We start from the raw sequence: 72,089 nt of genomic DNA, 5'->3' as shown, positions 1-72,089 counted from the left end.
TCCTTTGGATGTGAATTTTGTTTCATCCATACCCTGGGATATTTTCCTGAAACATCAACCCTGTTTGTAGCTGGGTTAATGCAAATACGTGTTTTCAATTTCTCCCAATTCTGCTGATAAATATGAAATGGAGAAATTACACTTTCATTAGTATCAACCTTAGTTTTGCCTTTGTCAATACGAGGCCTAAGGTTGATCTCTCCCTCTTCGATCCCCGAGGTGAAGGGTTGACTTGAGGACTCAAGATAAGGATCAGGAGTCTCAATTTTTGTTTTAGCCGACTCATCTGGTGATGATCCCGACTTAACACTTGTGCAAGGGGTATTTGAATTCCCCGCTACAGGTATAGAGTCCTGTACTCGAAAACTCTCCATTTGAGAAACCAGTGGTTTCTCAATGCCTTGGAGGATAGGCCTTTGCATTACAGACCATAACTGAGTATATGCCTGTAAACACCCTGTAATTCGATCAGAGACAATTCTCTTATCAGCTTGTTGTAGCCTTCCCGCAACTTCTGCGTTAACGGCCAATTTGTTAAACTCGGTTTGAAGCATTTCAAGGTGTTCCCTCAAATGCCTCTGCATCTTTATAATAGCATCAATGTCAATGCTGTCCATCTCTTGTCAAAAAATCTGCAAGAATATTTTCATGAGATTTAATTATCACAATATCAAAAATATAATTCTGACATAGTGCTTGACATCGTAATAATCTAGCTTTCTCAGGTTTAGACTCAATTTTATTCCTTAAAAAAGCTTTAACTTGTGTGTTATCAACTTTCAAAGTGAATTTCTTTGCAAGTAGAAATAATGACCATTTTTCAAAATCCCTTTTTACTGCATAAAATTCCTTCTCGTTGATATGCCATCTTATGGCTTCTGCATCTGAGAATAACCCACTACAATATCTGCATGGTTGTTCTCTTTCTGGGGTAAGCTTAGTAAGAACTGCTGCCCACCAATAATCACTGGCATCAGTATATAATACCAGATCATCTTCATCTTGAGGAATATCCATTTTCGGAAGATTTTTGCAAACCTCCTTTAAATGGATCAGTCCTTTTGTGTGTTCGTCTGTCCATATAAATCTAGCATCTTTTTTCAACAATGGACTGAACACCTTCCTATATTTTGCTAGGTTTTTGATAAACATCCCAGCAAAATTAACAACTCCTAAAAAACTTTGAAGTTGTTTATTGTCTTTGAGATTTTCTGGAAAATTCTGCACATTTTCGACTATGTGGTCTTGCAGAATTATTCCTGACTCATCGATTTCAATTCCAAGGAATTCAATCTTTCTTGTAGCAATGACTGCTTTCTTTTCAGATAAAACCAGTCCTTATTTCTTGCAAACATTAGAGAAAATCTCCAAATGTTTAACATGTTCATTCATATCTTTGGATGCTATTAAAACATCATCAATATAAACAAACATAAACTTAAAATAATCTTTGAAAAGATTATCCATTTTTCTTTGAAATATCTGGGGTGAATTAGCCAATCTCATTGGTAACACTTCCCAAATATAATGTCCTTGAGGTGTGGAGAAAGCTGTGAATTTCTTGCTTCCTTCCTCCATCCGAATTTGATAAAATCCAGACTTACAATCAAATTTAGAGAATATCTTTGCATTGCGTATGCAGCTGATTAGATGTTCTCTGCTTGGTATAAAATACCCATCAAACTCCAGAATTTTATTAATTTCTTGATAATTAATAACCAATCTGGGTTTTCCTCGTTTTATCTCACCATGATTTCTTACCAGAAAACCTGGACTGCTATTTGGTGACATACATGCTTTGATCAAACCAAGGTCCAAATGTTCCTTGATTATAATCTGCATATCCCTTTGATCAATGATGTTCATTGGGATGGGTTTACAACTTACAAATTCATACTCTTTGCCTTCCTTAATTTTAAGGCAAGCTCTGAGTTGATTTCTGTCCCACCATGCCAAGGGATCTTCATTATAATTTTTTCTGATCCTCTTCTTGACATCTTCCAATGATACCTTAGCTTCAAACTCTACTTCATTTGTATTTAGAGTTATTTTAAGGCATTCTATATCTTCTGGTTGGAGTTCCTTATCTGCTCTCAACTGGAGCATTGTTTCTCCAAACCGTCTAGAATCCTTCATTTTTGGGTTCAGAAGCTTTCCTGAATCACCACGCTTGCTGCGAAACTGGATTGGCAATTTTCTGTAAAATGCCTCTCGTAGTCTCTGGACTATGATTTTGTGAGCACATGGTGTTGTGAACACTAATCTTCTAGTCTCATTTTCTTGTGTATAGGACTTGAACATTTGTAAGAAATTATTTCCTAACAATATGTCAGCTCCTGTATCATGAAAATAAATTGGTGGTGTCTTTACCTTGTACCAAAGTGTTTGTCCTGCACCGTCAATCATAATTTCAGTCATCTTAATCCCTTTACATAAGATTAAGATTCTTCTGGAAAAATCTCTTCCAGCAATCTTTGGTAATTCTTCCTCCAAATTATTTGGAAAAACTCCTCGTTTTGCTGTACATATTCCAGCTCCTGAATCAATATAAGCAGCAAAATATGCTGCCTTATATTGTTCATACAACATTCCTATTGGAATGTATATGGAGAATGGACTTGTGGTCATTGAATTTTCCACATTTTATCTTCTGCCATAAACTCCATTCCATACTCTAGACGTTTCCAAGGTTTGTGTTCCTCGAGAAACTCTAGTCCAAGAATCAGTCGATCTGATTCTTTCCCTGGAATTCCTTTAATGTGAACCTCCAATTCTCCGATATTAATCAGTCCTTGGTAAGTTCCTATCATTGGTTGTTCCAAATAGTATATTGAATTACAAGGAAATTGATTCCTTTGTTTTGTAATATCAAATATTATCTCTACTTCCTTCCAACCTTCTGGGCATCTGAGCTTTCCTATTGTAGAAAAACTTTTCAGCTCCTGTTGGGTCTCTATGACAGGCTTTTTATCCCATCTATAACTTGTAATTATATCTCCTTGAAAAGATAGTCTTCTTGATTCCAGTCTAAGACTTTGATTCCTCTGTAGAATCGGTTTGTCTTGGATCTGGATATCTGTTTCCTGTATTAAAGGAAACTCGACTCTTTCTGGATAAATTGCCTGAGCAACTTTTCCAAATATCTCAGGGATTTCAATAAACTCATTTCTAATAAACAATTCCGAATGATGTGTATTAGATAGAGCATATGAAATTTGATAGGTAATAGAGTATGGCATATTACCTTCTTTCATCAGCCTTTTTTCCTTGAAGTTCTGATGTAATGTCAAGGCTCGGCTGAAGTCTCGATCTGCCAGATTATAGGCTATCCTTGGATAGATTACTCCTACAATTTTTCCTGCACAGAGGTTTCCTGAGATTGTTCCCAACACTGAATCTTGTAGATTCCCCATTCTTTTATCGCATATAGCAATATCAATTGGTGAATCTATCCCTTCTTTGAAAGTAGCTTTTATCATAATCTGGATTGCTCCAATATTAATCCAGGACATGGTCCTTGCTACTTCTATCTTGAGTTTTTGTAATTCTTCCTTAATTTCTTCGGAAGAAATTAACTGCATCTCCATTCTATTTCCTGTAAGTTCCATCGGGATTGCCATTTCCCTTCTAGAAACCTTATAGATTAGATGATGCTTTCCGTTTCTTAGGCCAAGACTTCCTAAGAACTTTTCTACCTGTCCTGCAGAGAAACCTTGATATCTCTGTAGACTCGGATTTTCTCTCATGATTCTTTGAACCATGTTGTGAGATATGGTTGTCTGGCTGAAAAATCCAGACAGATCTTCATGTGTTTCGTGTCGAAACACCTCGTCTTCAGTCAGATTCCGATTCTGTTCCATCAGATTCTTCCTGACTTAAGACTTCTTCTTCTTCATATATACTTTCATCTGAGGCGATGTCCTCAAATCGGTATACTTGAATAAGATCTTGGTAGTAAACTGCTTCTTCAATATCCGGGATAGGATCGAAGCGTTTAATACCTCTTTTTTCATTTTCTGGACAGTTGGTCGAGATATGACCTCTTGCTCCACATGTCCAGCAATTGCAATCCTTGAAACTTTCATTGGCTCGAGTATGAGCTCTTCTGAAAGTTTTCTTCGTAGGTGTTCTTTCTGTGCTTCGAGATGTACTCGATGCTTGGGATGATGTAATACTCCTTGATGGTCCGCTTCTTTGTCCAGATTTATAAGATCTGGCTTTCTGTCTAGACCATACAGTTCTTGGTTTCAAAGAACTTCTTCCACTTCGTGCATAAGGATGAGTTCTAAAACTTTTCCTTTTATGCTTCTGTGGTTTATTTCCAATAATTGTTGGAAGATCATTTTCTTTACAACACAAAGGAGTTCTTTTGTTGATACCCCTTAAGCGTTTGTAATTCTTTTGTAATGCTGCCATATGGCACCATTCTGCCAATTTTCCTTTAAGGAAAGAGGCTCTTCTTGCCAACGTATCTGGATTACCAGGTACGTATTCCCTTATGAGCATTTCTCTCCAAGGGCTTGGCATTTTTGCGAAGAAAAGCTGTATAGCTATATCTTCTTCGACTCCTGAACTCCATCTATATTTAGTGAATAACATAATGTATTCATCTACTAAACATATGTCATGTAGTTCAAGACTATACAGAGCTTGAGTGTATTTCTTCTTCTTCTCTGTATCTTGACTATTGAAATAGTCTACCCCTCTAAAATGTACTTTAAATAGGGTAGCCATTTTTCCAGCGATCTCACTAAGAGATTCTCCAGCTAGGACTGACTCCTTCATATCTAATGAGGTCATTTCCCAAGCAATTTTTACTGATCCCATCAGACTCATTTCCAACAGTTTAATGAATCCTTCTTTATTAAGATCGAGTGTTCCTGCTGCAATTCTCATAGCAGATGTCCAATCATCTATGAGATCTTCTCTGTTTTTGAAGTCTAATACATCAAGGTTAAGCATAACCCCGTAAGGATGTATACGATCCAAAACAGTTTTCCCATAGGGTGTTTGGTGCAAAGGAATTTGATTTCTCCTTGCCCTTGTCCCTGCTGGGTGTGATCCTCCACCAGTATGGAAATCATATTGAGATTCTCTCATGTTTACATTCTGAGATCCCACACTTTCCCTTGGTGGTTCTTGTGTAGATGACCAGGTTATAGCAGGTGGTGTTTCACCTACTGCCGTGTTCATCTTTAGATCTACTACTTTGAGATTTGCGAAAGATTCCGCAAGCTCTTGTAGATCCTCTAAACCAATCCTTTCTAAAGTTGTCATCAGATAAATTTCTTTTCTGAAACCGACTTGATTAGATTGATCATCTTTTCTTCTTCAGTCAAAGGTTTTGACACCACTCTGGCCTTCCCTTGTTGATGTAACAAAGGTTCAGTACCAAACGATGGTGGTAACCAACCTCCTGAAGTTCTTCTACTGGAACTTGGTTGTTGTTCCAGTTTCTGAATTCTTGTTTGAATATCCTTTAACAATCCCAGAATTTCTTCTTGGGTTTCAAGGATTTTCTCAACTCGTTGTGGTACAAAATATAGCATATTGCCATAATTTTGTACTGTCTTTTGAATTTCCCTAAGATCTGAAGAGAGCTTAGAGGAATCTGGAACTATCTCCAGAAACTTATTATTTTGAATCATAAGTTTACCTGAAATTTTACCTGAGGGTGCAGTAGCTTCCCTTTCTGTTTCTGATATCTAACAATAGTTAGATGTACTTGTTTATATTCCAAAATATTGGAATATTCCTTGTAAATTATTTTCCTTGAACCGAAGTTCGGATTCATAATTTTTTCTAAAATTCTCCTTCTCATACAATTAGTTACTAGTAATAATAAAATTTGTGTTTGAAATATATTAACCTTAGGCTCTCATACCATTTCGGGAGCGCGGGGATCAATTAAAATCAAATAAAAAACAAGGGCAATTTTGGCATTTTTAAACTTATTTTCTCTCACCAGGTACCAAATCACAAGTATTTTTATATTGGGTACTGATACCCAATTAACCCACAATTTAATCCTACTGATTTGATAATTTCATAAATAAATAAAATTACTAGCAACTACTGTAACATGATTATATGAATATTATTTATATATTGTGTTCTTTTGTTCTTAGAGTTCTTGATTTAATTATAATATTTTATAAATTATATTAAATATAATATGAGATTTATTAAAATTATTTTTTGTAATTATAAAATATGAAAAATTCCAGCACTCTATTGCATTAAATAAAGGTACAAATCCATAATAATTCGATAAGGATTTTAAAAACAGATTGTAATTGTTATAAAAATTAAAATGCGTGAGACAATTTTGGAATTTTAAAAAATGTTTCACTAAAAAATAGTTATTATTACAGATTCTTGCTTTATTAATAGTATATATTATTACTATTATTATTCATATTATATTATTCCCGTTTATATATATAATTAATTATCCAAATGAAACAAAAAATGTATCTAACACAAACATGAATGTAAATTGTAGAAAGATGTAATCTGTGTTTGGAAGAAAAATCAGATTCTTCATGCTATTAAACGTACAATATACATGAGATATATATAACAAAATAAATAATTGACTAACCCTACAATTTTAAATATTTAATCCTTATTTAAATTTTAAATAAAATCTTATCTAATTATCTCTTATCAAAGATTTTCAACACTCCCCTCAAGCTTGACGGTATATGTTTATCACGAAAATTTATGTTATATCTGGCATGAAATCGTGCCAAAGTTTTGAATAATATGACTTCTACGCTCAAGCAACGTAGATCTCAATTCGGTTGTTAGTTTTAACTCCTTCGGCATGCCACAAAACAAAGAAATTAAATAATGAATTTGACGAATATTACATAAGAGAAATTTATGAACAACAACAAAATTAATTGCGGTATTATGAATTGGGTTCACCATATATTACAACTAAAAATGAAAATAAATGCTGAAGGAATATAATAAAAACTAAGGGAATTATTCTACTAATAATTAGAAGGCAAAACTTATGGGAGACGGTCTCACGGGTATTATTTGTGAGACGGATCTCTTATTTGGGTCACCCATAAAAGAGTATTACTTTTTATGCTAAGAGTACTATTTTTTATTTTGAATATGGGTATTGTTGACCCGTCTCACAGATTATGATCCGTGAGACGGTCTCAAATGAGACTCACTCTAATTAGAAATAAACGAACTAAGATGAATTTGAATTAATGAAATTTTACTAAAAACATTTTGCTTTGATGATAATTCCCTGATGAGTCTCCAACCTCGGAATTTTGTTTGTGCTCACTATTCTGGTCTTCCGCGCTATTCTTGATGTTTTTGCCATGGCCAAAATTCTGCTGAATTTCCACTGCTTCTTTCAACCCACTTACTGTGATAGACACGATCTTGCTAACTCTTTTTGTCATGTCATCAACTCATATGTCAAGGTGTAACTAATTCTCATATGCTTTGCATGTGCATTGGGGAGCCCTAATTTAACACCCTATTCTCCCTAAAAAAGGCCTTAATCCACAATTTATGGCATCTCTTTCTTCCCAATTTCTCTCGAAGCAGGCGATTTTGCTGTGATTTCGGTCGATGACGGTAAGGAGACACCCCATAAGCCTCGTTTGATCACTGTAAGTGGATGATAGCCATGTTTGTGCGTAAGGATAATTGCATATCATGTTTGGAAACGTTTGTTGTATTGCATAAAATTTGACATAGATTCATATATATCTTTCATTTTTGTTTCTGATATTAAAATCTTTTCAAGTTCTTTTAATTTAACACGAGTCATGAGTTTCACTATCTTATTTTTAATAAGAAATTTATAACTATATTTTTCTCAGGGTACTTCTATATGTTAAAGATTGGAATTTGGACCTAATTCAACCACAAAAAGTAGCTCAAGAGGGGAGGATTGCCCAAGCCAATATATGCAACTCTCAGGTTATTTATTCAACCGATGTGAAACAATTAACACTAGATTCGGTAACTGTAGCTTAAAAGTTGAGTATGTCTAATGAAAATAACCTAATCCTTCAACTCAAGCATTTCATGAAACAAATCTTACAGCAACTCCCAACTGCTTTACTTTTTCTTTGGCATGATGATATGTTCAGCTCTTGTTCGTTGAACAATCAATCTGATCTTTAATTTGTGATAGGGCTGTCTATGTTTCATTTGGAGGCCTTCAGTTGTTGCTGAGAGGTGATCCCCTGAAGATACACAAGTTTAAAGTCGACCAGAAGCTGTTTCTTCGGTTGCGAAAGATATGAAGCAGAACATAACATCTTGGTTTCAGGTCTATATTGTTTACATAAGTTCTAGTCTTGCTGTCCGGTTAACCACATGAAAATGTTGGAACAAAGTACAATGTGCCATTTCACTTAGTTTATGCTTAGACGAAAATGAGGTACTTTAGGATGAGCTGGAAAACTTGTGAGTCCCATAATTTATGTCTGCCGATGTATTTTGTACAGAAGAGTATGGATCAGTTGCTGTGGGAAATCAAGATCCTTGGAACACTCTCTGTAACATAGTTGAATGACTTCAAACGGCAAATTAAATTATGGTGTCACAAAAATTTAGTTCCTATGTCCCTTTTGATGTTACATTTGGCATACTAAATGGTCCAACTCTATGAAGATTTTTAGGAAGCTGAATTTCAAATCTTATTTTATGGTATATAATTTAATATGAGTAGGTCTCTTGTGAGAAGGTATCGCGAATCTTTATCTATGAGACAGGTCAACCCTACCGATATTTACAATAAAAAGTAATATTCTTAGCATAAAAGTAATATTTTTTCATGCATGACTCAAATAAGATATACGTCTCACAAAATACGACCCGTGAGACCGTTTCACACAAGTTTTTGCCATTTGATATTATCAAAAGTTAATTATAGCAAATCGATTATATAAAATTACATTCAAAAATGTGTTCAATTCGATTGTTTCATCATAATTATCTGACTTAAAGCTGTGATGTACAAGATATTGTATTTTTTTAGTACACTAAATAATGATATATTTAAAGGAGCTCCCAAATTGAGAAAAACTGAAGTGAAACAGCATTTCATATGTTGAACATAGAAGAATCTGAAATGTATTTAGTTAAAGGCTGACTTATTCTATGCAATTTATATTTTTAGAAAATATGGTATTTTTTATCAAAAGGATTATTGTCGTCATACGACTATTTTGTGATAAAAAAATATATTCTCGAACTTAAATAATATCAATCTAATCATTATTTTTAAAATAATTAAAACAATTTTTTTAAAAAAAACATATCAAGTGGGGCAAGAATATTTCGAACTTTTTGAAAATCATTTCATCAGCTAAATTATTTTATTTCTCGAATTTAATAAGTTTATGACAGCTACTAGGATATCAGTGTTTACGAGGATTTAGTTTTCCTTTTTGTCAGAATTCTTTGTTCACATTGTAGCCCGACATTTAATAATAACTAGTTACTCATACGTGTTGAGTATGTGTACAATCTTTTTTATAATTATCAAGAGACTAAAGTGAAATTTGACAAATTATAGACAGACTAAAATGCTATTTGAATTGTTGAAATTAAAAAAATAAATAAAATGTTTGTTTAAATAAAAAACAAAAAACAAAAGTGTAATAATGATCACATAAGGGCAAAATTGTAAGAAAAAATTGGTGTCTAGTTTTGTCTTATTAGACCAAACCTTCAAATTTCTTATATACTAATTACTCTACATACGCGGTGTGTGAACAATATTTTTTATAATTACCAAGAAATTAAAGTGAAATTTAATAAATTATCGAAAGATTAAATTGATATTTGAATTGCTGAAATTAAAAAATAAAAATAAAAACAAAAGTGTTTGTTGAAGTTAAAAAAATAAAAAACAAAAATGTAATATTGATATCATATAAGAGCAAAATTGAAAGAAAAAATCGGTGTCCATTTTGTTCTTTATTAGACTCGACCTTTATATACAGTACAGATGATAATAATATGTGCCTGTGTGTGTGATGTGATCATTCAACACCCATTTTTTGCTTTTATAAAGCGAATTAAAAAATTGGAAAAAATTTAATTCGGGATTTGTTTAATAAATTTCCGAAGACTATTAAATGCCTTTAAGTCAATAGCATGCTGCAACAAGATAACATATTGAAAAACAATAGACTTAGGAAAGGAAATGAAACCAATGAGCTACAAAGTTGTAAAATATGACTGGAACTCGAACGAATTTTGGATAACAAATGATTATCAATCAAAAACACATTGAAGTGGTACTGTCCTAGACTTGGAGCTAACAGAAAACGAACCTGGCGTCTTAAAATTCTAAAAAAAAAAACGACCAACCGAATATTGTCGTATCATAACTTATAACGAATATCACTTACAAGGGTAATCTGGAGAAGTATTTAAGAAATGAAGGATCGCTTTCAACTGACGGAAGAAAAAAATAATTCAAAACTGGCAAGTACAATGTTTCCCTTGTATGGTGAGTTGATGCCAGCACACGTGGGAACAATATTTGTTCTTTCTTTCTTCCAATCATTTGAACTGGCTAACAAAAGTTTTCCTAGAGGCATAGAATTTGACGTCAAATTCTTGATTTTCATCCTAAAATCTAACGCCAAGAAATATAAAATTCTCGCTTAAAATGGAAATTTACCTTTGCATTCAGATACGACACATCATGCTACAAATTTTTCTGCTCCAAATCCCAGAAGAGAAGGAATCCTTTCAACTTTTCGATGCCAAGTCCCCCGATTCCACGTTCCAAATCTGCACCATATATTGGCAGCCCACAATCTCCCTCTAACGAGAGTAATTCAGTTCGAACAACTCGTTCGACAGGCTCGCCGATAATCGTCTGGCCAAAGAAATTGAGCGACCTCATCAAAAGGAAAGCCAACAATCCTCACCTAACAGAGGAGAGTCTCCAGGAGTTTAATAGGAGTAATGCAGAAGCAAGGCAAAGTACCAGCAGTCCGTATTACAAAGGCTTGACAGACTTTTCACTTGTTATAAATAGAGAAAAATTGTCGGGGTCGAGCCCCGGGAGAGAAAGCCATGCTGGCAGTTCCATCAGCTCTGGTTCCAAGTCGAGTTTTGTTGTGAAAGTGCAAGAATGGGGTTCATCTTGCTTTACCTCGAAAAAGCATGAGAAGAGCTCTTCGTCATTGGGTTCTTCTACACGTACCAGGACTTCATCTTCATCATCATACACGAAAATCAAAGAAACAGGAGAGACAGTAGCAAAAATAAAGACCAAGGTTTTTACGAATCATAGGAATAAAGTCAGGTTCGGAACCTGGGAGAGTGAAGAGAACCTAAGTTTACCAACAACAGAGAAGCCATTGAGGGAGAGAGATCCTGAACCGTCCATGCTGCCATTGCCACCACCCACTGCACAACCGGAAGAATCATTGCCGTATCCACAACCACAAATAATACTACAGACTGCACAACCATTACCCTCAACACCACCACCACCAAAAGTATCATTACAACCAATGGCAGATGCATCACTGTCTCGGACCCCAGTTGGTGAAGGATTGACGAATGAGATAGAAAAAACAGAAAATGAAAGAAAATATGTGTGGGCAGACAGATATAGGCCATTATGGTTGCAAGATTTTCTATGCAATAGAGAGACAGCACGAAGCCTTCAGGCCACAGTGAGGAACTGGGGCAATAAAACAGAAGAATATAGCCATTTCATATTCGAGGGAAACCCGGGCGTGGGAAAGAGAACAATGATTTGGGCCTTTCTCAGAGAAGCTTTTGGAGAAGAAAAAGTACAGGTACAAATATTTCCAATAAAAAACAAAAAGTACAAGTATAATTGAAAAATCAATATAATATCTTATACTATATATAATACTTGCGACTAACACATACAAACAATTATATTACTTGTCTATCCCCACCGTGCTATATATTTTTAATTATTTTTTATGATTAATTTTTTATATTCAACTTTAGTTTTTCATATTTTTTTATGATTAAGCAATCTAACAAAGTTCATATAATAACAGAACAAATAATGTTCCAAATAACGAGGCCTAAAACTCATCAAGTCAATCATTTCAAGTCCAAATAAAACCTGCACATTCTTGCTTGAGGATTTAATTTAAATTTGTTATCTTCTGTATTTATAATCCACAGGCAAGAGAAGAATGCAAGGTATTTCATTTGAAGGTAAATTTCAATCCCAATTTTCGCAACTCGCAGCTTGTTCATATAATTCCAAAGGCTACATATTACTGTGCAGCTACTTCAGCACCAGCATCTGCATACAAATTCCTCAATCGAGAAATATGATTCTTCTCATACGAGGGATTTATTACTTCAATTAATTGCAGTTACAAAATTACACCAACATTGAAACCAATAATCACATATGTGAAAATCCCTATAGGGCAACTAATTAAACAGATGACGGTTCCACACAAAAAACTAAGGTAGAGAAAGCATGAAACTATCAGTCAGAAGAGAAACACTGTAGGATTTTAAGGATATGAGTAGATATTTTTTCTTTTGTATTGCTGATCATTACAAGTCAAGTAAATAAGTATATCAGAACATGACAGCAGCATATATTCTTAAATAGGACAATTCCTGTACAAAATTCACATTCATAACAAATGAGCATGAATTTAAAAAACTAACTGTAACAGTAACTAGTATTGCAACTCCTATGATCCTTAGCATGATAATCATTGGTCATTCTATAGAAGTTATTCCATAGAGTAAGCTATACCTGAGAACTAAAGAAAGATTATGTTGCTCATGCATTTTACATGCACTGCACAAGCATCTCGTTGTACAAAGGTGTGGACCGGAATCACCAGATACCTGTTTTCCTCCCATTCACTTAACCAGCATGTATTGATGAATGAAAGAAAGTAGTGCTTATCAAATCACCCCTTCTCCCTCTGTTACTAATTTCACAGGGAGAAGCAGTGAGCAGTATCATCGTTAATTTAAAGGTATCACCTCAACATATTGAAGTCAACCTTTCTGAGCTTAAAGGTTATGAAAAGCATGTCATTGCTGAACTTATCCAAGAAAAAAACCAGAAGCTTCCTATCACAACTTTGCAACACGGTCGTGAGAACTGTAAAGGTATTGCATTATTTTATGTCAATATAATCATATTCTCTCAAAGATTAATCCAATATATCATATTGTGCATACTGTTGCAGCAATAATAATAAATGACGCAGACAAGTTATCTACTGATGCCTCGTCATATATCAAGTGGATGTTAGAGAAGTTCAAAGGATGCAACAAGGTATTCTTTTGCTGCCGAGATTCTGCAAAGCTCTATCCCCTAAAGCCAAACTGCACATTGGTTCAACTCCTCGAACCTTCTAATGAAGAGGTAGCTTCTCGTTCTTTAAAAATCCCAGATTCCCCATTAGACTCATAAATTAGAGGGTTCGAAGTCTTTCATCTTACAATTCCCTGTCTATTCCAGATTCTTGCAGTTCTGGCATTTATAGCGAAACAAGAAGGGATACAGTTACCTCAAAAGTTAGCGAACCAGATGGCTAAAAACTCCAAGAACAACCTAAGACAAGCTATACGCTCATTTGAAGCTACTTGTCAATTCAAGTATGTCAGCGATGTTCACAACACATTTCAATCACAGTTTTCTCCATTTGACATCGCACAAATTAATCTAGAATCTAGTTGCACATTCCATACCTTATGCCTTCGATGATATAGTCGCAGTTCTTCCTTGAAGGAAGATCAAGATATTAAAACTGGTTGGGAAGACAAAATCGCTGATATTGCTCAAAATGTTATAGAAGAGCAAAGTCCAAAGCAGTAAGTATCATTACACATATTAAACAACTGATCCAATCTGAGGATTCCTAAATCTAACAGTAAGAGTCGATCTGTTTCTCCGTAGGCTCTATAATATCCGAGGAGAACTTCAAAATCTGATAGAGCATAACGTAGATCCTGAGTACTTGTTCCAAGTAAGGACAATATATGTTTTATTTACCATAAATAATTTAAATAGTATTAACTTAAATCTTGTTATGCAGAATATAGTGGAAGAACTTAAAAAGAATCTTCCTGATCAGTTAGAGGAACAATTTGACAATCTATACAATGATTATCAGGTAAATCCTTGCTGAATCATTTAGTTTTCTCTTCGCACGATCCTACATCTTGCGTGTCATAATATAGATATCATAGAATGACTGGCTAACCAGATTTCTAATTGCCAGAAAAATCAAGCTGTTAAAAAGTACCTGGCCCCAGAAAACCTTCAAGAAGTGGAAGGTAAGAGGCATAATGATCCAAGAAAGAATGTCCAACAGTTCATGAGAATTGAAGGTAAGAAAATGAACATCACATGAAACATGTGATGGAATGCTAAAGGGCTAATTCCATCAATAGCATAAGAGTTTTTTTGCAAAAAAGCAAACAAGAAAATAATAAGAGTTTAATGATGGACAAAAATTTCTATATAATTGATTACAAGATGCAAAAACCAAGAAATTAATTGAGTTCGATATGACAAATGTTTTTTCACGCTAATCCTCACTTCCACAGAATATATCAGACCTCGTTTGGACAAGTACTTTAAAAAAGTTTTTAGTGTATTATAAGTGAAAAACTCATGTGTTTGCAAGAGATTTTTGTAAAAAAAATCAAAAATATTTTAAAAAAAATATTATTCAAGTATAGTTTTTAAATAACGATTGAGATTTGTTTTTAGATGTCATAGAAATGATGGTAACGATGTAAATCAAAACATATTACTTTATAACTGAATAACATTTTTATGAAATAGTTGTTTGTACATATTTGTTCTTAGAACAACTTTTAAAACATTTTATAATTTTTTTGTAAAAAACACTTTTATAAAAAAAAAATTATAAGTACTTGTCCAAACGGAGCCTTAATTACCCAAGATTAAGAAAGATGAGACCATAACTGAAAACCCTTGGTGGATTCTATTGCTTCCCATTTTGCAGATCTCACCACCAAAGTTAAGTCAGAAAGTTCATGAGAACTGACATAAATGCCAACATAAATATGGAAGGTCTCATTATCATTTCTTTCAAGTATCCTAGAGTTTCATTGATACCGCCACATCATAATTTAGATATATTGGTCGCACTAATAGAATAAAACAGCAATGGAATAGGAGATAGTCTTATTTTAGTAATATAATATGTTCCTAAATTATGAATCTCAGTTTATGCAACTGAAAATGAGAAATAACAGACAAACAAATTTACAGAAAACACCAAACTAAAAAACTACATAAACCATATCTACAAGGAACTATAAAATCCTTGCTATCATTCTTCTGAAAGAATAATGCTGAAAGGAAGATGCTGAACAAAAAAGAAGTGATATAAAAAAGATATGTCAAAACTTGTTCAATAAGTTTCAGAATCATGTTAGATGCCTAATAAAGAGTACTCCCATTCCAGGAATAAATGAAACCATCACTTTTATCGTGATAGATGAAAATCAAAGGGGTGGGGGGAAAGAAGGAACTATAAAAAGAAAATTAGAACTCGATTGCCCTTTGACGTAGCATCATCCATTGGTGATGCTTTTGTCCTAAGAGTTTGGTCATATTAGTAGTTTACAATAGAATCAACTGATTGTTTTCCATATGCTTAATCTGATATTTATTTCATCAAGTCTGCGTAGAAATGAGGAGTCATACACTTCACTTCTTTATGTGTGCACATTCTAGTCATGCTGTGACCTTAGCAAGTGAACAATTAATCTTGTCCAGAGCCACTCAAGCTTATTATTCCATTATTGCATATAACCAATCAAAATTGATATTAAGAACCCAAATTGTCCGGTCACAAGCTTTGCTTGGTCATAAATGCTCTACTCTGGCTTTCAACTGAAAATTATAATTGCCGATACTCCTGTATGTAGGCAAGGCTCACTCACACTGGTCACTCTTTTTCTCATCTTCAGAGTTTATAGCAAGATTCATGAGTTGGTACAAGGGCTTGGCTACAAAGAACAAGGAAGTTTGACCAAATGTAATACAGGGGAGCTTATTATATGGTTTCGCGAACCACCTGCAACAAAATATCATTCAAAGTTTCATACAACGATTTGTTGTCTGTAAGTGTATAGATACCTCATTTCTAGCACAGAATAAAGCCAATCCCAACTGCATTGAAAGTAAATCTTTGACGATGATGATAATTTTAAGTATATGATAAAACAGATAATCAACATTACATTAGTTTCATACCGTATAAAGCTGGATGCATTGAAGAAGAATACACTAAGTGTCCACCCATTCAGGACTGTTCTCTTTTGATAAGCACAGATTTCCTTAAAATTCTTTCTTGTAAATGGAATTTTTTCAGCATGCAAGCTCTCTTTTATTTCTTTTAAGGAGACTGCACGTGCTTTCTAGAACTAAATGTTTTACCTCTTTTGTAGCCCAGCTTGAATAGCATGAAATGTGAAATCTCCATTGCTTGACAAGGTATCGTGCTATCATGGTTTGTTAAATGAATTTCAAAGGTAAGAGAAGTAAAAATATCATGAACGCACACACAAAAATACACATTCATAACAACTAGAAGAAATTAATAGATCCTTTATCTCTCCAAGATCTCTCTCGGAGAGGCCAAAGTAAAGACGTGTAAGTCGTAATATGAGGAATATAAGAAGAAATTAATAGAGCCTTCATCTATCCCAAGATATCTCTCAGAGAGGCCAAAGTAGAGACGTGTAACTTGTAACATGAGGAATATAGCAAAGGCGCTCTATTAGACACTAAACATCACCAGGAACAGTCGCCAGCCGATATTATTAAACACAAGTGGCAAGTCCATCTCAAGAGATCCAGTAGCATCTTTTTGATGGCAAAGCAATAATGCTTCAATGCTTGATATTTTTAGTTTTTATCCATGTGCAAAAAGCGAGAACGCCCTTCGCCAAATCAACCTTCCTCACCTAATCTCAGGCACACAGGGGGGGAAGCCAATTCAAGAAATTTTTTATAGCTTATTTTTCACTTTTTTTATTTTATAAGAAACAATATTTTATTAAGATGAATTTAGGATGAATTTTACGAAAAGGCGGACAAGGTATCCACTATTATGTAAGAGATAAAAAACCATTCTGATCACAATCATTAGATAAAGCTCCAATCCTTAATTAAATCTGAATCGATAAATGCTTAAAATCTGAGAGCTTCCTGGTCCAAATTGCAGCCCTAAATCTGATATTCTCACAACAATCATCTACAGCGTCGAAAATCATTGTGCCTCGCACCAACCAGATCGGCCAAAAGATACAATGGACTATCACACCCCGAAAAAGTACTACATCTTTTGCCGAGATCACTATCAATATTTAAAACAAACATATCACACGCTGATCTCGGAGCAACACAAACAAAACCCAATTCATTTATAGCTTTAAACCAAATACTAGCCGAGAAGGAACAATGCTGAAACAAATGATCTTGAGCCTCCTCCTCATACCGGCAAAGGACACACCAATTCGGACAGAGAGCACACTAAGACCATCTTTTTTGCAACATATCATAAGTTGGCAATTTTCTCAGAACAACGGTCCATGAGAATACTTGAACCTTATGTGGGATCGGTACTTTCCAAATAGATTGAAAGCGAGGGAAAATAGGAAAGCTATTGATTAGAAAGATCCTGAAGAATCTCCTTCCCAAACCCCAAGGTCCGCAACACCCAAAATTCATCCTAACACTGTTTAAGCCCCCTAACAAAGAACTCAACTCAATCACTTCGTCGTCGCTCAAACCCCTTCTGAAGTACAGATCTCATGATAATGAAGAATTAAGAAGATGTCCATCCTCGTGAATAAACCGAATAATGGGCTTGTTATGAAGTGAAGAATCTAAAACAAAGCTGGGTAAAAGTCTTTAAACGATGAATCTCCCCACCACTTATCCTTCCAAAATGTAATTATATCCCCCCTTTAACCACGGTCCTCACTAAAAGACCGGGTAAGTTCGAGAAATCAATTTCCAGAGGCTTCTGAAGGTAACATTACTTGCTAAGCCCACATCTCATCCATTATCTTGCATCTCATATTTGCTCTTAATAACCTTTTTCCACAACGGCTCCATCTCCACAGAGCATCTCCACCACCATTTCCCCAAAAATGCTTTATTCCTCGAACAGATATTCCACATACCCAAGCCTCCTTTATCTTTCAGTTTGCAGACATGTTCCCACACGACCACATGGCAATGTGAATCTCCATCATTGCCGTCACATAAAAATCTCTCATTATCTTCTCCATAACCATCGCCACACCTTATGGTACTTTAAAAAAGGACATGTAGTACATTGGAAGAGCACTCAACACTGCCGAAATCAAAAGTCGAAGAAGAGAAAGGAAATCAACAGATCTAACATCTGCAACAGGGAAGAGTAAGAACTGGAGACCAATATAAGAGATGTGAAAATCAACTTATTCATCTCAACTACCTAGCATACAACAATTATCAAATCAAATGTCAAACGATAAAAAAACACCATAAGATAAAAGTTATCTAATGCACTATGACAGACTTTATCCAACGGGGAGTACAGTTGATATCAGTGGCATACTGAAATCATCTAAGAATTCAGGCATCTAGAAGTACGTCACAAGCACCAAGTAGTTCCCAAATTACAATACTAATATACTATTGAATCTAAATTTTCATATTCTAGCTTATATCCAACGAGATAGGATTTATTAGCGAACCCATGCTCAAAGAAGATCCAAGCCTCCCAAACAAACCTTGATTTTAAGAGCAATGAACCAATTGCAACCATAGCATAAGAATGCAGTAGCTAATTCATTAATTAGAAATGTAAATAAGTGGTCATAGCAGGAGCGATTTCTCATATAAGTATGCAGGAGCAAATGCCCCAGAATTTGTCACTACGGAGGGAAAAAAGCAATGTTTGAGTCATCTCTTGGGCAACATATGTTATTGTCTGCATAGTAAATCTAATGAGCATATAAAGCTTGATTTGAAAGAACAAAATAAATTTATGAGAATATAAACGACATACACTATCATGTCATTAAGATGATCTTACATGTTCTTGGAGTTCAATGTCCTTGCTCTCTTGTTTGAAAAAAGTTCAGTTTGACGTTAATTGTTAGATGCACATGCAACAATGAAACAAACAAACAAATTAAATTTGAGTACTCGTTAACGCAATGACAATGTTTGCTACTAGATATATGTGCTTCCATTCAAGTTTTTTTTCATATATAGATTTATGCTTTATAAAAACAAAAGCAGCAAGCAGAAGGAAAAAACAATTTTTATGCCTGCCATTATGATTTATATCAACCAACATTGAATTTAGTAGTTCAAATTTATGGATGTAACGTGACATCAATCTCAGTTTGAAATATATAATATTAGCATCATCAAAAATAACAAAATGAAGCAAGTGGTATTTTCATATAAGAAGAAATTAGAACAAAAAAGAACTAGATACATATTGTCAGATTCATAATTCATTAATCAAATTATTCCATGAACATCTAAATTATTCTCATTTAAGAAAAAACTTACATGACTCTTTTAATATCTAAGATGTTTGGAGATAACCTTAGGACCAAATCCTTTGTCATATACTTTACTGTACAATATTCAGGAAAATGTATTACAAAATCTTTTGTATGTCACCTAACTACAGGTCTCAGATGGCACAATAGTAGCTTTACTGAACAGCCAACCGCTGGAGGTGATCTAAGAAAACCTCAAAGCTGACATCATCTGTGAAAAGGATATCACCTCCCGGAGCAGCTGGAGCATCCGAATTATATGTTGTAGAAGGATTCAATTTTGCTAGCAAGAAACGAGCCTGCAAATTACTATCATGGTTATGGCATGCTCTATTTTTATGGTGATAAAGATTTAAAATCAAGTTACTATGAAGATGGTCTAAAGTAGTCTTGTTCCACATATATTAAAACAACGGAAAATAAATATTTCACTTGTTCGGCCTGCCCTACCCAAGCACAACAAAAGAAACTCATGCAGTTGTCGCAAGCATGATACTTTTCTCTTTTAATTGCGATAATTCAATCCAGTTCCTCTTCCTAAGCACTTGAACTTAATTTGCCAATTCTAACTTCAAGTAAAAATAAAATAATTGACCGTGACTTTGTAGCTCATCTGACACCAAGGTTTCAAATCGGAACGAGGTTTCGGTCTCGAGTTCGAAATTGTAACAAAATATTCCCTCCCCCAACTCAAAAAATAAAATAATTCAAATAGTCTTTGCCGACATACTGTTCAAAACAAAGTTTTTCTTCCTAAATAATCATCCAAATGCAACTGAGCAAAGGCCTACAAGATCATAAAATTTTGTTTCTCTTCTGGTTAAACCCATTTGAATAATTATCCAAATGCAACTGAGCAAAGGCCTACAAGATCATAAATTTTTGTTTCTCTTTTGGTTAAACACATTTGGATAATTATTTAGAAACTGACTACAGAATTCTCCAAACTCCTTTTACTGAGATCATTTTCTTTCCAAACATGCCAGGGAGGGGAAGCATATTAAGCCTGTGCTTCTTTTCTAGTCAAAAACAGCTGTTATTACGCCAACTTAATCCATCTATTTTTTTCAAAACTAATATCCAACTTGGTTGATAATTTGGGTGGGATAGGAGCATAATAAAAGATAAAGGCATCAGAGAGTAAACTGGGGCTTAAATGAAAAGGGTAGAAGAGACATCAGCCTGAAGATAGAGAATGTTGATTTACCCACAAGCACATCTGATTAAATTGTGCGAATCCAGTTCAGTAAGGCATTTAAATAAATATTTTGCTGCGTTCGGATTAAGGATTTTATTTGTCCGGACGGATTTGATTTGAGAAAAGGATTTGAAATTTGGAATTTGGATTTTAGATGGCAGCAATATCGAATGCATTTGAAACCCATTGTTGGCGCTCATGCATGGGCTCAAATTCAGGTAGCATGACTTTTAAAACCATCAATTCAACTAGAATTAATTTAAAATCAATTATTTAAATCCTTGGTTTTAAAATACCCATTTCAAATGCAACCTTTATAAAATCCATCAACAGATTCACTAAGACCTCCAATCAAACTCCACTATCTGCCGTTCAGTTACGGAGAAGCTCTAGAAACAACACTAGGCAAACAGCTCAAAAAGCCAAAAGCAGATAAAATTATAGAGGTTCAAACCGCGGACCGCCAGATCTGATATGTACCTCCAGATATTTCTAGTTCTATAAGAAAAGATACACACACTCTCCAATACATTGAGCTTAAAGTACTTGATTTGATTATGAAAATATATTACTAACTAATAAGATGCCAAAAGATGAAGATGATACTTAAAAATTCACTTAAGATAAAATCAAACACCTGAGATCCATGTTGATCACAAATTACTAAGCGAGGCACTGGAAACCTCTCGCTTATTATGGCATCCGCATCATCACCTGGAGCTTGCAGCAAGTGAGCAAAGGCCTACAAGATCATAAAAATTGAGTGTGCAGTATCAGGTTGAGGATATATGCAACTGACTAAATGTCATGACTTCAGCAGACAAAAACTAAGTCTAGTTCATCAACATCCATAGCCAATCGTTACTGTGATGTAATACAGTTCTAAGATTGAATAGAGGATGTAAGACTGCATGAATAAACGACTTAATGTTGCATGACCAAAGGTCTTAATATGATCAACAAGGTCCACTTTCTTGTAGTTAACGTAATTTAATCCAAATTCTTCCTCGCCTAGATTCTGAATTAAATAATTGGGGGAGAGAGCGAATGAGTAACTGGGTTTTGGCTAGAGAATACCGACTGTTAGTTATTCAGATACAGAGGCTTCGCTCAACTGGTCCTCTGGCTTGATACCAGCTTTCCTTACCAAAACAACAGTAGAATATCTCACAGAACACCATAGATTAGACCTATAATACAAACTCAAAGTTTGACACAGGCAATATGACAAGAGTGCCGAAAGAAATTGTGGAAGGTTTTGGAAAAGAAAAGTATAAGAGAAGCGTATATTGAAGTTATCAAGGACATGTACAAGGACGTAATGACAAGAGTGAGGACCTCAGGAAAATCAGCTTCAGCCCTTATCTTTTTGCACTTGTCATGGATGAACTCGTCACACATATTCAGGACATGGAACCTTGGTGCATGTTTGCAAATGACATTGTCTTGGTGGATGAGACTCGTAAAGGAATAAATGCCAAGCTTGAAATCAAACTTGGCAAGAAACGTTGGAAGAGAAATGTTTTAGACTTAGGAGAGCGAGGACAAAATACTAGGAATTTAAGTTTAGCATGCTAGAGCAGTTAGACAATAGTTAGAATAGGATATGTTGAATTGCCAACGGATTGAGACTTCTAAGTATCTAGGATCATTTTTACATAAAGATGGGGGGATTGATAGAGATTTATCACATAGAATACAAATAGGATGGTCGAAGTGGAGAAATACATCTAGTATTCTACGTAATCGTAAGGTATCCTTTTCAAAGGGAAGTTCTGCATAACAGCGGTTAGATTTGCAATTTTATATGGATCTGAATGTTGGGCGGTAAAGCAATCATATGAACAAAAGATTAGAGTCGCAGAATGTGGATTATAAGGTGGACGTGCGGACACAAATATGGATGGGCTAAGAAGAATGTATCAGAGAAAAAGTTGGGGTTGCGACTATTGAAGAGAAATTGTGGAAGACACCCCTGAGATGGTATGGACTCCAGTTAGGAGATGTGAGACCGTGACTAGTACCCCCATTAAAAACGAAAAGCGATGGATAATAACGACTATGCATGATATGCATTATCTAAATATAGATAAAGATATAATAGGATACAGAGCACAAGGGCGTAGGATGATCCATATAGCTGACCCCACTTAATAAGATAAAGGCTTGTGTGTTGTTGTGTGCATTACAGGTGTTGCTGGTGTTTCTTAGTCAAATGCTTAAGAGGAGACATCAAGAGGTCTCAAGTTTTATTTTGCTATGGTGTGTTCCCAATTGGTGTACGTGTCCCAGTACAATATTGTTAATTGTCCCACATCGATTGGATAAATAACCTTTGAGTGGCATATATTGGCTTGGACAATCCTCCCCCCTTGAGCTAGCTTTTGGGGTTGAGTTAGGTCCAAGTTCCAATCTTTACATGGTATCAGAGCCCGGGTTTCACCGTTATGTGTTGGACTGCCTATAATTAGGCCACCCGTTCTGCCCATAATTGGGTCATTTGTAAACTCCACGCTCCAGATGTTCATTCCTGGGCGTGAGAGGGGTGTATTAATTGTCCCACATCGATTGGATAAATAACCTTTGAGTGGCATAAGCCATAAATTGGCTTGGACAATCCTCCCCCCTTGAGCTAGCTTTTGGGGTTGAGTTAGGTCCAAGTTCCAATCTTTACAAATATCAGTCAGGATATGTCCCGAATAGCTATATTTTGAGTATTTCTTTTATATTTTTGAAATGTGGTCGAACATTTGAGATGTGTGTGCATGGATGCGAAATTGATGCTTTATTTTCAGTATTTTTATTATCGATCATATAAATTTATGTGTATAAAAGGTGTGTGCATTAAAAAAACTACCGCATTAAACATATTCCAATCTAAATTTGCAAAGGAGCGTATGCAGTGCACCAAATGGCTTGGAAACTGTTAATCACCAAAAAACATGAAAACCCGCCATATTACTCCCAATATATTTTCATACAAATGAAAGATGTGATAATTATAATTAAAATTAAAAATGATTAATGAGTTCTAGCCCTCTTGGCACTGTATCGGGGATACAATAAAGTCCTTCATGGTTAAACCACATTATCACAGCACAAATTCTGACATAGGTATTTGACCGTATTTCCCACCCGGGCCTTCTCTAAAATCTATCCAATTAAAAAAATAACATTTCGGTCATCATTCAAGACTTCAAGTAAACAGTTCCCACAATTATTCTAGTTTATTACTCACGAGAAAAATAACCCACACTTCTAGCTATATATAATGGCTGCCTAATTGTAGTCATAGTTGAACACCCTGTGATTTGGTCTTATAGTTTTTGATGCGACATTGTGTAAGGTTTCTAACTAGAAATTTTTTTGCTTCAAGTAGAATGCTTTGGTTTTGATTTCCACACTCGTGTGTGTGTGTGTAATTACAATATATCATTGATATGATTTAGTTATAGAAAGATTTCCTACGGCCTACCACATTTATATTGATTTAGTTATAGAAAGATTTCCTACGGCCAACCACATTTATATCCTTTTATTTTCAACTAAACGAGGCAATCCTAGCAATAGCAATCTAAATAAAGAAAGGTTAGTAAGTTTTCTAGTCTTCTAGCCTTCCAGGTATTAGATAGTTCATGCAGGTTTTTACAGCAAAAACACATAAGCTATGCTTTGTGTTTTATTATCTCTACAGTGTATTCCCACAACAAAATTCAACAACATTTCTTTTAATGGCAAATCAAAAAGGTTCAAGCATTAAACGACTATATTCTATACAAAACAAATAATTGGGTCATTAGCTTTTTCGGTAATTTCTTGTTTGACCATTACAACACGTTCACTTTCACATTTTCAATAATGTTAGCCAACAACTTACCTGATGCTCAGGCTGTTCATGATAGCCAGCTTTCCGCCACTGAGCAATAGTTGATCCATGAAATACAACAATTGTGAAATACGAATCCAAAAGAAGGATTTTATCAGCAACAATGGATGTCACATCAAGAAGAGCGGGTTCAGGTCCAGAATGAAAAGAGTATGAGATCAAGGAAGGTTGAATCATGACCACTGAATTGGCTACATTTTCCCTGTTCAGAATCATCCTAAAGTATGCAGTCTCGTCTGGGCTGTTGTTAAAAACCTGTACAAAATAATATGAACAACATTCAGATTTTATTTCCTCGATCACACAAGTCACTTGTTGCATACAATCTGTTTCAAAAGTTATTTTTGTGATAGGGAGCAAAAAGATATCTATACTTCTCTACGTCTTTGTTGATGACAAAGCTCTTTTTCAAAGACAGAAGCAGCAAAAGGGAAACAAAGGCAATAATTGCAGACCTGGACAAATTGTGAGCGTCGTAAATGAAACACGAACTGTGGAAATATTGATAATCTAGGAGATAAACTGAAAGAAGAAGGGCTATCCTTCTGGTACTCCCCGAATCGGGAACATATATGAATCAATGATTTATCCAACCATCTGATGGGGTCAAATTCAGCCTGAAAAAAAATACCTATTACAAAGAGTTTATGTCATAACAACAAAGTAATGCAAATGTCAAACTCCGAGATGAACAAAAAATGTACTTGCTCATGTGCGAGGCATAAAGACTTTTTTTTAAAGAACAGAAAAAATCCAAATAAGTAATAACGATGGAAACAGCTGTCCATACAATGTTAAATATATCCATTGCCCCTTGCAACCATTGACATGAAAATACGGAATGTGGAAAAAATTCAGATAACATGTTCCTTGTCTTCTGATATCAATAAAGAGTGTAAATGTCAGGGCCCAAATTTTTTGATGCAAGTGAAGCAAACTGGAAGAAGCAAAGTCAACAGAGAACAGCAAGTCAACCAGAATACAAAGTATCAAACCAGACAGAATACAAAGTATCAACCCAGAATAGATCAATGGCCGAAGGTATGAGCAATTGAGCAATGCCCGGAAAGATGGAAATGAATAATCGGTAATGTAGAGTCCTGAGAATCTAAGTGTTGAAAAGTTGGGTGCCTAGCTAAGGAGCTAGTAGTCGAGCAGTAAGCAACTGAAAATGTCAAATATGCTAGACTAGGTACTGAGCAGTTGGGGTAATAACAGTTTACAGCAGAGCAATCCCCTTGCGACATTTTAAGTCTTGAGAAGTTATGCAGAGCAATCCAACACTAAACAATTCCACCATGCCAGTATAAATGTTGAGTACTTGGGAAGATTATTCAAGAGCTAGCAATCAACACAGTCTAAAGTACAGCACAATCTGTAAGCAATGGGAGCTTGACCATTATTAGTAAAGTAGCCCACAACCAATCGGTCTGAGCTCAACAATCTCAACAGGGAAAAATCGATTGTGAAGCAGATGGAAATTGGCACGAGAAATGGACTGCCATACAATGAGGAAAAAGTTTGATCATGACCTCAACCTGTGAAGGTTGTCTTAGACAAGCAGGTAGTGCGAACCACGAAGACATTTAAGTTTGAGAAGATATTCTAGAATAAGATTACACCCAAAGTTGCAAGGCGCGAGAAAGTAGCTCGAGGTGGCAAAAGCACTTTGAAGAGTGAAGACATCCCGAAATGTAAAGTAATGTAAAAAACATCACCGTTTTTTATATACTTTGCTCAGCAAAGAATATACTTTAGTTCTGTTTACTTTCAAGTGTCGGTCAACAAGAGAATAATCAATTCCCTTATGATTTCAATTCAGGTAAGTATGTGCTTAGATTATGTGCACGCAAGTAATGAGACATGATCAGTGATGGCTTTTTTGAGGACAGTGATAGATAAATTTTGAGACATTAGAATTGTGAAATCCTCATTTTAAATCATTGATTCTGCACACTAAGTAAATTAAAAAGAACCTCATGAGCAGCAATGGCCACGCAAGCGAACATATTCCACAGTTTTGGGATTGATTCTGAAAGGTCAAGACGTCACAGAAAACAGAAACAAAACAGAAAGAAAAAATAGAATTTGTTCCAAAAAGCAATAATCTAGCTAGAAACCGTCATAGAAATTTTTCAGAAATAAGTGTTCCTTTTCACAAGCCAGCATTTGTGGCCTGATGGTCAACTGTCTATTCAAGATCAAGAAGTAATCACTGTTCAAGTATCTAAGAAAGTAATTAGCTTGGAAAACTAATTGATAGTACTTTCAATTAAAATCCAATCTAATTATGTAAACGCAAACATGGTAATCAATGCAAAGACACAGACGTGTGCAATCATAAACTGCGGCCAGGCTGACTTGATAAACAAATAGCTTCAATATGTCATCGCAATCTAAGTAAAATTCAAGTAATAAACCACAGCCTACTATTTTTCTACCCATCAACCATCTAATGTATTTAACAAACAGCTCAAACACAAAAGGTTCAAGTATAGGACCTCGGTTTCCATTTTGAAAGAAACTTGACGAGCCATTACAACCGCTGCTGCTTCTTGATCAAATCCAGATATTATGTCCTGCAGAATAAAGCAAACAAAATAACCCATACGTTTCAGAATTGGCTTTTGATGGTGTCATTCGATAGAATTTGGAGATGAACTCTTGTAAGTGTAATATCTGTGCACATAGCTCACAATCCCTGATTTATAATCCTTTGTCATGCCAATGTATGTGTCAATCGAGAAACATTGAACATATTACTGAGAAATGGTACCAACATACTTGAAAAGGGGGAAAAATAAATGATTAAAAGACTCTAAGAAGTTTGAAATTAGGGAAATTGGATCATACAACATATCTAACTAGATTATACTAAATTTTGTGTACACTTACTGATAGAATCATGTTGTACTGCTCGGAAGTAACATATAATATCTAAAGAGCGAATGGAGACTCAGTTTTTTATGTCAATAGACACCATTATGAAAATACACAAATATCTCCAATTGGATTAGTGGAACAAGTACAGAATTCTTTTCCAATTAGAAGATTACATTTCTTATTCTCCCGATTCTCTAAGACACAGAATAGCTTGCACAAACTGCTTTTTAAGCTGGTAAAATGAGCTTGCCACAACATAGTTTGCTAGACACCATTGGACAAATACTTATTTCCTAATTTTTTACATACCTGTATGTCTTCAGCGCAAATTTTTTGTTCACTTCTACAGCAGAAAATAACAGTTTCACCAAGAAAAAGACATCCACCAGTTTGTAATCACATGAAAGTTTGTCGAGAATAAACAGAGAAAAACAAGATAATATGCTTACCTCTTTGCTTCCAGGCCCGGCAACCCATCTTCTCGAGATGGTAGTGGCACGAAGTCTCATTTGTCCACTACCATGCTGGTAACTGGGGAAGAAAGAATATTTTTAAAAAGTCAAATATCTGCCTTGCTCACAAAGTATCAAATATAACTAGTTCAGATGCCTACTAAGTGAGGAACTGAAAATAGAACTGGTTGTTTGCTGCTTGAGCAATAACATCTGGGCTCTCTTTCTTGATAATATCAAATATTAGACACAGGGAAGTTGTTTTGTCAAGGCCACATAACTTCCATGCAGTTGTATTTCCCTGGCCAATGACAGTTTCCGAGGACAGAGGACCTTTCTGCACAAAGCCAGAAACTGTTAATATCAACCTGATGAAGATTGGAGAAAGTTCTTCCGTATGTAAAAATTTCATACCTTTTCAAGTGATGCACAAGGGCCAATAATTCCCTGAATTTTTATATCTTTTGAGCAATTGATCTCAAATATACCACTGCACAAGAAAAATGTTGATGGTGGATCATCCAACACACTTTAAAAACAAAAAATAATTTGGAAAAGCTCCAGGCCCCCATAAAAATATTCACACTATTGCAGGTCACATTATAAGTAAATAACATGGATAAAAATTATTCCTTTAAGCATGCTAAATGATGTCGTTATAAGGTCAACGTCAGAATACTGATAGAAGCAAAAACCATCATGGAAATGATCTTTCCAAAAACGTACATCCAGATCTTACTTTGATGATAGCATAAGATCATGGTCATCACACAGAAAAACCCGCTTTAGAGACTCCTTGAAAACTGAATGGCCAAAACTTTCGGCAAGAACAACAAGTCCACCAGTTTTTTCAACAGCTACTTTAAGCTCAGCCACCCCAACCTGGCAAAGAGTTGTGTCAAACAAGAACGAAGAGTATTGGTTCCATCATAACACATACATGCAAGGCTAAACACAAAATCAATGAGTTTCCTCCACTGGATCACAGGGGAACCAAGTCTTTAAAAAGTTAAGGTATGGGTTTCAACCCTCAAGTGAAACAAAAAGACATTTATACTTTCAAAAACTAGAGAACACATTGAAATGACAACAGCTATCACAACAATCAACATCCACCAGATAAAACCTCTCTCTTCATGGATTGATGAACCATTTTTTTAAAACTAGCATTCTGAAGCCCTCAAATTAATTTGGGAAAACTGGGCCAGTGATATCAAGCCGTTAAAAAAAGATCCACATGTCATGCACACTAAACTTTTTGATGTGTTTCTGTCTTTATATTTTTTTTCCATTCATCATTATGCACCAATTATAGGCAGTTACACCCCAAACCAAGGAATTTTCACCGGTTACCATCTCAAATCTCCCCCTCTAAAATTTTGTCATAAGTATAAATACCATCAATCAATCGTAATCGCCCATAGCAAACATCACTGCTTGTCCAAACAAATTGAAACCAGAAACAAGGAAATTCTACAGGATATAAAGGTCTCAATGTTCGACCGGAATTATGAGAGAACATTCAAACATGAAATAACAAGAGCACTAGAGAATCATAGTGAGAGAATTTTTTGAAAATGCTCCTCCCCACCTTCAAACATCGAACATTAGGGTTCCTCCACCGATCTATCTTCACCTTCATCTACTGAGATTTGTCGACCGACAGCTCCACAACCTTCGGCGCCGGCCGTCGGCGACGCTCGTACTATCACTTCCTTTCAAAGATTCGAAAATTCGAAAATTCGAAAATTCAAAAATGCATACCTTTTCCGATAGTTATTTCAGTGGGTTGGCTACTAAAGAACTGAAATCAGCCGCTCTTGGCCATTTATCATCGACCATTTCCGACCAATTCCGATTCTAACCATATCGGCGACTTACATTTTCTCTTCATCCCGATAATACCCATTCCTATTTCTTTTAATATCCACTGAGTTTTTTACTGATTCTAGCTGTTCATCCACAAAACTGAATCCTTTTACCATACTCAGAAATGTCAAGAAGGGAAAATAGTAAGTTCCAGGTTGCTAAGGCTGTAGAAGAAGTGAGAATAGAGCAAAAGTTATTTCTGATATCAGTGGGAAAAAGGGGTGATTCCATCTGTGTGACAGAAAGAACTCGGAATGCGAGCTACATGATGGAACTACATCGTGAGATTGCTAACTGTTGAGGAAAATAATGTGTGATTACATTATCAATCCTAAATCGATTACAACCTTTAACAGAATGAGATGGGGGAAGTAGCTGTATCTGTGCAGAAATTTGTCAATAACAGAGGAAGCTATATTGAAGTGACAAGATATGAGAGATCGAACAAGAGACTACGAATTATAATCCCGAGTGGAAGGTATGAAGAGGGTTGGAGATGCATGGTGTTTGTTGACGCAGTCTAGTGAAATTTTAGGCTAATTGTTAGAGTAATTGCAATATTTTAGGATGTGATTAATTAGTAATCTTAGGCTAATTGTTAGAGTAATTGCAATATTTTAGGATGTGATTAATTAGTTATATTCTTTCCTATTTTATCTCTTGTAACCTACAATATAAATAGAGAAGTCTGTATCTTAAATATTATTATGAATGAATGAAAAATATTATCTCATGTTCTAGTGCTTTTATGGTATCAGAGCAATAAAAGCCTTTTACGTTTGAATATATTTTTTTTCATCTATGGAAAAATCAGAGATGCAACCTGTTCTCAGTGCTTCTGATAACTCCCTTCAATTCCAAATTACCAGCTTTAAACTCAGTGGCCGGAACTACTTGCAGTGGTCTCGTTCCGTCCAACTTATTATCCGCGGGAAAGGACGATTTGGATACCTTGATGGTTCCATTTCGACACCAACCCAATCTGATCCTTCGCTTGCAGCGTGGGATATTCAGAATTCCATGGTTATGGCCTGGCTCCTTCACTCTATGGACGACTCCATTGCAGAGATCTACCTCCATTACCCAACAGCAAAGGCTATTTGGGACGCTGTTGCCTTAGCCTACTCAGATCTTGAAGACTCGAATCAGATGTTCGACCTCCGGACTAGCTCTCGTAATCTGCGACAAGAAGATGGTACTGTAACTCAGTACTTCGTTTCGCTAACAAAGCTGTGGCAAGAACTCGACCTCTTCACTCAACCTGAGTGGACCGATGCTGCAAACCGTGAGATTTACCAAAAATTGCTCACCAAAGAAAAAACCTATGACTTCCTCACCGGCCTACATCCATCCCTGGATGATGCTCGTGGACGGATTCTGAGTATCAAGCCATTGCCGAGCCTTGATAACATTTTCTCCGAAGTCCGTCGAGAAGAACAGAGGAAACGAATTATGCTCGGTGGAGCTACCATACCCGTTGCCACCAATCATGATGCCTCTGCCATGGCCGCTCGAGGATCCCGCAAACCGCAGCTGTGTTGTGAACATTGCAACCGACCTCATCACACTAAAGCCACATGTTGGAAGCTCCACGGCAAGCCAGCTGACTGGGTGCCACGCAGCCAACGTAACGCCGAGTCCACCAAGCCAGCCGTACCGATGAAAGCCGATACCAACACACCATCATCCGCTGCAACATTCTCTCAAGCACAACTCAATCAACTTGGCCAGTTCCTTTCCACCTCGACTTCACTGATGGCGCACGGTACTTCTTCCTCTGTAACCGACCCTGGTAACTCTGGTGAGTGTTGGATTATTGATTCAGGTGCATCCAAACACATGTCCGGAGAATGTCTTGTTTGTCCCTCAATTGACTCACAACTTGCTGTCGATCAGCAAACTCACCCTTGACTCCGATTGTATTGCCAATTTTTCACCTAAGTTGTGTATTTTTCAGGATCGGGCCTCGGGGAAGACGATTGGGCGTGCTGCTGAGGTGTCGGGCTTATATCACTTTCTACGAACTGATTCTACTGTTCGGTGCTGCCAAGTGGTCACGGTTCTACACATCAATCTCGTCCCCAACAAATAATGTTACTTCATCAACGCCTTGGTCACCCAAGTTTTTCTTATTTAAAACATTTGTTTCCTTCGTTGTTTCACTCTTGTGATAGGTTTGTATGCGAAGTATGTCAGATAGCTAAACATACTCGCATACCTTTTCCCATTCATCTTTATCATGAATCTAGACCATTCTCTCTCATACACAGTGATTTGTGGGGTCCGTCTCGTGTCTCTTCAATTTCTAATAAAAAATGGTTTATTACATTTATTGATGATCACTCTCGTGTCTGTTGGATTTTTCTCCTTCCTAACAAATCTGAAGTTTTGAAAATTTTTGAACAGTTCTACAATATGATCCTTACTCAATTTAACTCAAATACAAATCCTTCGATCTGACAATGGCACTGAGTATTTCAATTCATCAATCAATGAATTTGCTTCAAAACATGGTATTATTCATCACAGTTCATGTGTTGATACCCCTCAACAAAATAAGGTTTCCAAAAGGAAAAATCGACACTTTTAGAGGTCGCTCGCGCTCTTCTTTTCACAAACAATGTTCCAAAAATATATTGGGGGGATGCTATTTTAACCGCATGTTACCTAATCAACAGACTTCCGTCTCGGGTTTTAAAATTCCAAACACCATTAAATACCCTCAGAAAATCATTCCCAAAGTCCAAAATATTCACTGAACTTCCTCTACGTACGTTTGGGTGTTCGGCGTTTGTCCATATTCATGATCATTCTAGGTCTAAATTGGATCCTCGTAGCCACAAATGTATGTTTGTTGGTAATTCTTCTACACAAAAAGGTTATCGATGTTATTCTCCATCCAAAAGAAAATATTTTATTTCATGGGATGTCACATTTCTTGAATCGCAATCGTTCTATCCCCCTACTCCGAATCCAATTCCCATCTCCCCTCATAATTCTGCTCCCGATCCTACGTCCTCGCCTAGTACCAAAAATTTTTTTTGGGAATATTTATGGGAACCGAATCCCATACAAGAGTCACAAATCCCACCTCCATCCCAACTTAACCCTCAAATCCCACAAAATCAGGAATCTCCCTCTTCCTTAGAGCCAGAATTATTTTTGGGATTTCCTTCCACCTTGGAGCCACATTTAATTCCAGAAAATCCGCAGCCTTCACCCAGTATACCACAAAATCCGCCTGCTATTCCTGCTCCAAATCCAATTCCACCTTCAAGTCCACCCACTGAAATTTCTGTAACACCAACTCATCCTCCTCGTGGAACCACTGACCGCTTTGCAGCGACTTACAGCAGACGCAAGCACCAAAATATCGAGCTTGCACCTTCTGCGTCGCCTCAGTCAAACCCAGCGCCCGATCCGGATACCACCGAATTGGAAAATTTGGATATCCCGATCGCCCACCGCAAAGGTACTCGGATATGTACTCAACATCCTATTTCACATTTTTTGGGGCATTCTAAGTTGTCGCAGCCGCTACAAGCTATGGTCACTAACCTGTCACATTCCACCGTTCCCTCAACCATTGATGACGCCTTTCGCAATGACAAGTGGCGTACAGCAGTATTTGTCGAGATCAAAGCCCTCGAAAAAATGGGACATGGGAGATTGTTCCGAAACCCGATGGCAAGAAACCGGTTGGTTGTAGATGGCTGTTCACCATCAAGTGCAATAGTGATGGGAGCATTGACAGATATAAAGCGCGACTTGTGGCTAAGGGATACACGCAGACCTATGGTATCGACTACGTAGAGACGTTTGCACCAGTAGCCAAAATCAACAATATCCGAGTGTTGCTTTCTCTCGCAGCAAACTTGGATTGGCCACTTCACCAACTCGATGTCAAGAACGTGTTTCTCAACGGCGATCTCGTTGAGGAAGTGTACATGGACCTACCACCCGGTTTTCACAATTAGGGAAGTAACGGCAAGGTTTGCCGGCTAAAGAAAGCTCTCTACGGTTTAAAACAGTCCCCGAAAGCTTGGTTCGACAGATTTTCCACCATTGTTCATCTTCTCGGGTACAAACAGGCTCATTGTGATCATACATTGTTCTATCATCGGGTCAAGGATAAGATTGCTATTCTTATTGTATATGTTGATGATATTATAATCACCGGGCATGACGTGACTGAAATAGAGCGAATTAAGAAGAAATTGGCCACTTCTTTTGAAATGAAAGACCTCGGTCACTTGAGATACCTTCTCGGAATGGAGATAGCTAGAAGCAAGGCTGGAATCTGTGTTTCACAGCGACAGTACGTCATTGACTTACTCAATGATACCGGATTGATGGGTTGTAGACCGGCAGATACCCCCATGGATCCGAACATCAAACTCGAGGCCAAACCAGATGATACACCTGTCGACAGAGGGAGATTTCAACGGTTAGTAGGCAGATTGATATACCTCTCGCACACCCGGCCGGATATTTCCTTCCCTGTGAGTTGCATTAGTCAATTTATGCACTCACCATACCAAGGTCATCTTGATGCTGCAACCAGGATATTACGGTACTTAAAGGGCACTCCGGGCCGTGGTCTCATGTTTAGAAAGCAAGAAAAGAGGTGTGTTGAAGTCTTTGTTGATGCCGATTGGGCTGGATGCCCAAATGATCGACGCTCCACGTCTGGTTATTGCTCCTTTGTCTTTGGAAATCTGGTTACTTGGCGAAGCAAGAAGCAATCAGTTGTTGCACGAAGTAGCGCGGAGGCAGAACTTCGATCAGCGGCTCTTGGAATTTGTGAAGCTCTTTGGATCAAACTGTCATTGGAAGAATTGAAAATAGAGAAAAAGAGCCCTATGCTTATCCTATGCGACAACAAAGCTGCCATAGCTATTACTCACAACCCGGTTCACCATGATCGTACCAAACACGTTGAAATTGATCGGCACTTCATAAAGGAGAAGATTGATAAGGGGATACTTGAAGTGTCCTATATTCCTACGTCGCAACAAACTGCTGATGTCTTAACAAAGGCTTTGTTCAAGCCTATGTTCGAAAGACCGATTGACAAGCTTGGGATGTACAACATTTACCATCCAGCTTGAGGGGGAGTGTTGACGCAGTCTATCGAAATCTTAGGCTAATTGTTAGAGTAATTGCAATATTTTAGGATGTGATTAATTAATAATCTTAGGCTAATTGTTAGAGTAATTGCAATATTTTAGGATGTGATTAATTAGTTTTATTATTTCCTATTTTATCTCTTGTAACCTACAATATAAATAGAGAAGTCTGTATCTTCAATATTATTATGAATGAATGAAAAATATTATCTCTTGTTCTAGTGCTTTTAGTGTTTTACGTTGATAAATTTTTGATCAACACAACAATCAAAATAGCAAACCAAAAAAAGGGTAAACAGCAAATTCAACAATCTATGTATCGTGGTAAGACAAGTCAAAGCTTTACAGGGTCAGGGGACATTGATGCCCGTTCAGAATTTCGACAGTGTTCGAGTAAAGAGTGGAATAAAGCATTGATTGTTACGAAATACTGCGTCAATATCTCTTGGGTAATGGTAACAGAAGCAATTGGTAAGGCGGTGAAGAAGAAGATTGAGATCTTCCCTTTCAAATGTGGTGGCCAAATAGCGGGGAGGATTATGATTTCTGCTTGAAAATTAATAGATGATTTTTGGAGAAAAGGATCTCCTTAACTTTTGAAAAATGGAGGAGTGACATCGACACGGAAAAGGAAGTCTGGGAATGCTGCAACAGCTGGATCAGGATTATTGGTTTACCATGAGATATGTGGACAACAGAAGTGCTCAAAAACATAGTGGACAGTTTAGGTGGATTGGTGGATATCAGTCAAGATACAATTTTCTTCAAGGATTTGGCAGCTGCTAAAATCAAAGTGGTGGGACTAGAAGGGGGATTCATTAATAGCTCTTTGGTAATACAGACACCACGCGGTCCTCTGACAGTTCGCATTTATGTTGATTCGATCAACATTTCAGCGTATGATATATACGAACAAAGATCCTATGCACAGGTAGTAGTTGATGGTGCAAGAAAGATAGCTGGCTGGGGAAGAGTGAAAAAACATGCTGCTAATGATACAAGACTTTTGGAAAAAGTTTGTGTAGAGAAGAATCAAGAGGACACAACAAATAACAGTTAGAAAATAACTGAAGGAGAAGCTGGCCAACAGAAAATAAATGGTACAGAGACGGAATTGGGGGGAGAAACTCCTTCGATGTACCAAAAACGGAAATACAGCAGTACTCGAGTCATTCAAGGAATGGAAGTGTTTGTTGGAAATCAACAGGAAAGCGTCCTCAGAGCGAGAAGGAGAGGGATTGGGGGTCCTAAATCAATTGGGTCAGAACCAATGTGCGGGGGAAAACATATCAGCATTCTCAAAAGGGTTAGTCCGAAAGGGGTGGAGCATTTTGAGAAGGGATTGGTGAATTCCATGAACAGAGAGCACAATGAAAAAACACAGCAAAATGGTTGTTTTCATGATACATGCAAACAAGAAAGGATATTCGACGTGGTTTACACAAGGAAAAAAGCAAGGCAGAATTGTGGTGGTTTTATCATAGAGGATGATGATGTGATAAAGACAAACACACGGCGGATGGATGATACACCATCGAATAGAAGACAGGATGGTACATGGGAGGACAGGGATTCCACAATGGATCGAGATATTGCGTCGGACGAGGATAGCGATTACAGTGACGTCGAAACTCATATTTCAGACAGCTCGGACGCGACGACACACACCACTTTGGGACTGGAGGACATAGGAGATCTTTTCGCAACAAACTCTGATAAGGTACTCAACAGAAATATTCACTCTCATAACCAGGTACACAAACTTTCACTTGATCCTTCTTTGTCTTTTTCATTCAATCGAGTCTCGGGACAGGGGAGGGTATTAGAGGTTAGGGAAGATAAAATGGTTGGTGATAAGTCGGGTATGGCGGAGATCAAAATCCACGGCAATGATAACAACAGTGAGGGGAATATGATACTGACTGATCATGAAAAACATGTTGGATGTTTAGAAATGATGGGAGTACAAAGGGTGGAAATGGGGTATGGATGGAATACGGTTGGCAAAAGTGTAAGGGGAGAAAAGGTTTTTTGATGAAAATTCTTTCTTGGAACATAAGAGGGGGAGGTTCGGCAACGAGGAGGGGATTCATTCGAGATATGCTACGAAAGGAAAAGCCGGACCTAGTTATTCTTCAAGAAACGAAAAAAGAAGTTGTTGGCAGAAGCTTCATATCCAGTGTTTGGAAATCAAGGTTTGTTGAATAGGTTCATCTACCTTCAATTGGTAGATCGGGTGGGATCTTGGTCATGTGGGACCCAAGAGTGGTGTACATCAAAGATAATTTGATTGGGGAATTTACGGTTTCAGTTTCTATTGAAAAGGAGAAAGACATAGGAAGTTGGTGGTTTACTGCAGTATATGGCCCATGTAAAGCACGATTACGAAATATTTTTTGGGACGAATTGGCGGGTTTGCGAGTATTGTGTGGGAATAGATGGTGTTTGGGAGGGGACTTTAATATTGTGTGATCTTTAAACGAGAAATTAAACAGCTACACTCAGACAACAAGTATGGATTGCTTTGAAATGTTGGTGCAGGAATTAGAATTGATTGATCCCCCATTACTCAATGCGAAATTTACATGGTCAAATTTGAGGGCAACACCGATATGCAGCAGACTTGACAGATTCTTGTTCTTGGGAGGGTGGATGGAATTTTTCCCATGCCATAGGCAATATGTTCTGCCTCGAATAACATCGGATCATTTTCCAATTGTTTTGGATACACAAAAAATTAAATGGGGGCCGATTCCATTCAGATTCGAGAACATCTGGCTGAAACATAAGAGTTTTAAAGAAAATTTTTCGAGATGGTGGAATAGCACACAACTTCAAGGTTGAAAGGGTTATAAATTTATGAGAAAACTCAAGTCCGTTAAGGAAGAGATCAAGTTATGGAATGGCGAGGTGTTTGGGAAGACTGAGATAAGGGAGGCCGAACTGAAAAACAGAATTATTACTTTGGATGAGATAGAGGGTGAAGGGAGGGAGAATGCAGAGGGGGTGAATGAAAAAAAACTGATAAAATGCGAGATGGAAGAGTTGATGTGTCGACGAAATAGAATGTTATATCAAAAAGCAAAGATAAATTGGTTAAAAGATGGAGATCACAACACAAAATTCTTCCACACTCTACTTAATCACCGAAGAAGCAAAGGAATAATTAGTAAGTTGGAAAAGGAGGATGGGGTGGTTACAGAGGATGAAGGTCAAATAATCAAATACATTCTAGAATACTTCCAGCTTTTGTACAGTAAAAGGGATGTAAAAAGATTTGGGATTGAAGGTGTAGAATGGAGATCTATCAATGTCGATTTGAGGACTGAAATTGAAAAACCATTTCTCGAGGAAGAGGTTAAGAAGGCTGTTTTCGAGTGTGACAGATGCAAAGCACCGGGGCCTAATGGTTATACATTTGCACTATATCAGGATTGCTGGGAAGTGGTCAAGGGGGGAGTTAATGAAGGTTTTCGAGGAATTTTATGAAGGGGGGGTCATAAATGGGATAACAAACGAATCGTATATATGTTTGATACCAAAGAAACATGATTCATTAAGGGTTAAAGATTTCAGACCAATTAGCCTCACAACGAGCTTATACAAGATAATTGCAAAAGTGTTGGCTACAAGGATGAAAAAAGTTCTGTCTCACACATTGTCCGAATCTCAAAATGCTTTTACGGAAGGAAAACAAATTTTGGATTGTTGTTTGATTGCTAATGAGTTGGTGGAAGAAGGGAAGAAGAAGAAAAAGAAAGGTTGGGTCTTGAAAATTGATTTCGAAAAAGCATATGATAATGTGGAGTGGGATTTCTTGGACTTCGTGCTTCGGAAAAAGGGATTCGGAGATAGATGGAGAAGATGGATAAGAGAATGCGTATCTAATGTTTCGTTTTCCATCATGATCAATGGGAGACCGAGGGGGAAATTTAAAGCAAGTAGAGGGTTTCGACAGGGAGATCCGTTGTCACCTTTCTTGTTCAACATGGTAGTCGATGTTTTGGGAAGTTTGATTGATAAAGCAAAACATGCGAGCTTAATCAAAGGGTTCGAAGTGGGCCGAGAAAAGGTGGAAGTATCACATATACAGTTCGCAGACGACACGTTATTTTTCGTGCATAAGGAGGAACACCTAAACTTTTTGGTTCAAATCTTGAAGTTGTTTTGTGATATGTCTGGACTTAGGATCAATTGGAATAAGAATGCTTTACTGGGCTTATGTCAGGATGAGGTTAATGAGGAGGTTCTAGCCAAGAGTATTGGCTGTAGAAGGGACAAATGGCCAATTACATATTTGGGAGTTCCTTTAGGGGGCAATCCATTGAAAGTGTCTTTTTGGGAACCAATCATGATCAGGTTTAACAGAAAATTGGCAACGTGGAAAAAGGCTTTTTTGTCCAAAGGGGGAAGAGTAACATTGATTGCTGCGGTGTTGAATGCTTTGCCTATATACTTTCTGTCACTTTTCAGGGTACCGAAAGGTGTTGCGGGCAAGATCGAAAAGATAATGAGGGATTTTTTGTGGGATGGAAACGAGGGTGAATCACATTGTCATATGGTAAGGTGGGAACAAGTTTGTAGACCGAAAGAGAGAGGAGGACTGGGTATCGGAAACATTTGCTTGAGGAACAAAGCGCTTTTGGGAAAATGGTGGTGGAAGTTCAACGTTGAGAACGAACCGTTGTGGAAAAGAATAATAAAGAGTAAATATGGGTTACAAAAAAATGGTTGGGATGCAGGGTTGGCGACGAATGTAACGTTTAAATGTCCGTGGAAATTTATCTCTAAAACTTACCCGCGACTATTGCGTTTAGTGGTTAGAGGGGGGTCTAAAATCAGGTTTTGGGAGGATGTTTGGTGGGGGGATGTAGCTTTCCGGGATTTGTTTCCCTTCTTTGTTTCGTTTAAGTTCAGCTTGTAACTTGCAAATATCTTACTTCTTCGCTTTCGACATTGTGTCAAATGGTTATTCCTGGGACTTGGGAAATTACCTACATCAGAGTTTATGCAAAAGAGATGGCCTAACTGTGCTCTTTGTCCCAGTTGGTGTGTGTTGTGTCGTAATGAGTCGGATACGCAGGATCATTTGCTAATTCAATGTAAGCTTGCTGTTGAATTGTGGTCAAGAGCCTTGAATGAATTGAACTTTGTTTGGGTAACACCGGAGACAACCCAAGATTTGTACAATACTGATCTTGGACAGTGGGTTGGAAAAAGAGGGAGAGTTTTTCGGAGGGTGGTGATCCATGGCATGTGCTGGGGCATCTGGCTAGAGAGAAATAGAAGAATCTTTGAAGACTTGGAGGACAGTGCAGAAGAGTGTTGGGAGAAAATCAAAATCAAGATAGTCAACTGGATTGGAAATAATAAAGAGTTTCAGTTTTCATTAACGGTAGACCAAGAGGGAAGTTTATGGGGGAAAGGGGCCTCAGGCAAGGAGACCCCCTATCCCCATTTCTTTTTAACTTAGTTATCGATGGGTTGGGGAGATTGGTTGATAATGCTAAATCAACAAACGCTGTGAGAGGACTTGAGGTTGGGAAAGATAAAGTAGAAATCTCACACTTACAATTCGCGGATGATACTCTATTCCTCGTCCAAAACGAAGGTCACTTGATCACCATAGTTGAATTACTACAAACTTTCTGCTCAAAATCGGGACTGAAAATAAATTTTGATAAAAGCTCCTTGCTCGGTCTGAACCATTCTGATGAAGAGATCAATGAGCTAGCTGAAAGGATGGGGTGCAAGAAAGAACAGTGGCCGATCATATACCTCGGGGCACCATTGGGAGGTGACCCCAAGAAGCCGGAATTTTGGGCACCGGTAGTTTCCAAGATGTCAACGAAGTTGGCAAGCTGGAAAAAGGCTTTTCTATCTCGGGGTGGCCGATTAACTTTGATTTCTTCAATGCTAAGCGCTCAGCCTACATACCTCTTGTCACTTTTTATGGTGCCTCAACGAGTAGCGAAGCAAATGGAAACTTTAATGAGGAATTTTCTTTGGGATGGTGCGGATGGGGAGGCTCATTGTCATGTTGTTAACTGGACTCAAGTGTGCAAACCGAAAGAATTGGGAGGATTAGGTTTGGGCAGCATACGGCTGAGGAATAAAGCGCTGTTAGGGAAGTGGTGGTGGCGATGTGCGGTTGAACAGGATTCTATGTGGAAAAGAGTTGTGGGAAGCATATACGGTTTCGAAGATAATGGAAGGGATATCAGGGATGCCAGGACTTCGACTTTCAGGAGCCCGTGGAAGTTTATTACTCGGTCCCATTCTTCCAGTAAACACTTCATTGGTACCGTGCTTAAGGGAGGGAATGTTTTGAGATTTTGGGAGGACAGATGGGTGGGTGGGATGTCTTTCAAATATCAATTTCCCAATCTTTTTCTTTTGTCTTCGTATACTAACAAACCTATTGCTCAGTTTTATTCGGTAGCTGATAGTCAGGGTGCTTCGGTCTACCATTGGGATGTGAGGTTCAGAAGAGGGTTGAATGAGGTCGAGTTGAGTGAGTTTACTAGCCTCTTAGGAATTTTAGAGCATGTCTCTTTGAGTGTAGGTTCCTCTGACTCCACGGTGTGGTTAGGGGACTCGTCGGGCGTTTTTTCTGTTAGATCTCTATACTATTCCTTCTTCCCTGTATCAAATAATCAATTTTCACCATTCTACGCTAACATCTGGAAAGTACCAATTCCACAAAAGTTAAAGGTTTTTTCTTGGATAGTTGCTTTGGGAAAATTGCAAACTTGTGACAATTTACAGAAGCGACAGCCAAATCAGGTTCTTTTTCCTCAATGGTGTATCTTGTGCAAGAAGAATGAGGAGAATCAAGATCATCTTCTGCTACATTGTTCTTTTACAAGACGCATTTGGATCAGGGTCATGCAACAATTGGGCTTCGAGTGGGTTTTCCCAAAATCGGCGAGAGAAATGTTGGTCATGGAAAACGGTATTCTTAACAACAGGGAAGGTCGGCTTTTCTGGTATATCATTGTGCACTGCATTTTTTGGTCGACATGGACGGAGCGCAATAGCAGAATTTTCAGCGACAAAGAAGAGTCCTCGGAGGAACTTTGGGATAAGATTAGATTCAAAGTGGCGACATGGACTACTACAGTACCATCGTTTCATCATCTACTTGTATCTAATCTAGTTAGGGATTGGCGTTTCATTTTCTATTGAAAATCCTACGGAATTTATTTGAACTACTTCGGTGGATGACTCATCCACTTCCTTTGTAATCAAAATTCTATAAGTCCTAATAAATTGCTAGTTTCCTATCAAAAAAAAAAGATCAAAAGTTATGAGAATTAATTTGTATCCAATAGAGAACCCAAACAACCCGTTTAAATGAGAATTTAAAAGAGCCGAGGAGACATCCACCAAGGGCATACCACAAAAAAAAACCAAAACAGCAGGCAGTTCTGGAAAACTTCTGTCAAGCTACAGTTTTTTAAAGATTTGTTCAGCTGTTGGAAATAACTTCAGGCTTGCTTCAAATTGAGTATAAAAAAATTGATCAGGTACTTGTTTTCTTCAAATTGACACCAGAAGGCCAAGGACATACCATATGTTCCAAGCAATTTTATGCATAAACCAACAGCTTTTTCAGATTAACTCATTCAATCGTCCAGTAAATCTAATTCTAGCATAAGATCTACTCAATAAAGAAAAGCAGCTAAAAAATGAAATGCTAAAAATAAGGTAAACAGCAAAGGATGGAGTAACACAGAGTTTTGCAAAGGTCAAACAAAAAAGGATACCAGTTGTTCAGCAAAAGTATAGCCTATGTTGCATGAATACGGGTACGAGTATCGTATCGAATACGATACGGATACGGCGATACGTCAATTTTTGAAAATACAAGACACGATACGGCTAAGATACGACAATCATTAAAATATATATAAAATTATATATATTTATACTTCATATAAATTTAGTATTGAAAAGTAAAAATCATAGAGATAGATGTAATATGCGGCGACGGCAGCGGCGACGGCGGCGGCGACGACAGCGGTAACGGTGGCGGCAGCAGTAGCAGTGGCAGAAATAGAGAAGAAGGGCGACGCGATATCACGTTGAGAGGCTTCAGCAGAAAGAGAAAGAAAGAGACGACAAATGTATATTGGAATTTAAAAGCCCAGCCCAATATATGTTAAAGTATTTTTCTTTTAGTCCTTAGCAATTTTAATTTTTTTAATTAACCCATAAAACTTCTAAAAATTTACAATTTTGCCCAAACGTATCCGAAAAACGTATCCACGCCGTATCCATGGCGTGTCCTCGCCGTGTCCAAAACGTATCCGACTGGTCAACCCTGAACAAAGTCAACGACACGGATTTTGGGGTATCCGACACGCGTATCCGCGTATCGTATCCGTATCCGTGTCGTATCCGTATCCGATACTTCAAAAAAAAAAATTTCAAGGTATCCGTGCTACATAGAGTATAGCACTTATTCATTTTATTTCTAAATTGCATTAGTTAAACAGCCAAGTATAGCATACGACAACCATGTAAACAAAAGAAAACCTAGAGTCATTTCTACTAGATATCTAACTAAAGTAACCACACAAATGAAAAGCAACTAAAATTGCAATGGCGTTTCTTGAGATAGAAAATAGTCATGAGGCCACCAAATACATTGGCATTTTTGTATCATATTCACATATTCGGTTAAAAAAACATGTTACCGAGAAGACAGTTCATAGAATAACAAAACAGTGAATTTACCCCAGAAAATAAGTAAAATTACTCCACCAAAGGAGAAAATGACCACTAGTTGTTTGTTCATAAGCATTGTGTCTCATGTTTATGGTTTATTCCAAGTTTCAGAAGTAGATATGCAATTGCAACAACAAAGCAAGAACCTCAATGTGAAATTATATACATGTTTGTCTCTAGCTAGATCGTAAGTTTATGGGACTTCAGACATCTTATATCTGAATTAGCTTTTGATTTTTTCTGGAACACTGCTCCCTCTACTGGGAAAGAAACCTCTCACTTCACATCTTACTGTTTTTGGAAAACATATTTAATGAGAGTTGTTCAAGAATAATACATATAAAAATGAAAATGGACTTGGGTTGCTGATCTAACATGTAGTCACCAAGACCAGTAATACCTGATCAAGAGCACAGGCAAAAACATCAATCACGTGTCCTTGATGAACAAGTTGCTTCGAAAGTCCTTCATAGAACTTCACTGATTTGTGATACTGAGGAGCAGAATCTTTGTCCAGGTCCTTGTGAGAACGTAAAGGTTCGGAAAGATTTTTTGACACAATCTACAAATAAATATATTGTCATGTCACAAAAAATCTGGTCCCTTGAGAATCCAAAGAATGACTTCTGAATCTCATCCAGAATTCAGTTTTTCATATTAAGATACCAATATTTTTGCAGTAGTGGAACAAAAACGTAATTTACGTTTTCCTGCATTTCTAGTCTAATAGACCAATGACTATCAAATTTTAACCTCTTTCACTGGGCAATGTGATCCTTAAATATAGAACGATGTAAGATTTACGAATAAACCACAGAATTTCGAGTCTGATAGAGCATGAACCAAAAGCAGAATCCAATTTGGTTAAGAGGCAATAAAGGTTCGACGAGATATTAAAAGGTCCAGTATGAAGGAACACGGGCAAATTCTTCGGTAAACAAGAAATTTTACACATCATCCGATACTTGTGCCTATGAAGACACCCTGACATAAACAGGTCATTTTTTTTAACTTAGTAAAATACTTTTGAGTGTTACGACAATGTTCATGAGAAATAATTGCAAAATTCCCCATAAGGAACAAAACATGAACTTAGCTCTATAGATACATAATACAAATTAAAGCTTTACATTAACAATTTCGAGAACAAAGTCACAAAATAAGCTTTACTCAAGTAAGACAGCCACAGACTACTCATGTACGTATTTTCATTGTTTGTCTCATATATATTCATTATTATCCATTATGTACTTTGGCTAAGCAAAAAAATTAGGAGAATATGCATGGCAATTGTATGGAGAAAGACTTACAGCTCCTGATCCTTCTGTTGACGGACCACCCAAAAATGCCATAATTCTAGCACCAGAACCAGGGACACATACTCCTAACAAATGAGCAGCCAAACTCAAAGCTGTGCCAGTGCACCTAGCAGCTCGTTGATCTGACGGAACTGGCCAAGGATCTTTCTGGAGCTCCTCCAATATCTTGCAAACAAATCATCTTCGTTGAATAAAAAAGGCAATGAGAGCATAAATCAAAAAGGAAACAATTAATATGTTCATCAACACACGTATACTTGATTATAAACCCACAAATTTTCCCAATTCTAGCATTGATTTACAGATGAGAAGATGATATAATCATTTCAGCGAACTCGTAACATTGTTCTTCAGGAAGAGAGATTAATTTAAAGAAATTTCATGCTTAAGAACCATACCGAATTAAGAACAAACTCGCAATCAGACGCAGGCAATAAGAACCTGGAAATGCTCTCCTGGGACAGCCCGTCTCTTACTCCTGCAATAACCCCAGTACTCGGCCTCGGCCTTTTTGCAAAGAAACCCATCTGCTCCAACAATTGATCCTTAGTTACCTCCTTTGTACCCTTGAACACGTGAACCTTTGAAATCTGCCCAAATCCCAGCTCATGAACATGCACATATGTTCCAAAAGTAATCAGCCCAACCAAACAATTCTCTGCGACCATTCCCAACACCTGCATTTCCCAACACGCAAACAGGTTTAAATTGATAGAAAGAGAAATAGAGAATATACTTCCACTGAATAACTTATAAGAAAACTGATTGGAGAAAAGCTAGCTAAAAACTTAAATGACTACTACTCAGATCAAAGTATTTGAATTCGCTAATAGGCATCAAATGCAGGTGACCAATTATATTGTACACCCCAAGAAGAAACTAATCTCCACTCTGGACAAATTACAGCTCAAATAATAATCGGACAGAAGTTGATTAATGACTATCAATTACAACTTACGTACTAATAATTAAACTTAATTAATCAAGAATCCATAAGATTCACCAAACATATATACTAAGTAAAGTGGAAGAATGATTTCAAACCTGTAAAAGAGCGGATTTCAAGAATCCTAGCTCCTCCTCAATAACACAAGTATCTACCACCAACAAAAAAACGTTACCGCTACCAGACTGAACCTTCTCATTGGGAGCCGAAGTCTCGTACTCAATGGTAGTATACTGAGGGAAGAGCTCCGCAGGCAAACTTGTCTCTGAAATCGACTGGTAATGCGGCGGGAAGTGGTTTCGGTTGAGACAGAAACTGCAGATCCAGATCTTGTTGATGGAAGAGAAATCAACGATAGAGAACGGGTTGATAACCGATCGGCAATTGCGGCATCGGAGAGGGGAATATGGGAGGAGCGGGGTGGTGGAAGGGAGTGGTTTTAAGGGGGTGTAAATAGCGGAGATTGGAATTAGGCAGTTTGCTGCTTCGGCCTTCGTTCCCGGGAGGACGTTCCACGGCATGCGGACCGAGTCTTGGGATTCCAAATCCTGGAATTCCGACATTTCGCAGTGATGATGGTGAAAGTGGCGACGACGGAGACTGGCTGCGGTGGCGACCGGTGGTTTCGCTGCAGGGATCTCTTCCGACAAAAATGTCTACAGATTGAGTTCCAAATATTCTTTTCTATTTTGAAATTGAAATTCGCGTGGAGTCGCCCATCTTTTTTTTTCCTCCTTTGATATTATCTGTCCTCTATTTTAATTTAGACATTATTAAATATAAAACTGTAAATTATGAGATTTAATTCATTAAAACTTTCTCAAAAATCATAAATTTCAACTATTATTTATTGGTTTCTCGTGGGTCCTAAGGAGAATCAAACTCTTAATCATTGATTAAATAATCAACAACTTCACTAATTTGAACATCTTTGAAGACAATATCAAATAATCTTTGTCATGCAAGAATGGTATCTAATCACATAAATCGTTAAATATTCATAAACGCTTAGAATATAAACGGAAACAACTTTACGAATAATTTAAGCTATTCAAGATTTAAAACACTCAGGCGCACATGCACATCTTTAATCAACCAAATATATTATGCTCGATTGTTTGGATTAGGGGTGGGAAAAATACCGAAATTACCGAAAAATAATCATACCGTACCGACATTTTTTTAGGTATACCACATTTTTTCGGTATATCGAATTTTTTTTCGGTATAATTATGGTATTGGTGTGAATTTTTTCCATAGAAAAATTTCGGAATTTCGGTATCGGTACCGGTATGAATTTTTTGATATCGATATTTTTGCCACGGTATACCGAAAATCCACCCCTAGTTTGGATCTCAATAAATATTCGATAATCATGCATTATTAAATTTATATGGAGAAATGAAATATATGATCAAATATGGCATATTGTGGAACACAAATAGAACGACAGGATCAATGGTGATCACAAACTATACAAGAAAAGAGCTTAGTTGCAAATGATTTGGGCTTTCTTTGATGGCTCTTGACTTTTATTGGTGCTATTTGTCGATTCCTCCTTCGTAATTGCATTATCCTTGACAACATTTGTGGATCCATCAGCCCAGTTTGACTATGTTTCTCACATTCATCAACCACGTGATCAAGAACGTTTGAACTTAATTCTGATTACACCCATCAGATCATAACAAGAATGTCTAATAGCGTCGTCTCATGATCTCCTAGGTATCAATAATAGTGCCTGAAAGAATCAGTAAGTTATGGTTAGCATACAGTACGGTCCCTTCAAATCATATATTCCGATCAAATCTGCAATTTTTGGTACATCAAGAGTCGCAAATAAATTTTATAAAGATATGATATATCTTGGAGCAATAATAGTGAGGAAACACATTTCCATAATGCATATGTCTTTCTCTGGCCAAATATTTCTTGTACTATTAACTCATCAGATCATATAGGATATCGACAACCGTAGGTGATCCCTGAATCCTCGAGTACAATACATTGACTCCTAATTATTTCAAAACTACACCCAACCTCTCCACCTGAGAACCGTCAATGGAGGCGGTAAATGGATCAAAGTGCATGCTAGTACAAAGATTCTCCATGTTGTCCCTGTTCTAAGAACTAATGGTATACAACTATAACCACGGACTATTCCACTCGATAATGATAACAACTTGAAATTCCGAAGCAGGGCTATTCAGTGTCTCATCAAATGAGCACCATCTGTGTGAATGGACGTCTCCCAATTCTCTTACCAATGAAACTTGACGTTTACATCACATATACTAATTTCAAGCTTGAACAACTTTTATCCTTGTTTTAGATGGATGAATCGACTAAAAAAAATTTCAAATATACATTACACTTCCAAATAAATTTCATGATCCGGTAGACTTGTGGACCTAATGGTACTTATAGTATATTCAAAGATTTTATCTATGCAGTTTGCATTGATATATAGATGAAAATAAATGTAATAATTGAATAAAATCATAAAATATTATTAAAATAAAAATTTTGTTTACGTAAGAGTCAATAAAGTCCAGCCAATAAAGCTCAAACCAAAAGTTGTCTTGTTGGCCACATTTTCTAACAATCTGAAGCCCTTTAGCGTTTTTAAAACGAGTTTGAAAAAATTGCAAGCGGAAGACTTGAGGGACAATCACAAATAAAAATGAATGCGTAAAGTAAGTGCGTAAAATAAATGCGTAGTAAAGTAAATGCGTAAAGTAAAGAGGGATAGAGATGTTTATGGAAGTTCGACGAAGAATCGTCTACGTCTCCCCTTCTCGATGAGGATCGAGGTATCACTATGACGACTTGGCTTTAGGAGCTCCAAGCTAGCTTTTACAACCACGCCTCGATGCGTCTACTTGGCCTTGAGGGCTCCAAGGATAGCCACGAACTTTACAACCCACTCGAGAGTATTACTTTCACTCTTTTTCTACAACTCTTTTGATATTACAATTCTTTTAATCAACGCACACAAGAGATAGTAGAAAGCTTTGTAAGAGACAAGAGAGAGTGGAGTGGGATGATTGAGAATGCATCCTCAAAGGCATATTTATACTAGTCTTGGACGCCAAGGTTCGGATCTTCTGTTTATACTTCGGAACGTCCGATGTGATTGAAATCAATTTGCGTAATTTCTGGAATGACTTCGGATCTTCCGATCTTGACTTCGTAGGGTCCGAACATATGCTTCGGAGGGACCGATCAAACTCCGTTTCTTCCGAACAATTCTTTCAGACAGTGTATGAACAGCTTCGGAAGGTCCGAACTCCAGTTCGTACCGTCCGAACATTCCCGCGTTTCCGGAGATTTGAAATCTTCAACACTTCGTAGCTTCCGATCATGTCCATCGTAGCATCCGAAATCTACTCAATCAAATCAGTCAGATCAAATTGTCTCCGAATTGAAGTGATTTGATTGCTTGTGTTCGGAACGTCCGATCACGTCTTCGGACCGTCCGAACTCGCTCCTCGCAGCTTCCGAACAGCTTCTAATTTGCTTCTGATTTGCACAATTTCGGAACGTCCGAACCAAATTTCGGATCTTCCGAACGTAACCTTGTTCTTAATTTCCTGCATGCCTCAATATAAAACATTAGTACATTTTTAATCCAAGTTTTGGTATCATCAAAACAAAAACTTTGGGATATGTTACAGCATTAAAAACATTAATCTCATCCTCGAGATTTGTATGCGTTTAAGGCGTAACAATCTCCCCCTTTTTGATGATCACAAAACTTGGTTAAAAATTGAGAAACAATAATCAACATAATCTAATGGTTATTAAATAACTCCCCCTTAATCAAATAACAAGTCTAAGAGGTTGAATTAATAGCAATTTTAACCAAATAAATTCTCCCCCTTTTTGTGATAATCAAAAAGACATAAGCATAAAGAGAGACAAATAAACAGGTAAAATATCCACTAGTAAATGCAAGTCTTTTATACAATGATGCATAAAGATAAAATAAACAAAAAATAACAAAAACATAATCTAAGAATCCGCATCCCGCGACTCTCTATGGCTCTCCTCATCTCACCTAAAATTTAAAATATTTAGCACATAAATGAATGTTGAGCCATAATTATGGATAAATACAATTAATTTGTATTATCCGACATTATAATGCTCACATTAATAATACTCCCCCTCAATTTGACAAATATGTACGAGAGTATTTGACTAATGTTTACAACTCAATCATGCCAAGTTCACCACGCAAACAAGTAAAAGTAGATTCATCTAGTGGTTTTGTAAAAATATCAGCAATTTGATTCTTGGTGTCAACATAGTGAAGTTCAACATCATTTTGCTCAATGTGATCACGAATAAAATGATGTCGAATGTCAATATGTTTTGTACGAGAATGTTGAACTGGATTCTTTGTTAGACATATGGTGCTTGTATTATCACAAAAGATTGGAATTTTTGAAAAAGTAACACCATAGTCGAGTAATTGATACTTCATCCAAAGAATTTGTGCACAACAACTACCGGCAGCCATATACTCGGCCTCGGTCGTTGAAAGTGCAACACAGTTTTGCTTTTTAGAAAACCATGACACCAAGCAATTTCCCAAAAAGAAACAAGTACCACTAGTGCTCTTTCTATCCACCTTATATCCTCCAAAGTCGGCATCACAGTAAGCTTTTAAATCGAAAAATGAGTTCTTAGAATACCATAATCCGAGATTTGGAGTATTTGAAAGATATTTGAAAATGCGTTTTAAGGCGAATAAGTGTGATTCCTTTGGACATGATTGAAATCGTGCACACAAGCAAACACTAAACATAATGTCAGGTCTACTAGCAGTCGCATAGAGTAGGGAGCCAATCATGCTACGAAATAACTTTTGGTCAACAGGTTTACCTCCCTCATCTTTGTCGAGTCTGACTGTCGTGCTCATAGGTGTGGATGAGGCTTTGGAAGACTCCATCCCAAACTTTTTGAGCATCTCCTTGATGTACTTCCCTTGGTTGACAAAGAAACCATTCTTGCATTGCTTGATTTGGAGACCAAGGAAGTAGTTGAGCTCGCCCATCATGCTCATCTCAAAGTGATCCTGCATAAGCTTAGAAAAATCTCTACACAAGTGTTCATTAGTAGCACCAAAAATAATATCATCTACATATATTTGTACTATCAGCAAATCATTATCTTTAGTTAAGGTAAACAAGGTAATATCAACTTTACCCCTACAAAAACCGTTAGACAGCAAGAAAGTAGACAATTTCTCATACCAAGCTCTAGGAGCTTGTTTCAAACCATACAAAGCCTTATCAAGTTTATACACATAATCAGATAAGTGCACATCTTCAAAACCAACAGGTTGCTCAACATACACTTCTTCTTTCAAATCACCATTAAGAAAAGCACTTTTAACATCCATTTGAAACAATTTAAAGTCTCTAGAGCAAGCAAAAGCAAGTAGCATGCGAATGGATTCTAGTCTAGCAACAGGGGCATAAGTCTCATCATAATCAATTCCCTCTTCTTGACTATATCCTTTAGCTACTAGCCTAGCTTTATTTCTAGTGATTGTACCATGCTCATCTAACTTGTTCCTAAATACCCATTTAGTTCCTATGACAGGTCTATCAGTGGGTCTAGGTACAAGATTCCAAACTTTATTCCTTCTAAATTCATTTAGTTCATCTTGCATAGCAATAATCCAAGAATCATCAAGTAAAGCTTCTTCTATGTTCTTAGGCTCTATGTGAGAAAGAAAAGCAAGATAATTGCACATATTAGAAGAGCGAGTAGATACTCCCTTCGATGGGCTACCAATGATGAGGTCCATGGGATGATCCTTGTGCGTAGTCCACTCCTTCGGAAGAGGTGCGTCCTCTTGATCTTTAGGAACATCATCTAGGCTTGTGGACTCCAACTCTTCGCCAAGGATATCTATATCATCATCATCAGAAACAACAGGTCTAGGCAAGCAAGGGTTAGTTTCATCAAATATGACATGTATAGATTCTTCAACTAGTAAAGTGCGTTTATTAAAGACTCTATATGCTTTGCTAGAAGTAGAGTAACCAAGAAAGATACCTTTGTCTGATTTAGCATCGAACTTACCCAGGTTGTCCTTACCATTGTTGTGGATGAAGCATTTTGATCCAAAAGCGCGGAAGTAAGAAATGTTAGGCTTTCTCCCTCTCCATAGTTCGTATGGAGTTTTCTTGAGAATTGGCCTTATTGATACGCGATTGATGATGTAACAAGCATAACTCATCGCTTCAGCCCAAAAATATTTTGGTAGAGAATGCTCACATAGCATGGTCCTTGCGATCTTTACTAGGGTCCTATTCTTCCTCTCAACGACACCGTTTTGTTGAGGAGTTCTAGGACAAGAAAAGTTGTGACCAATGCCTTTGCTTTGACAAAAATTTGAAAAATTTTCATTTTGAAATTCCGTTCCGTGGTCACTACGGATTTGTTTGATCAACAGATTTTTCTCATTTTCAACCTTTTTGACAAAAATTTTGAAATGATCAAATGCATCACTTTTGTGGGCTAAAAACAATGTCCAAGTAAAACGTGAAAAATCATCCACAATGACAAAAGCATAGGATTTACCTCCTAGACTAGTTGTCCTCGAGGGACCACATAAATCTAGGTGAAGTAATTCAAGGGGCATAGAAGTGGATACAAAATTTTTATTTTTGAAAGATTCTTTTGTGTGTTTACCAAGTTGACAAGCATCACAAAAAGAATCTAATTTTAAATTCAGCTTTGGCATTCCGGAAACTAGGTCAAGTTTTAAAAGTTTTTCTATGGTGCTCATCCCAACATGACCAAGTCGTCTATGCCAAAGAATGTTGTCATCAACATTTAATGTTACAAGGCTTTTTATTTTTGAAAAAGATGAAATCTTTAAATCGACCTTGTAAACATTTTCACTTCTATAACCTTTGAAACTAATGGATTTGTCAGTTGTGAGTGATACAGTGCAATCGTGTGGTGTGAATTTGACTTCATAACCCCTATCGCACAATTGACTAATGCTTAGGAGGTTATGTTTAAGTCCTTTCACAAGAAGTACATCATCAATAATAGTAGAGTTAGATATACCTATTGAGCCGATGCCTTCTATGATCCCTTTGCTGTTGTCTCCAAAGGTCACCGATCCCTTTTATTTTGGTCGAATGGATTGTAGCAGCTTCTTTTCTCCCGTCATGTGTCGAGAGCATCCACTGTCAAGATACCAAGTGCTCGATGACTTGTCTCCCCTTTGTCCCTACAAGATTGAGATACAGTTTGATAGTTGGTACCCGTTTCTTTGGGTCCTTTGAGGTTAGTAGTAGTTGGGGATTTGGGGATCCATTTCCAATAACTACTCTTGTTGTGTTGGTGTCTAAGTTTCTTGCATTTAGGTCTTATGTGGCCTATCTTACAACAGTAAGTGCATGTTGGTGGTGTTCTTGGTTTTGCCTTTGCGATAAGACTAGCGAAGTTGACTGATTTCTTTTCATATCCTAGACCTCATTTGTCGAAGTTACACCTTTGCATGCTCAAGAGGTTTTCTAGTTTACCGCTACTCACATTGAACTTGTTGAAGGCTTTCTCTAAGTCTCTTAGGTTTGTCTTGAGCTTAGTGTTGTCATGCATCCTAGCTTCTAGTTCAGTTTTAAGTTGCTTATTCTCATTTCTAAGTGACTTAGCCTTATTGTACATACTAGTGTAAGCGGAGAGTAGTTCATCGTAAGAGGGTACCTCGTCGTCATCCGAGTCGGTCAGATGATCTTCCTTCGCCATGAAGCATAGGGTAGACTCCTCTTCGTTGTCGATGTCGCTCCACGTGGCTAGAAGGGCCTTCTTCTTGTCTTTGCCGGCCTTCTTCTTGGAGGGACACTCGTTTGCATAGTGACCCTTTTGTTGACAGTTGTAGCAGGTCACTTCCTTCTCAATCTTTTTGTCCTTCTTGTTGAAGTTGGAACTCCGCATGAATCTTTTGAACTTTCTAGTGAGGAGTGCCATTTCTTCATCGTCGCTATCTTCAAGTTGACTGGTCAAGGCAATCCCTTTCGCCTTTACTTTGTCGTCATCTTTCTTTGTCTCCTTTCGGGTAGATACTTCAAGTTCATGGGTCTTTAGGGTCCCATGAAGTTGATCAAGGTCGTAGGATGCCGCATCTCCCTTGTTGGATTCAATGATAGCCGTGCGCTTTGCATCCCATTCCGCCGGCAGTGCTCGAAGGGCTCTCCTCCACACTTGTTTAGTTGGGTAGTTCTCACCAAGTTGGGCAAGCTCATTGATGATTTGGGTGAGCCGCCGGAACATGGTGTCGATATCCTCCTTGGGTTCCATCTCAAAGGTCTCGTACTTGAGTTGGAGAAGATCTATCTTCGTTTCTTTTACTTGATTGGTTTCCTCGTGGCAAATCTCCAATTTGTCCCAAATCTCTTTGGCGGAGGTGCAAGCCGAGATTCGGTTGTATTCATTCATATCTAGGGAACAATGAAGAATATTCATAGCTTTAGCATTTTGAGAGATAAGTTTCATATCGTCCTTGGTGAAGTCATCCATTCCCTTAGGAATTTCCTTATCATCCACCATTTTCATGGGGATATAGGGACCTTTCACCGTTATTTTCCAAAGGTCGTAATCGACGGATTGGATGTATAGAGATATTCTATTCTTCCAATATCCGTAATTAGTACCATTGAAAAGAGGGGGGCGATTTGTGGATTGTCCTTGGGCATACTCGCTTGCTAGATTGGCCATTTAAAAGATTTTGAAAAATCTGGCTCTGATACCACTTGAAGAACCTAAGGGGGGGGGGGGGGGGGTGAATAGGTTCTTTAAGGCCCTTTAGTGTTTTTAAAACGAGTTTGAAAAAATTGCAAGCGGAAGACTTGAGGGACAATCACAAATAAAAATGAATGCGTAAAGTAAGTGCGTAAAATAAATGCGTAGTAAAGTAAATGCGTAAAGTAAAGAGGGATAGAGATGTTTATGGAAGTTCGACGAAGAATCGTCTACGTCTCCCCTTCTCGATGAGGATCGAGGTATCACTATGATGACTTGGCTTTAGGAGCTCCAAGCTAGCTTTTACAACCACGCCTCGATGCGTCTACTTGGCCTTGAGGGCTCCAAGGATAGCCACGAACTTTACGACCCACTCGAGAGTATTACTTTCACTCTTTTTCTACAACTCCTTTGATATTACAATTCTTTTAATCAACGCACACAAGAGATAGTAGAAAGCTTTGTAAGAGACAAGAGAGAGTGGAGTGGGATGATTGAGAATGCATCCTCAAAGGCCTATTTATACTAGTCTTGGACGCCAAGGTTCGGATCTTCTGTTCGGAACGTCCGATGTGATTGAAATCAATTTGCGTAATTTCTGGAATGACTTCGGATCTTCCGATCTTGACTTCGTAGGGTCCGAACATATGCTTCGGAGGGACCGATCAAACTCCGTTTCTTCCGAACAATTCTTTCAGACAGTGTATGAACAGCTTCGGAAGGTCCGAACTCCAGTTCGTACCGTCCGAACATTCCCGCGTTTTTGGAGATTTGAAATCTTCAACACTTCGTAGTTTCCGATCATGTCCATCGTAGCATCCGAAATCTACTCAATCAAATCAGTCAGATCAAATTGTCTCCGAATTGAAGTGATTTGATTGCTTGTGTTCGGAACGTCCGATCACGTCTTCGGACCGTCCGAACTCGCTCCTCGCAGCTTCCGAACAGCTTCTAATTTGCTTCTGATTTGCACAATTTCGGAACGTCCGAACCAAATTTCGGATCTTCCGAACGTAACCTTGTTCTTAATTTCCTGCATGCCTCAATATAAAACATTAGTACATTTTTAATCCAAGTTTTGGTATCATCAAAACAAAAATGTAGAGGAGAACACTGTCACCCTCATTGAATTATCTCTCGATGATCCGTTGTCATGAGCCTTTTTGGTTTTATCCTTGTTAAGACAGTCGAGCCAAGGTCGTAGCCAAATGCTGGAAATCAGGCCAACTGTACCAATTGAAGCAAACGCTGTTCACCTGCATCAGTAAAATTAAAGTTCAGCGCGGTTGTTGCCCAATATGTGCCCGATGGACTCCAACTCGACAGGTAAATAATGACAGCCTCTACCAATAACAACATATAAGGTGTTAGTGCCATAGGGTTTTAAAAGCAGTCATATATGCATTAGAGAATCATCTAAACCTCAAAGACCAGTCTTTCCTACTGACGCCTACACTTCTCCAGAATTCTCTTATATCTCGGTTTGACACTTCACTTGACCACTACGTCTGGCAGGGGTGATAAGGAGGTTTAGAGATTTATGGGTGACACCATATTTGCTTTAAAAGGTTTTCAAAAAGAGTTGTTGACAAAAAAAAAATGAGTGCCGACATATCACAATGTATTGCTCGTGGTGTTCCAAAACGGTTAAATGTTTTTCTTTAGAATTGTTAGAATATACATGGAGCATTCCTTAGTGGCGTATTGTTCCGCCATCTACCCATAGAACATTTAATCAACCGCCACAAGAGTATTTTTTCGTGAAAGAACTAGGAATGGTCCCATAAAGGTCTATTCCCCACACATCAAAAACCTCACATTCAATGATATTTTTAACGGCATTTCATGACGGTTAGGATGTACCGACCGACTGGCCTTTATCACCAGTGTAGCACATAAGAACGAGCAGCTTTGAAAAGAGTTGGCCATAAAGGCCAAGCAAGTACCTTGGATGTCGTCCTTGTTGGTCCGGAGGACCCACCTACCTCACGGTCATGGCAATGGTGAGAATTGATTTCAAACCCTTCTTCCGCAAACACACACCGTCTTATCATGGCATTCTGCACAAATTTTGAACACAAGACAAGGTTCATCCCAAAAAATAATACTTATGTTCGAAAAAAGAATTTCTTTCTTTGGTGAGTTGAATTGAAAGGTTAAATTGGGGGGGGGTGTGGGGGGGGGGGTTGAGCAGTGTGATGTAACAAGAAATTTGCAAATGGCCATACCATGGACAATTTCCCTCAAGACACCACAAATGCTCTCTGGGAAACCAATCATTAATCGGCATCGTACACATCATTTACTGATAACTTCTAATCTAGACAAATTGTCTGCAACCACATCTCAAACCCTTCTTATCTTTAATGCTCCAAATCAGATTCTTGACAATTAATAAAATCCACCGAAGTAAGCGTGGCTTTGATCTTTCTGTGCAAGTAAGTATTTAAGGGCAGAAGTGATCAGTAAACACAATACTTCGACAAACAGAAGATAAGCATGAAACTGTATACAAGTGCAAACACTACGGCAAGTAATCTTTTCTGTTGGTGGATAATTCATTGTGCTTCATTTAGAGCCCCTACTGCCATTAGTATAGTGTGAAATACATGGTTTTGTCTTTGTCCTAGGAGGAACAGCACCCTACCGCAGACAGGGATAGCATGCACATTATCTCGAAGGGTAGATCCAATCCGTGCCACCAAGCCAGGAGACGTTCACTAAGCGCTCTTTCAACTTATCGTATGCATGCTGCAAAACAATCAGAAGATTGAAATCAAAAGGCACATACTTCATGAGTCACGAAGAGAAAAGTTTGCAACTTTAAGAAAAATCTTGATGATAACGTCGGTAAAACGGACCTGGGTGGCCTAGAAAGCTTTAACTCCCTTTAACGGACGCCGGAGTTGCGTAAGTTCTTGAGAATTCAACTTGGCCTATCCACCTCTATGTAGTGCCCCACGAAACCTGTGCCCTAGGGACAGATCCCTTTGTATCATGATTAGTGGCATGTTTCCCAATTAAGCACCCTAATTTTGATCTCCTCACATGTCTCTCTCAACAGCTATACTGCGACAGATTCGACCAAACATCATCAAAAGACGAGCCAAAAATCGAGAAGGCGTTCCATAATATCTCAGAAAGTTTCATCATGATCATGGCATTATAGCAGTCATGCATCGCTTGAGAAAGTGGGGGCGATTACACGAACCAAATGGCATCCGTTCTAAAAGCAAAAAGTGCCATAGGACAGGAAAGTGGTGTTCTCTGGTCCTCGGCGGGCAATCATGATTGGGTTATGACCCAGAATACCATCTAAAAAACAATAGGAACTCATGACCCGCTAACCTCGCAAGCATTTTGATCAATAAAGGGAAGGGGAATAGTGGTCTTACGTTGTTCTCAGACATCATTCAATTAACACACACTAATCAATGCACACACGCCATCCCGTAACAGTCCTAGTGGTATAATGCATTATTGTCATTGTGATAACAGATAATCCACCTTTCTTTGGCACACACTGAACAGGGGGACTTACCCATGCACTATCAGATATAGGTTAGATGATACCTGCGTCGAGAAGCTTAAATTGTTTCAGCCCCTACTACCTCTTGCATCTTTGGATTTAATCTGTATTTGAGGGTGACCCGAGACGAGTGAGTACTTATGTCTTCCATCAAGATCTTGGGCACATAGCAGAAGGATGATTTTATTCCTCTGATATGTGCCACCTTCACGGCAATCACCCTGTGCGCTTTTTCAAAACTTCCAACAGCTTGTCCGCCAATCAATCTGTCAAACAGCAGAAATAATGACAGGTAAAGTGTTAGTCTCACCTAAGTACGTATGAGGTGTGGATATGGCAAACAGGCTTCAGCTCACAGCGTTGGTGGAGACATCGATAGCTTGACCCGTGATTTGGATGTCCAAATCTCTTCGGTTCTCCTATGATCCGCCAGTCGCATCCTCCATTTGGCCTGTCCCATGGTTGGTTGGCATTAAGAGGTCCACAATTCAGATCTTTCTTGTCTAACTCCTCTTCTCCAATTCGTGTTTCGATAGTGCCTCACAAAAGGTACTTTAAGAGCATCCTGCACATTAGTGGATACAAGAGAAGAGAGGTCAAAAGTAATTCTCTCTAATAAAACACTGTCAGAAGCACGCTCGGGGCTAAGGCATAAAAACATCAAATGGTGTAATCTCTTCTTGCCACTCTCATCTCTAACTTCCCTCTTGCAAATCAATAAGTGCCTTGCCAGTTGCTCAAGGAATGGTCTCCCCAAAATCAGAGGCATCTCTGTATCCTCTTCAAGTCGAGCACACGAAGTCTGCAAGGGAAAAGATATTTGTCCAGTTTTACTAGCACATCATCATCACTCCGCAGGGGGTACGTGCGAACCTGCAGACAGTTGCAAGGGTAAATCCTCGTCGGCTTAGGCTCTCCTAATCCGAGTGTTCCTGAAAAAACTAGAGGCATAAGATTAAATACTTGCAACAAGGTCACACAATACTTTACGAAAAACTACATCACCATCATGCAAGGGATATAGAAAAATCCTGGGTCTTTTAGTTTCTGGGTGGATTTGTTTTGAACAAAGAAGAGCACTTTCGTGTAAATTTACCACCCCCCCCCCCCCCCCCTGCATGTGATCTTCCATTTTTCTCTTGTTGGCTAAAATGTCCTAAAAATTTAGCATAAATAGCATTGATCAAAGCATCGGCCAAAAGGAAATAATATGCAATTTTTTAAAACCTCTAAAAAACTACACCAAATTGTTGCATGCTAGTTTTTGCCTTTTTTTTTACGCTGCAGGAACAACAGGTGAGGGATAACAATCTAGGTTGTGCAGTGAGTGATGTGGTGTCGAGTTAGAAGACCTTACCTTGAGACGCGCCCAGCATGTCATCCGCACTGGTTTTCTCTTTTTCTATAGGCTCCAAACTTGTCCGTCTTCAACTCATGGCCACACTTGTCTTTGGGATTAGTCGCGGTATTACTTGGCCAAGGTATCCCGGCTTCTACTTGCTATTCAATCGTGGCCGATGTCCAATTGATTCTCGAGCCCCTAGTATGATGTGATCTTGTTTGGAGTCGAGTTCAGTGGATGAGATAAACTTAGAAATATTGTTCCAAGTTGGACTTCTTCTCTAGGAGGATCGGACGGTACATCGGTTGTTTCCATATTGTTTCCTCCTTGCGGCTATTATGACTGTTTTGAACGCCCATGAGAAGGTTGGGATGTTGCATATCCCACCCAGAATTATATGTGTTCGGTGTAGGGTCATATTCCTGGTCGCAGGTTTTGACTCCCACTTATTAAACGGGGACCTTGCTCATCGTATGCACATAGATTAGGGATGTTAGTCCATCTTGAAAGTCTTTCAAATAGTAGTCACCCCTCCCACACGTGTCTCACAGAATATCTCTTGAAGACGCATAGCCGTAGCCACACACGTTTCACAGCCGTCTTCTATTTTCCTGTTTAAAGCGTCAAAGTTGCAGCAGTAGTCAATAACAAGAAAAATGCAGTTACCTGGTGAAACTCACGGCATGCTTCCGATGGTGTTACGGTCAGATTGAGGATGATAGTGCTAGCAGCCATCTCCTCCAACACTCAATCATTCTTCGCAGTCTCCTCACTAAAGGTTTGCCACACACGCCTACAGCGCATATATCATAGTACGGTTAGGGAAAGCAAAACCGTAATAAAAGGTGTTGGACGGACGGGATCTCAACCCAAGTGTGTGCAAATCGTGAATGTGGGATCTTCGTAAATGAGATCTTGGAACGAATCCCACTTAGTCTCAACTAGGACTCTTGATCGAACTGAGCAAATGTCAGTGTGATGTTTCCCGCAGCTTCCTGGTCTTCGATGGAGGGAAGATTTGATGAGAAACGCCTTCGCCTGTCCTCCCATGTAGCTATCGAACTACACGGTAAACAATTTACCAAGCTTATCTTTATCACCAAAGAGAAAAGGAAATGAACGCAGTCTAACAGCTCATCAGAAAAACTCCATTAAATTTAAAAAGTATCGGCAAATCTCAAGAAAATCCAGCGCATGGTGTGTGTTTGGATGTCCACAGATTTCCTTCCAATTGGACGGTGTTCATGTAATCACTCTGGATACATGGCTGGTTTATTCGAATTGGTTTGCACGCACAATCGGCTCACAATGCGGGGCGTGCACCTCCAAAGAGGCGGGGCATACTACTCTAACATGGGGTATGCCGCGTGGCATCTCCAGTTCGTGCTATCGTTTTGGGGCTCTCTCGCCTCCTGCTCGTGTTCGGGCATTCCATCAGTGTACTTAAGTCGTTGCTGTGTCGTCAGCGCGGGAAAGTCATTTCACTTTCAGTGGTCACACTCAACGAGTCCAACGTAACGTGACTTTGGCCTGCACCGGAAGAGATATTGAATTAAATAGTGGGGGAGGGTTGAGTTCAATAAAGAAAGTAAGACATCGCTAAAGGATAAATAACTAAAAATATATTGTAGATTACAGTCACCGGCAACGGGCGCCAAAAACTTGAGCGAGCAAAACTTGCACTGTGAATGCCCCAATAAAAATATGATTTTTATGCTCAAAATAAAATCGCAAGTGCCGATGTCAAGTATAATTATGTTGTATGTGAATACGAGTATCGTTCCACTGAGTGACTGATTATAACCAATTATGGTTTTTAGTTATTAAAACTGTTAGCGACGAAAGGGTGATTGTTGTGCAGATAACTACTAAAATGCAGAAAAGAAGCAAGAACAGAAAATTAATACACAAGTTCAAAGATTAAATGATCAAAATATGACTCTAATCGATTGATTAAAGTTCAATGATATCAGAATTTGTTGGGAATCCTGGTTCTACTTAACACCATTAGTAAATTTATGAAGTCGTTCGATTGTGTTCTACGCTTCCGCGACAGGATTTATATTCACAATTGAACACACTCTCTCGAGCTATGCCAAACTAATTCACTCAATGAAAGTAAACTAAATGTCTTTAATTATTTATCAAGAAATGAATCGCATTCATTTATGGAAACCCCTTAGTTTTCGACCTAAGGTACGATGACTATCGGCACGTATTCCAATTTCATATATCTATGTAATTGTAGATCGCGAATTATACCACTCGATCCTATAAATAGTTATTCTCGCGAAACTCATCGGATAATTGTTTAAAGTTAGCCTACGCTCAACGACACAATGAAAATGTAAATAATCAAGAATAAATCACAAATCGAATATAAAGTAACTAGATCAAATTTGGGGGATAGGATGTAGTAGGATCCCCTTTAATCCCAACAAATCATTTAAAGGTTAGCTACTAGGAAATTCTAATGAAAAATAAGCAAAACAATATGTAAAAAAGGAAAAATAAACTAGAATAAGAGAACGTGACGAAATCTGCGAAGAAACGATGCCCCGGAAACCGTCGGAATCTTTCAATTGCCAAGTGCAAAAGCTCTCAAAAACTCCTGTGCTCCTTCCATCCGTCGAATGATGCTCAAAAGTCGACCTAGACCAATCCCCCTGTCCATTCCAGCCATCCTTCCAACTAAGGTAGAAATCGGCATGAAATCGTGCCAAAAAATGTGGCACCGGGCGGTAAGAAATACCGCTCGAGGCGCCACACCTTTTGTGAATCTCCTTGAGAAAGTGCAGCATTCGCGCTCGGCGTTAGAAAAAACTACCGCTCGAGCGCCGACCTTCTCTGTTGCCTTGGTCACCTGTGACGAGCTCGGGCGTAAAAAGTTACCGCTCGGGCGCACACACACTCATTCTTTGATTTTTTTTTTTTTTACATTTTTTTTTTGTATTATGTTTTTTTATGCTGGGTTGACCCATCATTGTACACTTTCTCCATCTTTGGTTTTCCGGTCACTTCTTCCCTGCAAATTCGTGTCACGAAACAGTGGATTTATGATAGGAATGCCAACTGTTCGGCTCAAAATAACAAACATGTAACTAAAGGCATGCATGACCACAATGCAACAGACAACTAAAAACTAAGGCAATAAAATACGTAAAAACCCGGACACCTATCAACATGAGGTTGTATTCATTTTATTCCTTAGATTTATTGAAAAAACAATGGGAACGAGTATTAATTAGTCTCATTAAGAATTCAAAGCTGACCCCAGTTTTCGATAGAACCACTTGTTAAAAATAAGAAGAGATAAATGTTCATACAACAAGATCAACTTTTTGGACATGCTCAGGATGTGGACAAGCCAACTAAAAGTTAAAAAAACTTCATAAAAATTAACCTAATTGCCCTGCACATGCCGCAATGTGACGGCCCCAATAAACCGTGCATCCCAAAAAAGAAGCACCACTGAACAATCCTTTCATGCAACTTATCACTTGCCATTAGCGTCCTATTCCCTACGGCCATTTTGAAAGTAAAAAAAATTGTTAGAATCAATATATTACTCAGATAAAAAGAGGGCCAAAAAAAATCTGAAATTGTGATAAAGAGGTTCTTACATCATCATGTCAGAGTTGCTTCATGCAAGCGTGTGTACCGAGGTACAAATAAATGTCCATAGAATACGAGCTATGAATACAAAGTATAATGATGACCACTACATTATAAATTTACTGATCATTACACAGCTACAAAAAACAAACAAAGTAAGGGATTACAACGATTGCATATAAGCTGCCAAAATTTCCCAACACAAGTTTGTTTTTTGGGGGTTACAAAATAGCAAACATAGATGTGAAACGACTTTATGATACAACACCTAATTCACTTACCTTTCGCACAACACTATGTTCATACTAACAAACAAACAAAAAACATTTTTACTCACTTAGAATTACAATAAGAAGCATAACAACATCAGTACACACATATTTGAGCAAAGCAACCAAAGCAACAACAAACTTGTTCGATATTTAAAGGCTGTGTGTGACCACTGCATCATTGGGGAGCTGTGGTGGTTGATGTCGTAACTGACTTGGTGTGAACGTGTGGTCCGTCTCAACTTATCGGGAATTCTTCAAGTAAAAATGACAGGTGAAACTAGAAGATTGCATTGTATGCTTTGAGTGGCGACGCTGTTGTTTTGTTTGGTCTAAAAAAAAAAGGGAAGTAGGCGTTGGTGACGAATTTGAACCCATGTCAACTTGGAGCTTGGTTCCTTGTTCGAAGCGGAAACTATTTATGATATCATCGTACCAAAGAATCGGTTACTTACGATGTTTCAAACAGGCTGGACATATAAGTAGATAGTGGCCATGGCGGATGAATGTGGGACCAGCTTCACGTTAGTACCATTAAATCCATTGTCGCAAACGCACTTGGTGGTGTCTTACATCCTGAAAGATATGCTAAAGAGTCATTCAATGGATTAGAAATGAGATTACGGTCGGTACAAATAGCTGTTTAAATACATATGCGACCGGATTGATTATTCCTAACACAGGCAAATTCGGGGAGGGAAAAGAAAAACTTTTGTAAAATGATTCGCTCTTAAAGGAGGAGATGACAATGCATCAATAACCACATAAAGCCACCAAAGTCCAAGTGATAATCATGTACCAAAAAAAAACGTTTTTTAGAAGCTGCAACCCATATAAGTTGTTGTAACTCCGAAAATTATATGTCGACATATTTGCACAAGAAATTAACGGAAATCAACCACCAACATTCGTACAACAAAAAATTATTGCATATGAAATAAATACTCACAGTGAGGACGTGCAATAAGATGGTTGTAGCTCGATTTTCCTTCCGGGTCATAGGTGTTCAGGTAGAGAAACGATTATTGCCAAATAGCACCGACACGTGAACACATTGCATAATGAGAATTTTATCATTTACGATGTTTGGATTCACCTAAAAACACAGCCAAGATCACAAATTTTTGAAACAAAACTTTGAAGTTCAACGAAAGGGTTGACGGCAAGGGTGTTTTATACAGAAGGGGCCAAGATCGTGGTGGGTGAATGAACAAATTAGTGTGAAATTATAAAATTGTTAATGCAAATATAATGGTATTCAAAGGGGCTTATTTTTTAAGTCACCCAATTAAAATTAAAAAGTCACCAACACAAAAATCTGATTTTAATCAAACCAGACCAAGATCTTAGTTTATCATATACTTAATCATTGTTTACTATCTTTCATTAATCATATCATCTCAACCAAATGTTGCCTTTGTAGTAAAATAGTTGGGTTGAGTAATTTTAATAGTACCAACGTAAAATTACATATATGCATAAGTAGTCGGCGAAAGCTTTAAACAAAAATTCTTACGACATTTAAGAAAAAGAGAGTATACATTTCATCACTGATAGTGACTGCAAGGACTAGTAGGTTCTTATAGCATGTAACAATTACGGTTCTTTAAACACATATATGTCAATTCGAATAGCGAATGTCATTGGTATATCTAGAGTTGCAAATAAATGAAATTCGATAACGAGTTGGTGATGTATATTTGAATGAATCATGTGACATGCATCACGTGCAACGAGAAACATGTTTACTTAATGTGCACAATCTTACTCGGCCAGAGTTTAACTTGTGTACTATTAAACTCATACAAATCACAAGGATATTTAAACTCATAGGGTGAGCAGTGAAAACTACAATGACAGCTCTACTTATGTCCAAAACTACACTCAACCCTAGCCACTTGCTGACCCTCAGGAGGTCGGTAAACAAACCAAAGTGCCAGTGCTAGGATATAGCGCCTCTAGGTATGACTCTCGAGTCAAAGTCTAATGAAGTATAACTATCATCGCAGGCTAACAACTCAATAAATAATAACCACTTGGAAAATCCGATGGAGGATATTCGGCATCTCACTCCAACGAGCATTATATGGAATATACATCTCATGCCATTGCCAATAAAAGTGAAGTTTACTCACTAATACTAGTCTCGAGGTGAAACTTTAGCCTGTATGGACGGCGAATAACTAGAAACGAAATTTATAATGCAACATTACAACTTCTTAACGATTCATGTTGCCTGTGGACTCGTGTTAGTTATAATAATATTCAAGGGGGGGGGGGAAAAACACAATTTTTAAAAAAAATCTATGCAAGCTTTTCATGAATATACAAATAAAGGCAAATATAAGTAATTTGATAAAATACCGGTTAAACTATTGCAAATAAAGATTGTTTTTACCAGAAGAGTCTGATGGAACGCGTTAAAGAACGTTGGGTTTTTTTAGAAGGAGCGGTTGAATTAAATCACTCTCAGCGATTTTTGTCAAATCCTTCGAAAAAGATAGTTCGGTTTTGTTACAAATGAACGAGATATCCCAACGATCAAAAACAATCAGTTGAAACTGAATATGCAGAGTGGCGGAAAATAATTGAATGAATGATAGAGTATCTAACTGATAATCCCAGTCAGTGCAAAATGTTCGGCAATTCCCTTTTTAGCGCTCAACATTTCAATGATATATCAGTTGTGTCTTTTGTCAATAGGATCATTTTGCACTACCTGGCGTTTTTAAAATGTGAGGTCAAGCTTTTGATATTCATGCGCACCATGTCGTGAAGGGTTGTAATAAGTCTTTCCCGTTGTGAATATCTGGTTGAGCTGAAAGTCAAATACCGTGGGCTGACTGATGATCGTCTGTGTCCCAGCCATGAAGCACTTTACTTCTTTCTCATCTTCACTAGAGTGCAAGAGGATCTGGTTCTGACTCTTCACGTCAGTCTCTGCCCACTTGGCTTTGCTATCCTCAGCCAAGAGTACCTCATTGCTTCTTTCTGTAAGGCCTTCGTATCATCCTTAGATCTCCTATATGCTCATTACACCTTCTTCTTTCTTCAAGTTACACTTGACTGTCCTTCGTAGGTTTGAGACAGTAGCATATAAAATGGACCAGGGTTGCCAAGTTGTAGAAGCATTGGATTCTTCTTCTAGAATTTCGTGGTATTGCTTAATGAAAAGTTTCCTTGATTTTCCTCATGAATTTTCCGGAATTCCTGATGAATAAATGACATTGCGTCGTGATCTGCGCCTTTTACTGAAACCAGTTGGTTCTGATCTTACAGCCGCTAAAGCAGTGTGCCTGCTGGGGTAGATGGTTCTCATTCTTAGTTTGTAGTTCAAACTCATATGCATTTTAAGTCAGCAAAGGTAGATCGCTTGCAGTTCAACTTTGTTCAGACTTGTGGATTCCCTCATTGCCATAGTGTGGCATCCCATTCTTGGTAGTCAGATCACGCTCAATGCCAGCATTCTTATTCGTATACACTTTCCAAGTGCATTCAGTTCATGATACATTAAGCTGGTTCTGTTCATCATATTCGTGCATTGTTTCTCCCACCTTGCAGTTCTGATAGTTTGCGAACTTCTGCACAGCAAATTAAAGTTTATTTTTCTTTGGTCTGACGTTGCCTTCGCAAAAGTGAATTAGTTTCCCCAAATTTATTTGGCGGTCTTGAACATTTGATTTAATGAAACGTCACTTTGTCCGTGTTTTGTAAATAGTTCTTTTGTAATTATCCAAGATTTGCTTTTCTCTTGTTTCTTCAGCAGTCACTCATTTCTGGGCTTTTCAATTAGCGGTTCGGAAGCCCCATCTGTGATTGCATTGTGTATGGCTTTCAAGATCTTCATGGGTCCGTCAGTTATAACGTTACCACATGTCATCTCCTGTGCAGACAGATGAGCCCACTGCAGCAGATTTCACAATCGTCAAAATCTTCTCTGGAGAACATGGGATTTTGTTGAATGAAGACATAGACACCCCCATAGTGAAGCACTTTCAGGTGTAGATATCTTTGAAAGGCATATAGCCCTGCTCTATACCCACTTGATAGGATCGTTTGTTAACAGACTATGAGTGTTTAAGAAAGGGGGTTGAGTATAAAACTTCCGATTTGTCAAATCCTTCAAAAAAAGAGGTCAGTTGTGTTACAAACTGAATAAGATATCCCAACGATGAATATAAAACAATAGAAACCAGTTAAACTGATTATCAGTGCGGAAAATAAACTGATGAATTGATTAGAGTAATCTAGCTGAAAAATGAAAAACTAAAGTAAAGATCACACGATATGTTTCAGAGGAGTGCGGAGATTTGATGTTAACTCTACTCACCCCTTCATCACGAGGATAGGATGGATAGGAATTCACTAAAAGAATTGATCACATAACAAGCAAATGTACTACCCAATTCCCGTATGGACATTTATCCCTTGACAAAACTGTGAAACTCTTAGATACAACACTTTTCAAAGATCGTAACTGATTTTAGTACACTTGAAAATCAAAACAGCGATTAAAAATGTTATGTAAGCTCTAAGATGTAGTCTGAATTACTACTGATATGGACTTGTGAGCGAGAGCTTGATTTCTGATTGTGAGCAAGTATTTCGCTTGCATGCGTTAACAGGCCAAGTAAGATATAACTGAAGGTCAATTGTTATACTCTTTATCTGTCTCATCTATTTATAGAGGCTTTCCTACAACGGTAACATTAAAGAATGTTGAATATCCTACGTTGTTGCCACGTCGGTACGTTCTGAAGTCGTGAAACTGCTCATTCTGAAATGCGGCGTTCCACTACCAGTTTGACAGATGATGTACTATTTGTCGGTTGTCGGTTTCCACTCATGGACGTGTACAGAGGGTTGCTGATCTAACATGTAGTCACCAAGACCAGTAATACTGATCAAGAGCACAGGCAAAAACATAATCACGTGTCCTTGATGAACAAGTTGCTTCGAAAGTCCTTCATAGAACTTCACTGATTGTGATACTGAGGAGCAGAATCTTTGTCCAGGTCCTTGTGAGAACGTAAAGGTTGGAAAGATTTTTTGACACAATCTACAAATAAAATATTGTCATGTCACAAAAAATCTGGTCCCTTGAGAATCCAAAGAATGACTTCTGAATCTCATCCGAATTCAGTTTTTCATATTAAGATACCAATATTTTTTCAGTAGTGGAACAAAAACGTAATTTACGTTTTCCTGCATTTCTAGTCTAATAGACCAATGACTATCAAATTTTAACCTCTTCACTGGGCAATGTTGATCCTTAAATATAGAACGATGTAAGATTTTCGAATAAACCACAGAATTTCGAGTCTGATAGAGCATGAACCAAAAGCAGAATCCAATTTGGTTAAGAGGCAATAAGTTCGACGAGATATTAAAAGGTCCAGTATGAAGGAACACGGGCAAATTCTTCGGTAAACAAGAAATTACACATCATCCGCTACTTGGCTATGAATGAAGACACCCTGACATAAACAGGTCATTTTTTTTAACTTAGTAAAATACTTTTGAGTGTACGACAATGTTCATGAGAAATAATTGCAAAATTCCCCATAAGGAACACAACATGAACTTAGCTCTATAGATACATAATACAAATAAAGCTTTACATTAACATTTCGAGAACAAAGTCACAAAATAAGCTTTACTCAAGTAAGACAGCCACAGACTACTCATGTACGTATTTTCATTGTTTGTCTCATATATATTCATTATTATCCATTATGTACTTTGGCCAAGCAAAAAATTAGGAGAATATGCATGGCAATTGTATGGAGAAAGACTTACAGCTCCTGATCCTTCTGTTGACGGACCACCCAAAAATGCCATAATTCTAGCACCAGAACCAGGGACACATACTTCTAACAAATGAGCAGCCAACTCAAAGCTGTGCCAGTGCCCATAGCAGACGTTGATCTGCGGAAATGGCCAAGGATCTTTCTGGAGCTCCTCCAATATCTTGCAAACAAATCATCTTCGTTGAAAAAAAAGGCAATGAGAGCATAAATCAAAAAGGAAACAATTAATATGGTCATCAACACACGTATACTTGATTATAAACCCACAAATTTTCCCAATTCTAGCATTGATTTACAGATGAGAAGATGAGATAATCATTTCAGCGAAAACTCGTAACATTGTCTTCAGGGAAGAGAGATTAATTTAAAGAAATTTCATGCTTAAGAACCATACCGAATTAAGAACAAACTCGCAATCAGAAGCAGGCAATAAGAACCTGGAAAGCTCTCCTGGGACAGCCCGTCTCTTACTCCTGCAATAACCCCAGTACTCGGCCTCGGCCTTTTTGCAAAAGAAACCCATCTGCTCCAACAATTGATCCTTAGTTACTCCTTTGTACCCTTGAACACGTGAACCTTTGAAATCTGCCCAAAACCCAGCTCATGAACATGACATAATGTTCCAAAAGTAATCAGCCCAACCAAACAATTCTCTGCGACCATTCCCAACACCTGCATTTCCCAACACGCAAACAGGTTTAAATTGATAGAAAGAGAATAGAGAATATACTTCCACTGAATAACTTATAAGAAAACTGATTGGAGAAAAGCTAGCTAAAAACTTAAATGACTACTACTCAGATCAAAGTATTTGAATTCGCTAATAGGCATCAAATGCAGGTGACCAATTATATTGTACACCCCAAGAAGAAAACTAATCTCCACTCGGACAAATTACAGCTCAATAATAAATCGGACAGAAGTTGATTAATGACTATCAATTACAACTACGTACTAATAATTAAACTTAATAATAAGAATCCATAAGATTCACCAAACATATATACTAAGTAAAGTGGAAGAATGTACAAACCTGTAAAAGAGCGGATTTCAAGAATCCTAGCTCCTCCTCAATAACACAAGTATCTACCACCAACAAAAAAACGTTACCGCTACCAGACATGAACCTTCTCATTGGGAGCCGAAGTCTCGTACTCAATGGTAGTATACTGAGGGAAGAGTCCGCAGGCAACTTGTCTCTGAAATCGACTGGTAATGCGGCGGGAAGTGGTTTCGGTGTGAGACGAAAACTGCAGATCCAGATCTTGTTGATGGAAGAGAAATCAACGATAGAGAACGGGTTGATAACGATCGGCAATTGCGGCATCGGAGAGGGGAATATGGGAGGAGCGGGGTGGTGGAAGGGAGTGGTTAAGGGGGTGTAAATAGCGGAGATTGGAATTAGGCAGTTCTGCTTCGGCCTTCGTTCCCGGGAGGACGTTCACGGCATGCGGACGAGTCTTGGGATTCAAATCCTGGAATTCGACATTTCGCAGTGATGATGGTGAAAGTGGCGACGACGGAGACTGGCTGCGGTGGCGACCGGTGGTTCGCTGCAGGGAGTCTCTTCCGACAAAAATGTCTACAGATTGAGTTCCAATATTCTTTTCTATTTTGAAATTGAAATTCGCGTGGAGTCGCCCATCTTTTTTTTTCCTCCTTTGATATTATCTGTCCTCTATTTTAATTTAGACATTATTAAAATAAAACTGTAAATTATGAGATTTAATTCATAAAACTTCTCAAAATATAAATTTCAACTATTATTTATTGGTTTCTCGTGGTCCTAAGGAGAATCAAACTCTTAATCATTGATTAATAATCAACAACTTCACTAATTTGAACATCTTTGAAGACAATATCAAATAATCTTTGTCATGAAGAATGGTATCTAATCACATAAATCGTTAAATATTCATAAACGCTTAGAATATAAACGGAAACAACTTTACGAATAATTTAAGCTATTCAAGATTTAAAACACTCAGGCGCACATGCACATCTTTAATCAACCAAATATATTATGCTCGATTGTTTGGATTAGGGGTGGGAAAAATACCGAAATTACCGAAAAATAATCATACCTACGACATTTTTTTAGGTACACAATTTTTTGGTGATATGAATTTTTTTTCGGTATAATTATGTATTGGTGTGAATTTTTCCATAGAAAAATTTCGGAATTTCGGTATCGGTACCGGTATGAATTTTTTGATATCGATATTTTTGCCACGGTATACCAAATCCACCCTAGTTGGATCTCAATAAATATTCGATAATCATGCATTATTAAATTTATATGGAGAAATGAAAATATGATCAAATATGGCATATTGTGGAACACAAATAGAGACAGGATCAATGGTGATCACAAACTATACAAGAAAAGAGCTTATGCAAATGTTGGGCTTCTTGATGGCTCTGACTTTATTGGTGCATTTGTCGATTCTCCTTCGTAATTATATCTTGACAACATTTGTGGATCCATCAGCCCAGTTTGACTATGTTCTCAATTCATCAACCACGTGATCAAGAACGTTGAACTAATTCTGATACACCCATCAGATCATAACAAGAATGTCTAATAGCGTCGTCTCATGATCTCCTAGGTATCAATAATAGTGCCTGAAAGAATCAGTAAGTTATGGTTAGCATACAGTACGGTCCTTCAAATATATATTCCGATCAAATCTGCAATTTTTGGTACATCAAGAGTCGCAAATAATTTTATAAAGATAGATATATCTTGG

The 72,089-nt window shown here is 37.7% G+C and overlaps 1 protein-coding gene and 1 long non-coding RNA gene across 3 annotated transcripts; both read right to left on the bottom strand.

Moving 5' to 3' along the window:
- Nucleotides 1–19,501: 19,501 nt before the first annotated feature.
- On the bottom strand, nt 19,502–46,733 carry LOC140814700 (protein transport protein SEC23 C-like). 2 transcript variants are annotated; one of them, XM_073173767.1, is made up of 13 exons: nt 46,101–46,733; nt 45,455–45,733; nt 45,048–45,221; nt 44,138–44,299; nt 28,746–28,888; nt 28,421–28,496; nt 28,168–28,343; nt 28,004–28,085; nt 27,173–27,250; nt 25,046–25,288; nt 24,663–24,926; nt 21,423–21,527; nt 19,502–19,886 (listed from the first exon to the last, which is right to left on the bottom strand). In XM_073173767.1, exons 1-13 carry the CDS (start codon nt 46,563–46,565, stop codon nt 19,743–19,745), a joined length of 2,391 nt encoding a protein of 796 aa, XP_073029868.1. In that variant the 5' UTR covers nt 46,566–46,733; the 3' UTR covers nt 19,502–19,742. The 2 variants fall into 2 exon arrangements, with proteins under 2 accessions (XP_073029868.1, XP_073029869.1); XM_073173768.1 differs by having other exon boundaries at nt 25,127–25,288.
- Nucleotides 46,734–69,422: 22,689 nt separating this feature from the next.
- LOC140813487 (uncharacterized) lies at nt 69,423–70,706 on the bottom strand. Its single transcript, XR_012113961.1, has 3 exons — nt 70,373–70,706; nt 69,734–70,011; nt 69,423–69,499 (listed from the first exon to the last, which is right to left on the bottom strand). It is a non-coding gene; the product is annotated as an uncharacterized lncRNA (long non-coding RNA).
- Between the last annotated feature and the right edge of the window lie 1,383 nt (nt 70,707–72,089).

Source organism: Primulina eburnea, chromosome 15 (assembly GCF_022965805.1).
Source record: "Primulina eburnea isolate SZY01 chromosome 15, ASM2296580v1, whole genome shotgun sequence".
Lineage (NCBI taxonomy): Eukaryota > Viridiplantae > Streptophyta > Magnoliopsida > Lamiales > Gesneriaceae > Primulina > Primulina eburnea.
This window is presented reverse-complemented; position numbering and strand designations above follow the sequence as displayed.

Coding starts and splice junctions, on each gene's coding strand:
- LOC140814700 (XM_073173767.1), bottom strand. CDS start 46,565: ATGTCGGAATTCCAGGATTTGGAATCCCAAGACTCGGTCCGCATGCCG. Junction 28,889..44,137: donor TTGCCTGTGCTCTTGATCAG/GTATTACTGGTC, acceptor ACTCTTTGCCAG/GTTGGGGTGGCTGAGCTTAA. Junction 25,289..27,172: donor CTTTCAAAATGGAAACCGAG/GTCCTATACTTG, acceptor ATTTTTTTTCAG/GCTGAATTTGACCCCATCAG.